The 72,089-nt window shown below is 43.6% G+C and overlaps 1 protein-coding gene and 1 long non-coding RNA gene across 3 annotated transcripts; one reads left to right on the forward strand and one right to left on the reverse strand.

Annotated features, from left to right (window-relative positions):
• Window positions 1-28,230: 28,230 nt before the first annotated feature.
• LOC114697921 (60S ribosomal protein L38-like) lies at window positions 28,231-28,499 on the reverse strand. The gene has a single exon (XM_037209325.1). The coding sequence runs from the start codon at window positions 28,497-28,499 to the stop codon at window positions 28,326-28,328; it is 174 nt and encodes a 57-aa protein (XP_037065220.1). The 3' UTR covers window positions 28,231-28,325.
• Window positions 28,500-47,137: 18,638 nt separating this feature from the next.
• LOC119088623 lies at window positions 47,138-58,341 on the forward strand. 2 transcript variants are annotated; one of them, XR_005092295.1, is made up of 4 exons: window positions 47,138-47,233; window positions 50,038-50,114; window positions 51,613-51,765; window positions 58,080-58,341. It is a non-coding gene; the product is annotated as an uncharacterized LOC119088623 (long non-coding RNA). The 2 variants fall into 2 exon arrangements; XR_005092294.1 differs by lacking the exon at window positions 47,138-47,233 and having other exon boundaries at window positions 49,471-50,114.
• Window positions 58,342-72,089: the final 13,748 nt, after the last annotated feature.

Raw genomic sequence — 72,089 nt, forward strand, 5'->3', positions numbered from 1 at the left:
TTGTCACTCAACAGACTGAAAATCTGGTTAGTTAGTATGAGGACCAGATGTCTAAGCACAACCAGAAATCCTGCCTGATTTCTGGCTAGGAATGATAAACTATCTCCAGGGTCTCTTTCTCTGGCATACAGTCTGAGTCTCCAGGTTTCCCCTGTTTTCCAAAAGCCAGAATCTTTCTTATGAAATTTCAAGAGTTAATTTTATGGCTATTGGATTATATTTTCTTATTGTGTATTTCTTGGGAGGAAGCTTTCTTTTTATATATTCATCTGTGTGTTTTCAGGAATCCTCTGTTTCACAATCTCAATTTTGTAACAGAAACTCTCTTACTCCTGGCAACTAGGGACCCAGCCACATGGCATGCATAGATTTGTAAACTCTGTATTCCTATTTCAAAAGATAAACTTCCACATCGTTCCTTTCTCCAATAAAACCAGACATTTAAAGTGGGTATCAGTGAGCAAGTGTCAAGATGGATAAGGGTTGCTGGTTTGTAGTCAACTAGCTGATACTTGTGGAATATTTCTCTACATTGTATGAAGATATGTCACTGTGATTAGTTTAATAAAAAGCTAAATGGCCAATAGCTAGGCAGGATTTTCAGGGCAGAGAAGTTAGACAGACATGGAACAAGTTGGACACACAAAATGAGATAGAGGTAAAAGCCATGTGGTAGAACATAGATTAATAAAAATATGGGTTAATTTAAGTTATAACAGCTGGTTAAGAACAAGCCTAAGCCATCAGCTGAGCTTTCATAATTAATAAGAAGTCTCTGTGTGGTTATTTGGGAGCTGGCAGGTGGGACAGAAAAATCCAGATACCTTCCCTATATCTGTCTTCCTCAGTCCCCATGTCATAGCCTGAGGGCTATGGGGGTTGGACCATGTATTCATACTAAACATAAGTCTCAGGAGGAGGAAATGAGGCATGCCAGGAGACTTGGAAGAAGCAGGAAGAGCATGAGACATGTCTGCTCCTGGCAGCACCAACTTACTTCAAAAAAAGATGATGGACATCAAAGAACCTCCATATGGAGTTTGCTTTTTTTTTTTTTTTTTTTGTTTTTCGAGACAGGGTTTCTCAGTGTAGCTTTGCACCTTTCCTGGGACTCACTTGGTAGCCCAGGCTGGCCTCGAACTCACAGAGATCCGCTGGCTCTGCTCCAAGTGCTGGGATTAAAGGCGTGCGCCACCACCGCCCGGCCTGGAGTTTGCTTTTATTGTGGCAAAGTCAGCCACTGGGAAAGAAACTGCCATTGCCTCAACTGCTGGCAATATACTGTCCAAACTGGACAAGCAGGACACAAACGAAGACAGCTGCCGAACTTTGCCAAGACAAGATAGGACAGTCCTTCAAAAATTCCTACTTTGCAGAAAAGTTTGTCAGATACTCTAGGCCTATAGGCTGAAGATGGGTGCCCCAACATTACAGAGGAATCTTGGGTGACTGTCCAGGCAGCCAGATGTCTCTGTCATTTCTACAGTTTGGGAAGTTGCTTGCTCTGTACTTCCTGTTTAATCAGGTAATATTATATACTTCCTGGGTCTCTGATGGGGATTGAGGACTAGATAGTATACAGTTTTCCTTGTTACCAAATCCAGGGGAAAAAACTGACACAGGAGATGTAAAGTTTATAAGATTGAGATACATAAAAGCTTAAGTTGTTTATCTACGATGTTTTAGATCTAAAAAGATATTTTTAGGATGGCAATACCAGTTATGATAGAAAATGGTTTAAGTTTGGACTCACTAAGATAGTATAGATAATATAGTACTTTCTCTGAATTTGCCAAATACAAATAGACTGGACATTGCAATGTAATTCTTACCTGATAAATGTTTTTATTATATATAGTTTTACTATGTTAGAGTTAAAACCCTTCCTTTTTATTTAGGCAAAAAAGGGGGAAATGTTGTGGGATACTGGTAGACTGTGTGAAGGTGTGTTGCTGTGATTGGTGTAATAAAAAGCTGAACAGCCAACAGCTAGGAAGGTGGTATAGGCGGGACTTCCTGACAGAGAGAGGAAGTAGGAGGAATCTAGGTGCTCAAGGAGACACCAGGAGATGTGGAGAGGAAACAGGAGGTACAAGATAGAAGAGCGGTAATGCCATGTGATAGAACGTAGATTAATATAAATGGGTTAATTTAAGTTATAAGAGCTAGTTAGGAACAAGCCTAAGCTTTCATAATTAATAAGAAGTCTCTGTGTCATTATTTGTGAGCTGGCTGGTAGGACAGACTCACTACACACACACACACACACACACACACACACAAATAAAATAAAAATAATATGTTTTCCAAGGACTTGAATGGGTATGGTTTCTCCATGTGCTGTTTCCTGAACAGCTGGAGGCCGTGAGCCCTTGGTTCCCTGCCTCCTCCTGATTGGACGTCAGTCCCACAGGACGGCAGCCTGTGCACATGTGCTGATGTGTTTACACGCAGCTCTCAGAGGAAGTCACGTGCCTCTGTTTACTTTTCTGAAGAGCCTAGCAGGTCGCCTCTAAAAATATCTTGCTCAGTGTCCGAGCTTCTGGGACACGGGGGTGCGTTCCCCACATGCTCTCTGCAGTTTGTGTCCTAAGCCGGCATATCCAGTTTCCGCAAAGGACTCGGATCAGAACACAGGGAAGCAGCTGCCAAATTGTCCAGCCCCGGAGTTCATTTGATAACGGATCCTGGGTAAGCTCTTTTAAAAGTGGTATGAGCCTTTTCCTGTGGCTACCATTGTAAGAGATGCTGAGATTTAAATATGTTTACAGCAGCTTGTTGTTCTGTGACTTTCCAGAGGAAGTACTGAGATGTTCAGGACCAGCGCCCATACTTGCAGCCATTTGGCCACAGACAAATGTAAGATGTCTAAGCAGCTTCTATTTGCTTGGCAAGGGCCAGGTGCTCCTACTGAGGGTGGGGGGTATCCTCCATTTGCCCCTGACTTTCACCCCACTTACTCATGATTGGCTTTCCTATTGTTCTGTGCAGGGCTCAGAATACTCTGTAGGAAGCCTTTGAAAGCTTGTCTAGAGAAACCAGGCAAGGGATATAACGGCACGCTCCTCTGACCCTAGCACCTGGGAGGCAGGGGCAAGAGGACAGAAGTTTGAAATCATCCTCTGTCACAGAGACTAGATCCGGCTAAGTCAGACTCTGTCTCAAAAGAGAAAAAAGAAGAAGAAGGAAAAGGATGATCAGTTCTCTGCTTTTAGAAGATCAGTCTTTGGCTGGGGTGGAGCTCTGGGGTAAAACACTTGCCCAGAATGTGCAAAGGCCCTGGGCTCAATCTCCCACACCAGGAGAGAAAAATATTAACCTGGTATCAGATAGACTGGTGGGAAAGGGAGACAGGGAGGTAGTTTTGTTTTTTTTTTTTCTCTTTTTCTTTTTGAGACAGGGTCTCACTATGTAGCCTTGGCTGGTCTGAAACTCACTTTGTAGACCAGGCTGACTTCAGACTCACAGAGATCCTCCTGCCTCTGCCTCCTGAGTGCTGGGATTAAAGACTGGTGCTGCCACATTCAGCCCAGGAGATTAGTTTCAAGTCAGAATAATGGAAAGGCAAGCTAAGTCATGAGCAGGAGGGAAGCGATAGGATCCTGGTGAAGACGAATAGAGTTGGCAAGGCGGCCCAGCCTGGAAAGGCACCTGCCAGCAAGCCTGATGATCTGAGTCCTGGAACACCCGCCCACAAGCTGACCTCTGACCTCCACGTGTGCACTGTGGCACCCACACACATGCACAAAGTAAATAAAAAAAATAAAAGCAGTGCATCTCTGGAACTTTGTGTTTCTTGGATCCTGGGCACAGAGGAGCTGCTGAGATGCCAGGAAATTCCAGATTGTGCTAGGAATCTAACGATGCCACAGAGGGACAGGTTACCCTCGGCTCTGAACTCATCGTCATCTGCCTCTCCAACTATCTTGCCATGTATCTTCCAGTTTTTGCCTTTTTTATTTTCTTTTTCGTTTCTTGAACCCGAGGCCTTGCGCATGCCAAGTAAGCACTCTGCTGCGGGGCTTTATACCAGCCTCGGGTGCGAGCCCCTAGTAAAGCTTTAAAACTGGATTTAAGGGTTCGTTCTACTTGAGTTTTGTTTTGTTTCTGGCTAGGATGAAGATTGCAGTTTATTCTTTACAAAATGATTGTGAAGCATTCACTGGGTGAAGTGAACAGGGTACCACCATGCCTGTGCACGCTACCACCACCTCAGCTTCCTCTGCAAACCCCCATACCCCCCCCCCACAAGGCCAAGCCTTATCCTGGGGCTTAATAGCTTAGTAGGGTGAACGCCATCCTGGAGCACTCTATTTACTGTGGGGAGGCACGTGGGTGTTGAGGTGTGAGTGGAGGTCAGAGGACGACTTTCGGGGGTCTCTTCTCTCCTTCCACCATGTGGGGCCCGCCGAGCCATCCGTTTTGATAAACCCAGTTTCCGTAACTTCTACAGTATGAAAACACTGAGATGCCAGGCAGGAGTCTCGGTCAGACACAACAGGGCCCTGTCTGTGGCCCTTTGGGCATTTGGCTTGTATGCCACAGGAGTCTCATCCCTGCCTGATCTGTTTGTTTTGAACAACAAATGTTCTCACCAATCAACTGAGCCCCAGAAGCAGACACACGCCTGATGGTTCTTTGTCTGGACTTTATGTATAAGTTCTTTTTCTAACTTTTTTTAAAAAAAAAATTCATTTTATTATTTTTGTATGCGTGTTTGCCTATGTGTGTCTGTGCATCACATTTGTGCCTGGTGCCCTTGGAGGCCAGAAAAAGGCATCAGATCCCCTGAACTGGAGTCATAGAGGGTTGTGAGCTGTCATGTGGGTGTCGTGTGGGAATCAAACCCAGGTCCTCTGCAAGAGCCTCAGTGCTCTTAACCACTGAGCCGTCGCTCCAGACGCTATATATATATATTATTTTAGTCAAGAACTCTTTCGGTGTGTGAACTTCCTTATAGTTGTGCTGTATTTCAATTTTTTGAGACAGGGTTTCTCTGTGTAGCCCTGGCTGTCCTGGAACTCACTCTGTAGACCTGGCTGGCTTCGAACTCAGAGATCTGCCTGCCTCTGTCTCCTGAGTGTTGGGATTAAATATATGCTTAGCATGTTTAAATGGCTTCCTGAATGGGAATAGTCTCATACTCAGAATATATACCAGAAAGTCTTAGAAACATTAAATCATCTCTAGGAATTTACTATATAGAAAGATTACACAAGATATAAAGTCTTGAGTTCACATACGCTTACAGTAGTTTTTGTGGTAGTGAATCTTTGCAAACAACCTAAATGTCTATCAGTGCAGAAACTGGAGAGTGGATTGTGACAGCCATACAGGGCTGTACAATGAGACATTGAATGGAACAGTGTAACTCCACATCTAATGTCGGAAGAGTGTGTTCCTGACACTGCCTTAGTAAATGAGAAGAAAGCGGCATAGGAACAGGCTTAATGTGCTCCCCTTTGCCCAAAATGTTACTAAAGCGGTTTTAGTCTTTAAAAAGTTGAGTATTTTGCACAAATATGAATAGTGATTATCTTTTGATAACATTGAAAATGGTTATTATGGGGCTGGAGAGATGGCTTAGAGGTTGAGATCACTGGCTGCTCTTGCCGAGCACCCACAATCAGTTCCCAGCACCCCCAAGGCAGCTCACAACTGTCTGTAACTCCAGGTACAGAGTTTCTGGTGTCTTCTGGTCTCTAGGGTACTGCAGAGACATACATACAGGCAAACATCCACCCATGCACATAACATTTAAATACATCTTCCAATGGCAGTTAAAATGGTAAAATCTTTTGGTCTTTTGAGACAAGGTCTCTCGGTATAGCCCTGGCTGTCTTGGAATTTGTTACCTAGACTAGGTTCACCTTGAACTCACAAAGAGCACCCTGCCTCTGCCTCCTGAGTGCTGGGATTAAAGGCATGCGCTACCACCGCCCGGCAGAAATGAGTTTTAACAGTCAGCCCTGATGATAGAGACAGACCACCTGTAACGGTCAGCCCTGATGATAGAGACAGACCGCCTGTTTTGGATGCTCAATCAATTGCGAGGCTATCGTGTTGAGCTTGTTGGTTAGAGAGCATCCTCCTGGCCCGCTAAGTGCTTTGCTCTGTAACAGATGTTCAACAAGCATTGCATTAACTAGTAAGCTGACTAACAGTTTTACACTGGATTCAGCCAAAGATTTCTTTAGGAAAATGTAATGTCCGACTAATTACAAAGTTATTAGACTTATTGGGGGGAAGAGATGAAAAGTTCACTGGGAAGTGACAACTATCCCAGCTAGATACCTGAGCAAGTGGCCTAGGCTTCAAGGCAACTTACTCAAGACAAATCTCCTGGCATAGAATTCAGACTGCTTGCAAAGGACACCTGTCTATGAGGTCAGCAGCTCCATCGTTAGATTTATTAACTCTATCCAAACCTGACCAAAGGCACCTGCCACGACAAGGATTCACGAGGTGTGGTTAACCGGATGCTAACTTTTGATATCCCCATTAAGGCTTTAGAACTTCTAAATGAACATTGTGTGCTGTAATAAAACTAGTAGGTGTTTCCACTTTTAGTGAATAAACTCTTTTTCTCACTGTTGGGATATATAATGAGCCCACTGGCATTTTATTCTTATACCAAGATTCAGAATTCAACATTTTACAAGGTCCTGGGAACCTGAAAAACAGACCCTGGTCCAATAGGTTCACTCACTTCAGAGAAGTTTCAAGGAACTTTACTTAGTTAAAGCAGCTGCATTTTCAGCCTGGGGAATAAAAAGGGGTCCCTGTTGCTGCCTGTGCCTACCCGAGGCTTCCTCCGCTGCCTGGGAGAAGCAGCCCTATTTCTCTGAGGGTTCAAGCCCCTGGGTTAGCTTACCCCAACCTTGCCCAATTGCTAGAATCTTTCAAGCTTTTGAGGAAACTTGGTAGCCCATGATATCAAGCCTCTCACTCAAAGCACAAAAGGGGGGGCTGGAGAGATGGCTCAGTAGTTAAGAGCACTGGCTGCTATTCCAGAGGTCCTGAGTTCAATTTCCAGCAATCACATGGTGGCTCATAACCATCTGTAATGAGATCTGACATGCAGGCAGAACACTGTATACATAATAAATAAAAAAAAAAATCTTAAAAAAAAAAGCACAAAAGGGTAAACCGGTTAAAATATTAGTGGTAAACACTTTATAAAGCATTTTTTTCTTCAACAAGGGTGTTAATCAACTGTTGTTTGAATCTTAGATGGTCTTTTAATAAAAAACCCAGAGCTGGATATTGGGGTGAAAGCTAAAAGATCAGAGAAGCAGAGCAAGACACAGCCAGCCTTACCTCGCCAACTCCTCAGCCAACCCTGTTTCCTCTGACTGAAAGCCTCCGAGTCCTCACCTGAAAGGGTCTCAGCTGAACTGCTTTAGTTCTGTTTCCCCCACCTTATACACCTTTCTCCGCCCAGCCACGTCACTTCCTGGGGTTAAAGGCGTGTGTGCTTCCCAGTACTGGGATTAAAGGTGAGTGCTACTACTGCCTGGCTCTGTTTCCAGTGTGGCCTTGAACTCGCAGAGATCTCTGCTTCCCAAGTGATAGCATTAAGGGTGTGTGCCACCACTGCCTGACCTCTATGTCTAATCTAGTGGCTGGCTCTGTCCTCTGATCCTCATGCAAGCTTTATTAGGATACACAATATATCACCACAATCAACTGTATTAGTTAAACAAAAGATGAAAACTTAAAAATCTTCCATCATTAAACCAGACAGCAACTAAACACTTCTCCCGTCACGCCAACAGAAACAGCCTTTCTTGCTTTTGGATGTGTGTGTGCAGGTGTGAATGCTCATGGGGTGACAAGGGACTGAGCTTAGGACCTCATGCGTGCTAAGCATGAGCTCTTCCCCTGTCCTACAATCCAGTCCCTTGTGCCCTTAGTTTAACTTGTTAGATACTTTAGCAAATAAAGCTTAAGTCCTAAAATGAGAAGGTTCTGATGTCCCCCCACCCCATCCCCACCATAGAAGATGGACAGATGGAGGAAGCGAACTCATTCATCCCAGTCACCAAGAAGCTTGGAGCTTCCAGAAAAGATCTCCCCAGAGATGATACAGTGTCATTTACAATTCTCTAAAAATTTATAAGGCAATTTGATTTTTAATGGTTCTGCAATCTTCGTGTAGTGGCTTTTTATAGCCCTGAGCTGTGTATTAAGAGCATGTTCCAGTGTTAAAGTGAGTCTCTTCAAATCATCCTTACCTGCTGTTTGCAAAATGATTTCTTTCTTAATTATTTGCAGACTTATAATTTTATTTGAGAATACTTTTAATTGCCCCTGACTAGTGAGAGCCAAGTTGGTCTCTTGGTGCCTCCAAAGCTCTTCAGGAAAAATGGAGTTTGGTATTTAGCAGCAACCATTGATGAAAGTGCAGGGTCATCTTGTGCTTAAGACCCTGGGTCTGAAATCTAGGAGGCTGCATTTGGAGTCCTGCATCCATTGCTCATTCACTGTGAGATTTGTACAAGTTACTTGGACTTTCCTAGTCTTACAGAGTGTTGCTCAGTGCCTAGCACATAATAACCGGTTGGTGAATTTCATAAGCTACAAAGGAAATTAACCCAGGAACAGCAGAACAATATTTCATACAAATATAATAGTTTACAGGCAGCCCTGAGGACACAGAACATATAAAGTCTTTGTTGTATGCCTCCATGCCTAATGGGGAGAATGAGCAGATACTCATGCCTATACTTCCAGGCCAAATAGGGAGAATGGGCAGATACTCATGCCTACCTCTCCATGCCTAATGAGGAGAATGGGCAGATACTCATGCCTACCCCTCCATGCCTAATAGGCAGAATGGGCAGATACTCATGCCTACCATTCCAGGCCAAATAGGGAGAATGGGCAGATACTCATGCCTACCCCTCCATGCCTAATGGGGAGAATGGGCAGATACTCACATCTATATAAATCTGAGTGAGGGTCCAAGAAGGATTGCCAAGAAGAGACCAAGTCAGACTTTGAAGAGTGACAGTGAGTGAGCAGTGGACCCAGGACTCCAGGCTTCCTAGACTTAAACCCAAGGTCTTAGGCACCAGATGACCCTGCCCCTTCATCAATAGTTATTACTAAATACCAAACTCCATTTTTCCTGAAGAGCTTTGGAGGCACCAAGAGACCAACTTGGCTCACACTAGTCAGGGGTAATTAAAAGTATTCTCAAATAAAATTGTAAGTCTGAAAATAATTAAGAAAGAAATCATTTTGCAAACATCTGACCTCAAGGCGGAGGGCATTCAGGCAGGAGGCTCAGGAGTTCAAGGTCATTCTTGGTTGCAAATGGAATTTGAGGGTGCATGCTATCCTAGCTCAAAAAACAAAACAAAGTAATTAAACTCTTCTTTCCCTTAACTGCTTTGTCAAATGCAAAACAGATGTGCCACAACAAAATGCAGGTCGCTTTTGCACTCCTGTGACCGGCTTTCTTGCTAAATAAACAAAAGCAGAGAGGGTTTTTGGCACCAAGATTCAATCAGAACTCTGAGCCATCCAAGTTTAATTCCAATTAATAAATAATGTTTACAGAAAGAAAGGTGTGCGGTCCAGTTTGACCAAGGGGACATCGACGGTGATTTAAACTAAGGTGGTGCCAATGAAGGCAAGTGTGTAGAACGAGATCTTCACAGGGAGGGAAGACATGACACACGCTGATAGATCAAACTGAAAGACAGCATATTCCCAAAGACGCTCCCCCGAAGGCAACGAAGGTTATACTTGACTGTATTATGGCCAGAAATGATATTAAAAGAGTAAAGCCAGGTGGGGATGTAGCTCTGTGGTAGAATACTCGCCTAAAATGTACAAAGCCCTGAGTTCAATTCCCATCACTGGAAAAGGAAACAAAATAAGAATAAACAAATGAACAAAACAGCAAAAATTTCCCAAACACTCTGGCTAGGAGCAGAACTATGAGGCCCTCTCCCACAGAGCCTTCTTGTTCTTCACTTACTCTTTCATTCATTTAAAAAGTCAGTTATCACACACATATCCTTCTGTGTGCTGTGCATCAAGTGTTAGGAATTACATGTATCAGGGAGAACAAAAGGAATATGGAATAGTGGTGCATGCCTGCATTCCTGGCACTTAGGAGACTAAAGAGGGGGGCTGTTGTGTTCAAAGGCTGAGACATCCTGCCTCAAGAAACAAAACAAACAACAACTATTTAAAAGAAAAAACACAGATATGTCTCCTACTCTCATGGAGCTCGAGGAAGATGAACAACGAACAGAAAAACAGGTGTGTCGCCACGCTACACATTTTTTTTTCATTTGCCCACTTAATAAAGAAATATTTTGTTGTTGTTGGTGGTTGGTTGGTTGGTTGGTTGGTGCTGGGGACTGAGTGCAGGGTCTCACACCCGCCAGGCAAAGGCTCCGCCATTCAGGAAGAGTTGGAGTACGCACTATGTAGTGGGAGTGGGAAACAGGACAACTTCAGGAAACACAGTCGAGAGCAAAAACAGAGTGTCACTCTTTATGAGGCTTCCTGTGTGAAGGAAGAGGTGGCTCATTCAGAGAGTCACACAACAGAAGGCAAAGTCGTAGCTGTGCTAAGAGCTATGACAGGACAGCTAATAAAGACATGTGCTCGCCACGGAGAGGTTTCTCCGAGGACAGGAGAATAGAATAGTTAGCCAGGCAAAGGAGTCAGGAGAGAACATTCCAGACAAGGAGGAAGAACACGCGGCAGAGACCATGTCCTAGAGGCTGCAAGATGGTTAGTGTAGCTATAGAGAAAGATGAGTACCCAGAGGGGACCCAGAGGGAGCCCAGGGTGGAAAGAGCAAGCCTGGAAAGTACTGGTCGTGAAAGGCTCAGAAAATGAGCATTTCAAAAGGAGTACATGAATAAGAGTCATGAGTAAGAGTCAAACGAGATGCTAGGGAACACAGAACTGAAAAATGCCCCCTGGATCTCACATGTAGGCTGCACGAGAGAGAGAGAGAGAGAGAGAGAGAGAGAGAGAGAGAGAGAGAGAACTGGAATGAGGGCTCAGAAGCCAGATGGAACGGTCTCGAGTAAGTGGGAGATAAAGAAATGAGGGAAGCAAGAGACTGATTAGAAATTGCATCTGGGATTAAGACTGGGAGACAAAGATCCACATGCCCATCCTGGGCTCTTCATCCCAGGCCGGAGGAGACAACACAGGCCCAGCCAGCACCAGTCAGGCTCTATTACAGTGAGCAAATATAGGGTAGGGTACGGAAAAGAGACAGAATGGTCGTGTCCTGTGGAGAGAGGAAGATCTGAAGAGATGGAGGGGTTGAGGAGTGGGCTGAAGTGGGTGGCCGGCTTGCCGCCGGGGGCCATGGTGATGTCCGGGCCTGGGCTGCTGCCAAGGGCATGTGTGTGCCTGTGGCCCTGCCACAGCTGTGGTCTGTGTTGATGTCTGTGGCTTCTGTTACCACCAAAGGCCAAGAGGATAGGGCTGCACAGAGCTGGTCCCACCCCTCACCAGCTGCAGCACTCAGGAAAGTAGACTCTGCACCTCACCTGGACAGCACAGTAGAGCTCTTGACAGCCGGGAGGGTGAGCTGGCCTGAGAATGTGAGCATGAGAAATGTGGCCCTGCCCCTCATCTGCCATATGGTGGCATGATCGAGGGAGAGATGCCCTTCCCCCCTCCGCCCCTCACCACCTATGGCAGGTGGGAAAGCTGGCCCTGAGGTCACAAGAGCAAAGGAGCTGGCCCTGGCTCTCACCAGCTGCAGCAGAGTGGCCCCTGCACCTTGCCTGGGCAACACAACAGAGCTGACCCTGGCGGCGTAGGTGCTGGCATGGGAGCGGGAGAACAGGCCTTGCCCCTCGCTCCTTGCTGCATGGAGTGAGCTAGCCAGGAGGGGGTGCTGGAGAGTTCACCCCTGATGATGCGGATGGGGGAGAGCTGGCGGGCTGACCAACCCGGCAACCACCCAGGCCCAGAACCAGGATATGGTGGTTTGAAAGAAAATAGCCCCCAAAGGGAATGACATTATGAAGAGGTGTGGCCTTGTTGGAGGGAGTGTGTTACTGTGAAGGCAGACTTTGAGGTCTCATATGCTCAAGCCATGCCCCAGTGAGACAGACCACTTCCTGTTGCCTGCAAGATGTAGGACTCTCAGCTCCTTCTTCAGCACCATGTCTGCCTGCATGCCCCGTGTCCCACCATGATGGTAATGGACTGAACCTCTGAACTGTAAGCCAGCCCCAATTAAATATTTTCCTTTATAAGAGTTGTCGTGATCATGGTGTCTCTTCACAGCAATAGAAACCCTAAGTGAGACACAGGGATACGAGTTGGCTCACCCCAACATCCACCCCATCTATGATCTGCTGGAGCACGTGAAGGGGCTGGTCCTGCAGACCCAAAGTTGGAGAATCTCCAGGACACAGAACAACAGGATGTCCACGAGAAGTCCCAGTGAGGGCCCAACATCGATCATGTAGCAGAAAGCAGAGGCCTTGAGCCAGACCGATGACTCATGGCAATGAACACTTGTGAGTAAGATGCAAAGACTAGAGGGTAAGCTGTGTGACTCACTGTGTCACACTGTCACACTGTGTCACACCACAGCTTCCATGATGAGAGTTTTATTTATTTTTATTTTCTTTAAATTTTATTTTATCTTGGGGAGGTAGGTTGTAAGGGCACATGGGGAGATGAGTGGGATCGAGACATATGATGTGAAATCCACAAAGAACCAATAAAAATTTAAATTAAATTTTAGAAAATGGCCAGACAGTGGTGGCACATGCCTTTAATCCCAGCACTCGGCATGCAGAGGCAGGCAGATCCCTGTGAGTTCAAGACCAGCCTGGTCTACAAAGTGAGTTCCAGGTCAGCCAGGGCTATTACACAGAGAAACCCTGTCTCAAAACCAAAAGAAGAAAAAGAAAAGAAAGAAACTGCATCTGGGGCCAGTGTAGCTCCTTGATGGAGCACTCACCGAGCCATGCAAGCCACTAGGTTAGATCTCTAGAGGGAGCACTCACCAAGGACATGAGACCCTGTCAAAATAAAGAGTAAAAAGAGGACTGGGGTTATAGGTCAGTGGCAGCATGCTTTCCTGGCATGACAGGACCCTGAGCTCTATTCCAGTATGCTAAGGAAAGAGAAGGGGAGGGGAAGGACCGGCAGGGTACACAGTCTGCCTAGGGCTGGGGGTGTAGGTCAGTTAGTGAAGTGCTTGCCCAGCACTCGGGGAGCCTTGGGTCAGATCCCCAACACTTCTTAAAACTGGGTGTATGGTAAACATGCAACCTCAGCAGCACTTGAGAGGTAGAGGCAGGGGGATCAGACATTCAAGGCTGCTTCATGCTAAAAGAGAGAGCAGTTCTGGGCCAGGCAGCTCTACACAGGACGACCCTGTCTCTAAACCAAACAAATACGCCAGGAGTTCAAGCCTCCTTGACCACGTCGTTGGAGGCCAGCCCAGGATATAAGAGACCCGACCGCAAAAGCCAGTCAATCAAACAAACAAAAGTGCTCATAAACGGAAGGGGAGAAGTGACTTGGCAGTTGGGAGAATGCATGGAATTGAGTGACTTAAAAATTAGCAATTGATAGCCGCTGTGGTGGCACACGCCTTTATTCCCAGCACTTGGAGGCAGAGGCAGGTGGATCTCTGTGAGTTCGAGGCCAGCCTGGTCTACAGAGTGAGTTCCAGGAGCCAGGGCTTCACAAAGAAACCCTGCCTCGAAAAACAAAGTAAAACAAAAATCAGAAAACAACAACAGCAATAAAAAATTAGCAATAGTGCAGCAGGATTGCTCAGTGAGTGAAGGCAGGTTCACACCAGGCCTGACGATTTGAGCCTGGCACCTCCTGGTGGAGGTGGAGGAGAGGATCAACTCCGTAATTAGTCTCCTGACGGCCACACATGGACTGTGGCACATTCATGCTGCACGCATACACACAATACATAAACAAGTGTGATGTTCTTTTTAGTTGGGAATGACTAGAATTTAGCACTTGATAAGAAGAATCTGACAGGAGAGCTGGGTGGGTAGGTGCAGGCCACACTCTTCACCTCCTCATGATCGCTCTAGCTTTTTCGGAGGGAAGCCAGCCTATCATATGACCTCACCAGTCTACTTAAGGTCCTTGACACAAACACATTACACGCTGGTACACAAAGGTTCAAGGCAGAAATTTTGGTAATATTTTCGAGTTGGAAGCAATCCAAATGCCTCTCCAAGACAGAAAGGATTTAATGGGACATGCTTTAGGAACAAAAGGAAATGCAGAAACTGCTCATGCCTACAACATAGGTAAACCTCAAAGTGTTGAACTCAAGCGGCCACCACAAGGCAAGACTAGTGACAGTGTCCTAAACACAAGGACTTGGGCATGTAAACAAAGGCCTAAAGGTGGTTGATGTTTACCAGGAACTTCCCTGAATCCCACCCCAAAGGTCAACCTACCCCTCCACCCCACCCCCACCCCGGCAAGCCCATCTAATTCCCAGCCAATCAGAACACCCAGTGTCAGCTCAAAGACCCCACTCTGCTGACTGTCTCATCAAATCTGCTTGCTTTTCTGCCCCCAACCCCATAGCCTTGGCAGTTTGATCCCCAGGAAACCTGTCTTCCCTCCCACGGAGTAGTCCAGTTCCGTGGTTTCACTGCACCCTCACTTGCACTGTGCAGAGTGAAAAGGCAAACGAAAAGCTGTGGACACCACTGGAGTCCAAAGTGCAAACAGTCCGACCTCTGAGAAAGCACGGGAGTGCTCCTGTGGGGCCGACGGTGGCGGGGACAGGGCGAAGGCAAGAAGGAGAAAGGACAAACAGACTAGGGTTTTCGAGGCTGTCCAAAGAGGCGTGAGGAAATTTTGGATGCATGTGCCATCTTGATTTGAGACTGGTTTCTCAGGCTGTGTGTGAATTAACATCCACGGTCTTATGATTTATTACTCGGCAGCACCAAGGGTATCCCGAGCGTGCAGGGAAACAGGCTGGCATGCTGGGCACATACAGCGGCCGGCTGGGCAAGCAGATGCGTGGCCAGTAATTCACAACCCAGACGCTACATCCACGTGGATAGTTTACTATAATAGAGAGATGAAGAGAGCGATAGGAGAGAGAGATATATACAGAGAGGAAGAGAGAAGAGAGAGAGTGTGCACCTTGTAGAGGAAAAGCAGGAGAGAGGGGAAGGGGAGGAGTTTTTCCTTAGAATGAGGATTTTACATCAGGAAGCAGGGGCGCCAAGGGGGTGGGGCTTCCAGGGGCGGGTCAGAATATTAACACATGGGACTGTGTTCCTTAATATGTCTTTATTGTCTGTAATAATACCCAGAATAGAGCTCTTAGAACGATGTATTGCGCCCTTAACTGTCTCTTATGCTTTTTTTTCTTTTACTTTTCAAAATTCTAATACTACCGGCATGGTGGTGCACACCTTTAATCCCAGCACTCAGGAGGCAGAAGCAGGAGGATCTCTGAGTTTGAGGCCAGCTGGGTCTACACAGAGAGTTCCAGGACAGTCAGGGTTATGTAGAGACCCTGTCTCAACAACAACAAAGATTCTACTACTTCTAAAGGAGGGTGTCCGCTTCACTTCAGCCCTTTATTGTCAAACCGGAGGCAGGTGGGGCAAGACTGGTTTGGCCTCTCTGCCTTCTTTGTGATGTCTGGAGTATAAAGGTTTCCTGCAGCCAAATGAACTTCACGTTATCCTCTTTTTTCTTGGTCTTGACACAGTTGGCATTCTTTGCTTGGATGTGAGCAGAAAATGCTTGATTTCCCTGGACTTTTGAGGCATGGTGATGGACACAGGGAGGGCCCAGACCCACATCCAAGCAGTCCAAGTGCTTATGGGAAGCAGGAGGAGCCAAATGACCTTTAAGAATGTTTTTTGAGAGCTAACACACAGTGTTCACTTTCCTTTTAACCAGATCCTGTAAACAGGCTCATGGGAACTCCAGCACCAGCCTAGATAGGTGTGTATGGATACAGTTCCCAGACTGTGGGCTAGAGGATGGACATGAAGCTTCGTGACCCTGTTCTGAGGTCATAAGCCAGAAAGGTCAGGGGATGGATTCATTCATTCCACAAGAAACACAGTAAGTTTTGCAAGGTCAGGGGCACCATCCTGTGGAGTCTGTGCATGATCACCCAACACAGAGCAACCCACTTGCTCAGGTGATGCATGTATGTGCTGGGCAGGGCAGGAGACAGGCCTCCCAGATTGTTCCTGTCCATGGCTGCCTCTGCTGATCTGTGTGATTTGAGCAGACACCACACACTCTGGGTGTTGGTTCCAACTCCAGGAAAACAAGAACAATATTTGCCTATCTGGGGCAAAGGGCTTCCCTTGGAAATAATTTTAATCCTTATCCTGAGACCTGGCTGATCTCTTCTAATAACAAAGGATCCCTTTGTGATTGAAGAAAGAAACGTCTGAGCATGGTGTGGGCACCGGCAGCCCCAGCTGCTCTGTGACTAAGACGGAAGGTTGCTTGAGCCTAGGGGTCCAAGGCCAATTGGACAATATAGTGAGATAAGAAAAGAAAGAGGAGGAAGAAGACTACACTAGACTCACCTGGGAGTTTTTCTTTCTTTTTGTTAGTATACATTATTTATACGAAAAAAGAGGTTTCTGCTGTGTTTTGGTTTTGTTTGTGTAGCCCGGGCTCTTTTGTGACTTGCTATATAGACCAGGCTAGCCTCAAACATGAAGAGATCCATCTGTCTCTGTCTCTGAGTGCTAGCATTAAAGGCGGGTGCTGCCCCCCTGGCTTTGCTGTTACAGTTCATGTCTGTATAAGCTACTTTGATGATTTTCTATTCATTCACCTCCTTTCTCCATCCCCTTCCCTGTGGTCTTCTTCCCAAACAGTCTGTCTCCTACCTTTATTTATTTTTATCTATCTTCCATATACAAGACAAAGCCTACTGATGCTTGTCTTCTTTCTGGCTTATTTGTTTAACATGATAATCTATTGTTTCATTCATTTTCTCTCAAACAACATGATTTCATTCTTTTTTATAGATGAATTGTGTGTGTGTGTGTGTGTGTGTGTGTGTGTGTGTGTACATGTGTATTTCTGTCTGCAATTTTCTTTATCCATTCATCTGTTAACAGGTGCCTAGGCTACTTCCATACCTTGGCTATTGTGCAGAATGCCAAAATAATCCTGGATTACTTATTATACCTCTATGCTGTACAGGCTTAATCCTTTCGGTATATTCCCAAGAGTGGTATAACTGGATCATATAGTTTTTCTATTTTTAGTTAAAGGACCTTCTGTATAGTTTGCACAATATACCTGGGAAACTTTTAAAGTCCCAACCTCAGACCACAGAACACAAATCTCTAGGGACACAGTATGAGTATCTAGACACAAACAGGCATTTACAAGCTCCTGGGTTATACTCATGTGCAATCTGAGTCGAAACTCTTAACATACTAGTCATGGGGTAAACTTTTCCTAGGGAGACACAAACAGACATCTATTTATCCTCTCCCTATAGGGCACCAACAACAGACCAAGTAATGATACACAAGTCAGTTGTTTGGGCTTACTCAGTAGCAAGGGTGACCCCCAAACAGCTGCACTACCAAATGTCCCAGAAAGTATATATATAATGTCAAAGCTGCATACATAGGAAGCCTCCCTCCTGTAGAGGCAGCCTTTTATGTCCTGGATACTCCAGTATACCTCTCAATACCAAGACCACATGCGTCTGGGGTAGAATTCATACAGCTATGGCAGGGGAAGGGAGACACAGAAGAAGGAGTGCCTTAGTCAGGGTTTCTATTGCTGTGAAAAGACACCATGACCACAGCAACTCTTATAAAGGAAAAACATTTAATTGGGGCTGGCTTACAGTTCAGAGGTTCAGTCCGTTATCACCATGGCAGGACATGGTGGCAGTGTGCAGGCAGACGTGGTGATGGAGAAGTGGCTGAGAGTCCTACATCTTGCAGGCCACAGGAAGTGGTCTATTGTTGTGGAATATGATTTTAAGATGGGTTAAATTTGTTTATGCTGTGGAACATTTGTTTAACTCCATGAAGCTGTATTAGTGTGTCTAAAATCTTATGGTCTAATAAAGAGCTGAGTGGTGCATAACAAGGCAGGAAAAAGGATAGGTGGGGCTACCAGGTACAGAGGATAAATAGAAAGAAAAATCTGGGGGGAGGAGATGAAAGAGTGAGAAAAGAAGGGGTCAACCACCCAGCTACACAGCCAGACATGGAATAGGAAGGAAAGAGAAGATACACAGAAATAGAGAAAGGTGAAAGCCCAAAGGCAAAAAGTAGAAGGAATAATTTAAGAAAAGCTGGCTAGAAACAAGCCAAGCTAAGACCAGGAATGTATAAGAAGAAATAAGACTCTGTGTGTATTTATTTGGGAGCTGAGTGATGGGCTCCCAAAGAGCCCAAAAGTAAAGAGTTAAAAAAAAAAAAAAACAACCCAACAACTACAGTTCGTCTCACTGGTCATGGGTTAAGTATTTATGAGACCTCAAAGCCCGCCTCCACCATAACACACTTCCTCCAACAAGACCACACCTACTCCACCAAGGCCACACCTCCTAATAGTGCCACTCCCTTTGGGGACCATTTTTTTTCAAACCACTCTACTCCCTGGCCCCCAAGAGCTTGTTGTCACATCATAATGCAAAAAATGCATTCAGTCCAACTTCAAAAGTCCCCATAGTCTATCACAGTCTCAGACTTACTTAAAAGTTTAAAGTCTCTTCTGAGATTCATGCAATCTCTTAAGTGTAATCCCATGTACAATCAAAATCAAAAAGCAGATCACATACTTCCAACATACAATGGCACTGGATATGCATTACTATCCCAAAAGGGGGAAAGGGGCACAGTGAGGAAATAGTGGGCCAAAGCAAGACCAAAAACCAGCGGGGCAAACTCCAAACTCTGCATCTCCATGTCTGATGTCAAAGAGCTCTTCAGATCTCCAACTCCTTTAGCTTTGTTGACTACAACACACTTCTTTTTTGCTGGTTCATTCTGAGCAGCTCTCCTCAGGTATCCCAAGGCTCTGGCATCTCCAACATCTTGGGGTCTCCAAGGCAATCCAGGTGTCAACTTCACAGCTTCACACAATGGCCTCTCTAAGCCTCCATTCAGGGGCATCCATGACATAGCAGCTTTTCTTAGTCACAGGGGGACAAATTTCATAGCCCCTTTCTTCTATCCTTAACTCCAGAACCATGTGACTGAAGTTGCCAAGTTCTGCTGGTTACTGGAGCTGGAACATGGCTCCCTTGTTCAGTTACATCTTCACCAATTTTCTGGTTTAATGGTTAGGCCAGGCTGTCATCAAACTCAGAGATCTGCCAGCCTTTGCCTTAAGTACTGGGGTCAAAGGTGTGCGCCACCACACTTGGCTCTAAGCTTTTCTTTAGTTACTTTTCATAAATTGGAAACTCAGCTGGATGAGATCTTGCCCTGAGGTCACCACTCCCTTTATTCCATTTCTTAATCTGTTTATCTCCTTGAACACAGAACTCAGCTCCATTCCACTTCCTGGTGCTCCTTTTCTCCTCAAATATTTTTCCTTGCTGAGCTTGCTCCTTTTCATTATAAATTTTCATTAGAGTGACCCCTATTAACCATGTGACAGAACCTATACCAGGCTGTTTTGAGATTTCTTCTACCCTCACAATTAATCCAAAATTCTTCACTGTAGCCTGAGGCAGACTCCTCAGACAAGGGCAAAAGGCAGCCACTTTCTTCACAAAATGTCACAACAATGATCTCTAAGCAACCTATTAAATTTTTTCTCCTCTGAAACCTCTTGATCCAGGCCCCCACAGTTAAAATCACGCTCAGCACCACTGTCTTCCATGCTCCTACTAGGATGGCCCATTAAACAGCCCTTAAAACATTCAACTGCTTTCCTAATCCAAAGTCCCAAGGTCCATATTCCTTCAAACAAAAGCATGGTCAGGCCTATCACAGCAATACCCCAGTCCCTGTATCAGCTTCTGCCTTAGTTAGGGTTTCTATTGCTGTGCAGAGACACCATAACCACAGCAACTCTTATAAGGGAAACATTTAATTGGGGTGGCTTACAGTTTCAGAGGTTCAGTCCATTATCATCATGCTAGGACATGGTGGCATGCAGGCAGACATGGTGTTGGAGGAGTCGCTGAGAGGCCTATACCTTACAGGCAGCAGGGAGTGGTCTGTCTCACTGGGCAGTATCCTGAGCACAGGACACCTCAAAAGCCTGCCCCCACAGTTGACACACCTACTCTAACAAGGTCACACCTCCTAATAGTGCCACTTCCTTTAGGGGCCATTTTCTTTCAAACCACCACAGGGTGAGTGGTCAGAATCTCAGATGGGTCTAATGACCCTCTTTACTTCTCTTTCTGTCAGGAAACATCAGCTAGCCCGACTGCGTTGATACCTCTTGTGGATAATAGCAACTGCTCTCATTAGTGTGATACGGTCAGCTCAGCTCGATGGGGTTGAGCATGTCTCCCCTGAGGCAGTGCTCTGAGCACACTAGATTAGGTGTGCCTCTGGGTATGCTTGTGAAGGATTTTCTTGACTGGATTCATTGAAGTGGAGATTCATCCTAAATTCCAGTCAGCGTCTTCCAGCCTCGGTCCAGATGTAAGGAAGTCTGAGAGAACCTCCTGGTTTTTGTCTTCTTGTTTCCGCCTCTCACTAATGAGTGCATCCACCCTGCTGCTGCAGCTGCCACTTTTGCTGACATCACAAACCAGCTTCTTTAGCCTTCCAGGATGGCTCTCCAGTATGGTGATATTTTATTTGTACTGAAATGTGATTTGTATGCTAATAAATAAAGTTGCCTGGGGGTCAGAGCTAATAGCAAACCATAGCAGAAGCTGGGCAGTGGTGGTGCACGCCTTTAATCCCAGCTCTTGGGAGGCAGAGCTAAGCGGATCTCTGTGTGTTCAAGAATACAGCCAGCATGGAGACACACGCTTTAATCTCAATACCAACCGTAGAAGACCTGGAGGTCTGTACAGACAGTGATGAGGAGGTCATGTGGTTGGGTTTACAACCAATGAGAAGGCAGAACAGAAACACTATAAAAAGACAGGCACACAGGAAGTAGTTCTCTTTCGGAGAGGTAGGACCACCGCGACAGTGAAGGGTAAGGTTTTTAGCTCTTAGCTATTGCTCTGACCTCTTGGCTTTCATCTCTGTATTGGCTCTGTGATTCTTAATGAATAAGACGGTTGGTTACATCTACACTCCAGCAGTCCTCCAGGCCTTCAGCGCCAGACTGGGAATGCTGAGGCATTTGTCCACATGAACTGGCAGCTACCAGGTTCTCAGCCACTGCTGCACTACCCAGATTATATTGTGTGAGCCAGTCTATAAACCTCTCTCTAATATTCATATTAGTTATATAGAGAACCCTGGACAATCCATGGTTATGGCTACACTGCGTTTGGGGGAGAGTGTTCCAGAATACTAGGCTACTTGACATATGCTAACTTCCTAAATCCTTGTAATAACCAGAGAAGATGGTCTTATTAGCCACATTTATAAGTAAGCTAACATTCAGAGAGGTTGAATATTTAGCTTGTGATAAATTAGAGTCATAATTCAAGCCCATATTGGTCTGACTTTACAGATCATCCTTGCCTTATCAGTTCCAATCTGAATGTTCCTGTATGAGAAACAAACACCTTTCTTCTTCCCTTCCTCCCTCCCTCCTTCCTTCCCTCTCTTCCTTCCTCTCTTCCTTCCTTCCTTTGTATGTATGAGGTTCATTTGTGTGTGTGTATGAGTGTGTGTCAGTGTGTGTGAGTATATGTGTGTGAATGTGTGTGTATGTATGAGTGTGTATATGTGTGAGCATGTGTGTGTGAGTGTGTGTGGTATGTGTGTGTGAGTGTGTGTGTAGATGTGCTTATTCCACAGCACACATGTGGAGGTTAGAGGACCACTCTGAGTGTCATTCCTCAACTTCCATCTTGTTTGAGAAAGGGTCTCTTTTGTTGTTCACTACTGACTACACCAGGATAGCTGTCTCCTGAGCTTCCAAGAATGACCTGGTTTCTGCCTCCCATCTTGCTGTGCTGGGATTGCAGAACAGCCACTATTGCCTGTCTTTTGTGGACTCTGGGGATTAAAATCTATGCCCTCATACTCTTTGGGCAAGTGCTTACCAACTGAGCCATCTCCCCAGCCACACCACTAACCTTTCAATTCAAACTTCCGCAGCTAATGAGCACAGTGAAGGGAACTGAGTAGTCACCAAGAAGACATGTGAGCTACAAGCTGATGACTGGTCACCAAGAAGACATGTGAGCTACAAGCTGATGGCTGGTCACCAAGAAGACATGAACTACAAGTTGATGGCTGGTCACCAAGAAGAAATGTGAGCTACAAGCTGATGGCTGGTCACCAAGAAGACATGTGAGCTACAAGCTGATGACTGGTCACCAAGACATGTAAAAGAAGGTATTTTTGGGGAGTCCAGGGCATATTAGCATAGTCTCTAGTGCATCTTAGATGGAAATCAACCAAAGACCTTACTTTCTAAAGTTCTTGAAAGGTTTTTGTTAAATTCCAGCCTCTACTAGGAAAGTAGCTGCTTTTCTGCAAACATCTAAACAACTTGGTATCACAAATCAGAAGCCCTCCCCTGTGGCATGAAGCAGTAAGGAGGTCCTCACCACCTGCCCTTGACTCCCCAGATGCTAGACCACAGGCTAAATAAACCAAAGGCTAAATAGTTCTTTTAAATTAAAAAGGGGGAGTGGGGGCTTAGCATTTGGACTGTGGACATGAAGTAAGTAGCCAATCTTTGTCTTCAGGGTTTCTTTGTAGAGTCATGTACTTAAATCACCCTCGGTGGGTATCCTGAAATTACATTCCCTGCTTCAGCTTAGGGATTTGTAGTCAGCCACTAAAGTCGGGGGAAGCAGCACAGGGTGATGAGAACATACTCTTTTTTCTTCGGTGATTTTGGCATTTATATTTCTTCTCCTATCAAAGGGAACACAGAGAACAAATAAAGCCCTCCCAGGACAAGAAGAACTGTTGTCCAGAAGGACTTAGGGCTGTCAGCTGGGATAAGGCGGACTGGATTCTGTAAGACTGCAGGTGATGCTGACCGTACCTGACCCTTTTGTCCTCAGACCAGCCTGAAGGCTGACCGACATGCTGGGTGTGATCCCAGCCCTCGGGAGTCCAAGGAGGATCTCTGTGAGTGTGAAGCCCGCCTGGTCTACAGAGTGAGTTCCAGGACAGCCAGGGCTATGTAGAGAGACCCTGTCTCAAAACAAACAAAACAAAACACCAAAAACAAGGACTAACTGTGCTGAAACAGAAATGTAGTTTGAATTATCGGGACAATTGTTATATGGATAAACATTTTTATTGAAAATTCTCTATGTGTGAAAATAGTTTATAGGAAAAAAGAAGAAACAGCATGTTGCCTAGCTAATTAAAAAAGAATTGATAGATTCTGTCTTAAAAAAAAAACCAAAAATGCAAAAAAAAAAAAAACCCTTTAATTCAGATACAGCTCTTACCATTTTATAATAAATACTTAAAATACATTATTTCACTTTATCCCATTGGTAACTCTTAAGATCAATTTAAAGAGTCCATTTTGTAGAGAAGTTAGTTCCTGCAAATTCACACAAGTGATAATGAGAGCAAAGTCACATCCCAACCTCTCTGGGGGGTTTTCATCACTCTGTGTACAGATAAAACATCTGAGTAGCTCTTTAAATAGGGCATGGAGGGCCACAGAGATGGCTCATGGGTAAAGGCGCTTGTGGTATAAACATGGAGACCTGAGTCCCTGGGTCTACAAAATGTCAGGAGAAAACCAACTCCACAGGTTGTCCCCTAGCTCCACATGCACACCTCAGCACACGTACATGCGTGCATGCACATACACACACAAACACGCACGCACATATGCACATACACTAAATGAAATTTAAAAATAAATACTATTGCTGTGGAATATTTACCTGTGTAAAGCTGTGTTACATTTGTTTCTGCTGCCTTTGTTAACAGTGTAAAGATGTGTTGTATTTGTGCTGCATTTGTTTAATTATATAAAGATGTGCCTAAGGCACCTGATTGGTACAGTAAAAAGCTGAATGGCCATTAGCTAGGCAGAGGAAGAATAGGTGGGACTGGCAGGCAGAGAGAATAAATAGGAGGGAAAATCTAGACTCAAGAGAAAAAAGAATAAGGGAGAAAGTGAGGGGCACATCTGGGCCAGAAGCCAGGAGCTGCCAGCCAGCCATGGAGACAACAGGAAAGTGAGATATACTGGAAGAAAGAAAGGTAAAAAGCCCCAAGGCAAAATGCAGATGAAGAGAGACAGGTTAAGTTATAAGAGCTAGTGGGACAAGCCTAAGCCAAGGCAAGCATTTATAACTAATAGTAAGTCTCTGTGTCATGATTTGGGAGCTGGTTGGTGGCCCAGAAGAAAGCCTGGTATGTAGTACATTACCACCAACCATTTTGTCTTGAAAACAACCAGTTTACATTTGCAAGTCATTTATCACAAAGAAAACAGTGTTTTCACTGGCTCTTAACCACCTCTGCCAAGGTAGGCAAGAGCTATCGTGGGAAAGGAACCATGGAGGCTCGAGAAATGTTTTAGCATTAAAAAAGTACAAGTTGAAAAATAACTCCAGAAAGTTGTTCTCTGACCTACACACAGACACACATATACCACAGATACATACACACTTGGACACACACACACATACACACACAGAGACACAACATACATACACAGACACATACACACACATATACAAGAGCATACATACATACACACAGACACATACACATACACGCCCACAAAGAGACATATTAAAACAAAAAAGAAAACAAGAATGTGATGGCTATTCTTGATTGTCAACTTGGCTACATCTGGAATTAACTAAAACCCAAGCAGCTGGACACACCCCTGAAGGATTTTTCTTGGATCGTTTGAGGTGGAAGATTGACCCTAAGTCTGGGCCACACCTTCTGATAGGAGAAGCTTTGCTTTCAGCTGGCAAGTTCATCCAGCCAGTTCCTGAGACACCTCTTTGCTTGTATTAGAACCTACCCACCTCTTCCATAAAACCAACGCCTGCTGAACTTATGTGGGAGTCAAACGCCTTCCTGATACCTTTTAATCTAGCTGGCTGCTCACCAGTTACCTTCCTTATATCCTTTACTTATATAATAATCCAGTAAATCCAAGCGTTTTCCTGAGTTCTCTGGGATATCTGGCAAATTAACCAGGCTTTCCGAGATGCTATGGAAATTCAATTTTCTAGGTTAGGAGTACAGATAACCAGTATCTGATTGGCAGATGAAGAGATCACTTTCTGGAGCCGAGCCTTCACGCTGTATAGGGTCTGAACTTTACTGGGGACAGAGCATAAGGTGTGGTATTGTGTTCCCCCAAATATTGTGCATGCTAATAAACTTATCTGGGGTCAGAGACAGAGCAGCCACAATATTAAACATAAAAGATAGGCAGTGGTAGCACACACCTTTAATCCTAGCATTCCAGAGGCAGAAATCCAGGTGTTCAAGGATACAGCCACGCATGGTGACTCATCATGCCTTTAATCCCAGAAAACCAGCCTTTAATCCCAGGGAGTGGTGGTAGAAAGCAGAAAGGTATATAAGGCATGAGGACCAGAAACTAGCATCATTTAGCTGGTTAAGCATTTAGCTGATTAAGCATTCAGGCTTTTGAGCAGCATTTCAGCTGAGACCCATTCTGGACTAGGACTCAGAGGCCTCCAGTCTGAGGAGACAAGACCAGCTGAGGATCTGGCGAGGTGAGGTGGCTGTGGCTTGTTCTGTCTCTCTGATCTATCAGCATTGACCCCAATACCTGGCTCTGGGTTTGATTTTATTAATAAGAACTGTTAAGATTCCTGCTACAATAAGGTGGAATTCAAGTATTGAATACCAGCGATCTGATTCGAGCATCTGTTGGAGAACAGCTACAGAGAAACTGTCTCGAAAGAAAAAAAAAAAAAAAAATTCTGCTCTAGGTGGATTCGTATGTAGTTGTCTGTTGTGTTGTGTGTGTGTGTGTGTGTGTGTGTGTGTGTAAACCAGACACCTGATATCAGAGATTAAGTACTGAGGCCTGAAATGGTGGTAACCCCCCACCCTTGTAACCCCAGAATTTAGGAGTAGGAAACCAGAAGATTGTGAGTTGGAGGCCAGTCTGGGCTTACACAGTGAGTTCTAGGCCAAGCTGGATTATTATAGAAGACCATCTCAGAAAACAGGATATGAAAATAGGGAAAACAGTAGTTTAGTTTTTCTTATGTCTTGTGACATAATTGCCCATATCTCAAGTGTATAATTTCTTTCCCTTTATTTCTCCTCTGTTTTTTTGAGACAGGATCTTTCTGTGTATTCCTGGCTGTCTGGAACTCCCTCTGTGGACCAGGCTGGCCTTGAACTCACAGAGATCCACCGCCTCTGCCTCCTGAGTGCTAGGATTAAAGGTCTGCACCACCACCACCCAGCTAGTGTATAATTAAGGTTTGGCATTACTATACATCCACAAAACTGACACCACTGAGGACATTAAACTTGCAAAGCATGGCCACATTCCTGAAGGCTTCCGTGAATACTGGAATGAACCAAAGTCAAATCCTCAGATTCCCAAGCTGGTGTCCCTTTGCTTCCACTGGAAGAGAGCTTACGCTTTTTGTATACTGTTTGTGCCTGTCGTGCATCTATGAAAAACACAAATGAAGTGTTATGTTATACACTGCATGACTTACATATGGCGTCTTCCCATTGGCTGGACATGATGACACATGACTTTAATCCCAGAGGCAAGCAGGTCAATCTTTGTGTGCTTAAGGCTAGCTGCTCTACACAGACTGTGTCTAAAATGGTGACAATGATGGGACCTCCCAGCCTGCTTCCTGGTGGCAGCTCATAAAGCCCATGTGCCCTCAGGGACAGGCCCTGCTATTAGTCTCTAAAACACACACGAAAGGACAGATTTTTACAAACAACAACAACAGAGCATCACAGACTAATTTTCCCGGTGAAGTTAGATTAAAAAATTCTCAACAAAATACTTACAACCTTGCCCACAAAGAAGCTAACATTTACCACAAAGAAAGCAAACTCCATGTGGAGTTTCTTTGATGCCCATCATCTTCTCTGAAGTAGATTGGTGCTGTCAGGAGCAGACATGTCTCATTGTCATAAAAAAAAAAAAAAGAACCTATGTTATTAAAACATCTTAAATGTCATACTCTGTAGATCTTGAAGTGTTTGAAGACCACTTATCTACCTAAAATATATCTCTGTTTGACCTTGAAAACATACCTAACATGACTGTGTTTGATTGTAATAGATGACTAACTACTAACCTGAATTTCTTTATTATCCTAAATAGTTTGTAATAATAACTTTTAAGGACTAGAAATTTGCATTACATTGTTACATTAGTTGTATAGGTACAATCCCTTGAACAAGAGTAGAAATGTATGTACAGTATGTTCTAACAAAAATAATCTCAAATTCGTATCAATATACAAAGATCCATATCAATGAATTATTTAAAACAAGTAGTTGCTTTTTAAAAGTAGATTCAATAATCTATCCTTTTATCCTAATATATATATATGTATATAATATTATTATATATATCTATATTTTTTTTTTTTTTTTTTTTTTTTTTTTTTTTTTTTTTTTTGGTTTTTTTATTTCTTTCTAACTCACTTGTAGACTGCCTGAACTACAAATCGCCTCTCTATTATAACGTGCGCCATGCCAATATCCTTTTTTCTTTCTTCCTTTTTTTTTTTTCTTTTCAAAAGAAGAACCCTGAATCTAATCTCCTTTGTTCAGGTGTTTTGTTTGTTTGTTTGTTTGTTTTACCAATACCAATAATGACTTGTAACCAACCATCCTAAACAATGACAAATATCCATAACCCACTGAAAGATCAAAAACCATCCACCCCACCCTTGGGAATATGGGCGTTGTGTTCTAAAAATTACTTTCTGCTGTCTTGGGGTGATGGCATCTTTAGGGGATCCTGAAAAGAAAAATTTGGGTTAATTGTCAAGTCCTGGGAGAGGCAGCTGTATCATTTGTTGTCCAGTCTCTGTAATGGGAAAGTACAGGGCTTGTCTCAAGTCCTAGCTAGAGTAGTCTGTGAGGCTGGATCATCTCAGCTAGCCACCTCAAATTTTTCTGAGCAGTTTGTAGTCCAAAGTCAATCTTTTTTTTTTTTTTTACTTTTCAGGGGTTTTAATGGTCAAAACAGAGAGGTCTGGTTCATTTCAGCTCCTTCACTGCCAAACCAGGGGGCAGGGACTATTTCAGCTTCTCAACCATCTCCTTGTCTGTGATGACCAGGGTGTAAAGGTACCTGCTGTAGTAAACCTTGAACTTCACATTATCCTTGTTCTTCTTGATCTTGACAGATTTGGCATCCTTCTGCCAGACTGTGAGCAGAAAGTCCTTGATTTCCTCAGTTTTCCGAGGCATGGCGGCGGATGCTTAGGCAGACGCTCAGCGCTGGAGACCACACCTTGGATTTAGCTCTCTTCCCCACCTACCCAAAATACTCCCCAAAGTCAGTCTTTAGGTGGTGTTTTTCAGCTCGGTGGCATTATCAAAGTCCATGTGAATCATTGTTGTAGGCCCCAACATTCTTTTGGAGACTTCAAAGGTCGCTTTTAGGTGTGGTCAGGGTTCATTGCAGAAAACTTAAACATTTTAAATGTAATATGCAGCAGATCTCAAAGAGGTTAAAGAATCTATATTTGTTATGTACATCCAGAGTACAAAAACTTAATTCCTACTTACCTAATAGAGACTCAAACCTGAAATCATGTACAGGAAGCTAGATGAAGCCTTTTTCTAGAATTAGTTAGTACTCTATATGACCTTTAATATCATGACAAAAAGTTTGAAATATATATATCAATCTTATAAATTTTGAGATAATATTTATACCTTAAGAAAAGTTTTAAAGAGTCAAAATAAAACCAAAAAGTTATGAGATTAGTAGCAATAGAATAGTCCCTAACTTGGTTTTTCTTCTGTCCCATATCAGGTGGCTCTTCTGATGTGAGGCAGAGATTTTGGATTTTGCTGTGGAATATCCCTTTTCTACACTATGAATATGTATTACTCTCATTGGTTAATAAAAAGCTGACAGGCCTATAGCTGGACAGGAAGTTAGGCGAGAAAGCCAGACTAAGAATGCTGGGAAAAGGAGGGCAGAGTCAGGAGTCACCAGCCAGATGCAGAGGAACCAAGATGAGAATGTCTACTGAGAAAAGATATCAAGCCAGGTGGCTAAACACAGAGAAGATTTATGAATTAATTTAAGTGTAAGAACTAGTTAGTAATAAGCCTGAGTTACCAGCTGAGCATTTATAAGTAATATTAAGCCTCCAAGTTAATTATTTGGGAAGTAGCTGCCGAGTATTTTGGAGTTGCTGGTAGGACAGAAACTTCTGCTTATAGCATTTTACTTTAACAAGAATACTTGAGTTTAGAGAAGGAGAGAGCCACACTCCAACTCTGAAGCCAGGTTTAATTTTTAATTGAACTGGAGTACAAAAATGGCATTTGCATTATGTGTCTGTAGAGAACAGCAGAAACAAACATTTGGGAAGATTTATGAAATTTTATCCTGTTGGAAATATGATATATTAATAGACCAATTGACTCCTTTTCATGGAACATTTTTTTTTCTGGATGATTTGTCCTTTTTTTCATATGTCTCATTTGTCCGGCAGTCTTCAGATTCCTTAGCTGGATGCCTTCATGCTCCTGAAAAGACAAAAACAGAACCCTGCCCCAACTTTAATTTTGGGGAAGTTCCCTTCTGGCAAGTTATATCTGATCAAATGAAAAGCATTTGTTTGTCTTAAAGTTAGTTTAAATTGAATGGTCACACTGGTTGATGAACTATCACCTCTTCTAATTAAGAGGTCTCTCTTGTTCAAATCAAGCCTTTGTCAATTTTAATGGTATCCATAGCTTTTCTTCTGCTGTAGAAACAAAAGCAAAGGCTGGGCGGTGCACGACTTTAATCCCAGCACTCGGGAGGCAGAGGCAGGCAGATCTTTGTGAGTTCGAGGCCAGCCTGGGCTACCAAGTGAGTTCCAGGAAAGGCACAAAGCTACACAGAGAAACCCTGTCTCAAAAAACCAAAAAAAAAAAAAAAAAAAAAAAAAAAAAGAAAAGAAAGCAAAACCTCTTCCCCAATGTAACACATATCCTGGTTTCCATTCTGAGGTCAGCACATCTTTAAAGTATACAGGCTGATTTAATTCTGTAATTTTTTTTTCTATTATCCAATGTTTCTCCACAGCTGTTGTTCCTTTCTCATTGGCATTGAGAAAATTCAAAGCTAATAGAGCATTATGCAGTCTATTTCTGGGGCTTTTGTTAACCCTTTCTGTTTATTTAGCATATCCTTTGGTGTTCAATTTGATCTTTCTATGATGGCTTGGCCTGTAGGATTGTGTAGTATACCTGTAATATCCTTTATATTATAATAAGCAAAAAATGATTTCATTTTACTAGAGACATATGCTGAAGCATTGTCATTCTTAATCTGTATAGGTATTCCCATGATGGCCATGACTTCTAATAGATGGTCAGCCTTTTCAGAACTCAAATCAGTTGCCCATTGAAATCCTGAATATGTATTTATAGTATGGTGCACATATTTTAATTTTCCAAATTCTACAAAATGAAACACATCCATCTTCCAGATTTCATTCCTTTGAGTGCCTTTTGGGTTACTTCCTGCAGGTAGTGGAGTTTAGTTGTATAAAGCACAAGTAGGACATTTCCCTATAATTTCCTTGGCTTGTTGCCAAGTGATGGAAACATCTCTTTTCAAACCTTTGCTATTGGCATGGTGGGTTTTTTTTGTTTTTTGTTTTTTTTAATGAAATTCTGAGGCCTCCAGCACATTTTCTATCAATAATTGATCGATTTCCTCATTACCTTGTGCTAGAGGGCCTGGCAGACCCACATGGGATCAGATGTGTGTTATATGGGGTTATTCCTATTCCTGCTTATTTCATGTAATCATATAAATAATGAAGTTAATTTTGACTCATCAGGAAAAAATTCAACAGTTTCAGTGTGTAAAACAAATCTTTCTGCATACTGAAAGTCAGTAACTATGTTAAGAGGTTCTGTAAAATCCATTAATACCATCAGAATGACATATAATTCTGACTTTTGGAATCATAAAGGCTTAGAGCCACTTTACTTAAATTTTCTGATTTGTAGCCTTCCTCTCCTGATTTATTTGCATCAGTACAGAATATAGGGGCTCCAGATATTGGTGTTCTCCATACAATGTGAAAAAAGATCCAGTTAGTTCTCTTTATGAATTGAATTATCTTGCTTTGGGGATATTTATTGTTAATTGCTTCAAAAAAATTACTGCAAGCTCTTTGCCAGTTTTCATTTTCTGCCCACAATAAAACAATCTCAGCATTAGTTAAAGGTACTACAATTTCTGCTGGGTCCTGTGGGCGCCATGGGCCCTGGCCCCCGACTGGGAGTGGCTGCAGCCTTGCTTGCTTGACCTTGATCAGATGTCCTCCCTATTCAGATTCCCTGCCGGTATCCACCCTTCTGAATGCTTAAGGGAAGTTCCTTGTGTCCTCCCTATTCAGATTCCCTGCCAGTATCCACCCTTCTGAATGCTTAAGGGAAGTTCCTTGTTGTGTATCCTGCATTTTGGGCATTAACTACTTAGATGCAAGAATATAGAACATTGGGTCTGGAATGTGGACCATTGACAGCGAACTTCTGCCCTCTGGGGGTTCCTCCATTTGTGGTGTAAGCCTGTATGTATGTATTTAAGGTTTCTTCCCTCTTTCAATAAACGGCATTCGACATCCAATCGTATGGATGACCCGCTGTCTCTTGTCTCTATTTTTTAATCCACAGTCCTTTGCTCGGACATGGTAAACAGTTATCGGTAATGCGGGCGTTACCGCTACAGGGTCCATTCCTGTCAATTGACAAAGTCTCAATTTTCCTTTTAAAATCAACACAGAAATCTTTTCCGCATAAATTTTTAATTTTTTACTCTGTTTATGTGGTAAAAATATCCATTGTAAGATAATATCTTCCCTCTGCATTAATATTCCTGTAGGGGAATGCATAGAGGGCAAAATAACCAAATCAAGCTCTGGATCCAAATGATCCACATGTGCATCCTATAATTTCTTTTCCACCAAAGCCAATTGGTATGGCTCTCTCAGCTTCAGTTGATAATTCTCTTGGACTATTTAAGTCCTTGTCACCTTTTAAGTTTTGGAACAAATTACTCAGTTCTTGAGTTGTTACTCTAATAGTGGGCCATAGATGGGCAATGTCTCCCAGCAGTCTTTGAAAGTTATTTAACAGACCTATTGACCTCTCCTAATTTGCACCTTTTGGGATTGAATTTTTTGTAGACCTATTATATATCCTAAGTAGTTAATAGAATCTCCTCTTTGTATTTTTTCAGGAGAAATTTGTAATCCCAACAAGGCAAAAATTTCTTTACTTCTTCAAACATTCTTTCTAAAGTATCTACATTTGAATCAGCTAGTAAGATATCATCCATAAAAGGTAAACTATAGATTAAGGAAATTGCTTACTTATCATTTCCAACACCTAACTTACAAAATATGGGCACAGGGTGGGGCTGTTTAACATTCCCTGAGGGACAGCCTTCCAGTGATATCTTTAACAGGCTGAGAATTATTATAAGCAGGCACTGTGAAGGCAAATTTTCTGTCTTTTTGTTGTAAAGGCACAGTGCAGAAATAATCTTTTAAGTAAATAACCATAAGAAGCCATCTTTTAGGTAACAGAGAAGGCAAAGGAATTCCAGATTGTAGAGAGCCCTGGCTGAATCACCTTATTAACAGCTCTTAGATCTGTTACCATTCCCCATTTTCCAGATTTCTTTTTACTAATAAATACAGGAGAATTCCAAGGGCTGGTTAATTCTTCAATATGCTGAGCATTTAACTGATCCTGTACCAGATGTTCTAAGTTCTGTAATTTCTGTGTTGTTAAAGGCCATTGCTGAACCCATACAGGCTTGTCTGTTAACCACTTTAAGGTAGGGCTGTTGGTGTCTTTGAAAGATCAGCAGCTGTGTGCCCTGTTCTTGTACAACCTGAATGGTCAGTGACTGTTCTTTATAATACCTTCTAATATTTTTCCCAGATACATACATTAATTTATGATTTGTTTCTGAGATTGAAGGAATGTTAATCTGAGTATTACATTATTGTAACAAATCACGTCCTGTGGGGGACCTTCCCCTACTTTTTCTAGGGTACTCTTGAGGAGAGAGGGATAAGAAAATATTAGATAGAAAAGAGAGACCTGGTTGACAACAAGAAAGACAGAAACACAGGATAGCTTTGGGAGGAACTGGGTCAATACCTAATGATCCAGAACTTGATATTTTGACTTTTCTTCAAACTTCTGGAAATCATCTCTTCTATCCAAGCATCATCATGGTTATGAAATTCAATATTGACTGTATCTCAGATCCATTCCTCCAAGAATGTTGACCTTGCCCTTTTGTATTGTGAGTTATCATTTTCAAAAGCCAGAGATTCAATTATTATTTGTCTAGCTTCTGAATTTGGTATCATTCTATTTACTGCTGAAGTCAATCTTTGTAAGAAATCAGTGAGGTTTCTTTTGGGCCCTGTTTAACTTTAGTAAATGATTCAGTTTTCTTTCCTATTTGTTCAGTTCTGTCCCAAGCATTCAAGGCTGCTACATGGCATAAAGCCAGGGTGTGGTCATCATCTAGAGATTGCCTTTCTACATTAGCATAAGCTCCCTCTCCAAGAAGTTGGTCTTGGGAGGAGATTTCCATACCTATAGACCTACTTGTTGTTCTTACCATTGTCTTAGCCTCATCTTTCCATCAGGTCCTCCACTGTAATTGAGGACCAGGTTCCAAGACTGCTGTAACCAAGTCTCTCCAGTCTTGAGGGATAATTCTATTACAAGTTGACCACGAGTTTAACATCCACTTCACAAAAGGTAAATGCATGTCATATGAGATTATCACTTCCTTGAATCTCCTCAAATCTAACATTTCCACAGGAGTTCATTCAGCTCTTACACAGCCTTGGGGATATCTGTCATTTGGCAATTCCTGTAAGGTTACTAGATAAATTAAGGTTGGTTGTTTGAAAACCTTAGGCTGGGGACTGGAGAAATGTCTCAGTGGTTAAGACACTGACTGCTCTTCCAGAGGACCCCGGTTCAATTCCCAGAACCCACATGGCAGCTCACAACTGTCTGTAACTCCAAAAATCTGACACCCTCACATGGACATGCAGGCAAAACACCAATGCACATAAAATAAAAATAAATTAAAAAAAAAAAAGAAAACCTTAGGCTGTTCCTCTCTAACCTTATAATGCAATGCTGAGATTGGTTCTCCTTTAAATTCCTCTGTCTGGGTCTGAATATCACTATGATCTGTTTTAATAAATTTTTCTAAAACTCGTATCTTAGCACTCATATTAACTTTTAGTGATAAAACACAAATGATAAAACTATTAATGTTTATAATTGACATTACACAAATCCCATCTAATTTAATTATCCTCTCATTCAATTATTCCATTTTCAAACTGTCCAGCATATTATCAAACAGAGACCTAACTCCCTCCATTGTAATAGTGTTACCCATTTTTTTTTCCAGAGCTGAGGACTGAACCCAGGGCCTTGTACTTGCTAGGCAAACACTCTACCACTGAGCTAAATCCCCAACCTGTGTTTCCCGTTTTTTAATGTGGGGGAAAAAACTCTCTTTTAACTAATTCCTCCCTTTAAGGATTCCCAATTGTCTCACCAAATCTGCCAATGATGACAATTCAGATGTGAGGCTGACTGCTTCTGCAGAGAAGAGCAGAAGCCCGAGTAGGTTTTCCAGGCAGCTACCTAGTGTGGCAGCAGCCTGATGTGGGGGTCCAGGGAAAGCCAGAAGAAAAAAAGCCAAAGAGCCAGCCATCTGCATGGGGCGATATGCAAAAGCAGCTAACTCTTGGGAGATTTGGAGCCCAAATGCCTGTGGAGTTTGCTGCAGAGAGGCTGCAACAGAAATATCCCAAAGTCACTCAGGCTTGGGGAAAAAAGAGAGAACCTAGCTGGCGAGGTGGTGACTCTGGTGGGGCCCGCCATGCAGCGCTGGAGTGTGCAGGTGGCTGCAAAGCCACAGGCAAGCAGCTTTTTCATGAATTCCTGCCCCAAAGTTGGACGTCAGCTGTAGTGTAAATTTTAATTGGTCGTAATAATCAAAACCTGGAGTCAGATATCAGGGTAAATGCTGAAAGATCAAAGAAGTGAAGGAGCCAGCCACTAGGAAGGCTTCTTACCTCTGCTGAATCCTCAGACTGAAAGGGACTGAGCTCCTGTTTCTTCCTGCCTTATATTTCTGTCTACACCTCCCTAGTGCTGGGATTAAAGGCGGGAGCCTCCACTGCCTGGCCTCTGTGGCTAACTAGTAGCTAGCTCCACACTCTGATCTCCAGGCAAGCTTTATTGGTTAGAGCACAAACAAAATATCACCACACAAAACCCAAACAAATGTAGACTGATTAGATATCTATTAACTGATGGTTAATGAAAAGATGGTACATATATACAACTAAATTTTTTAAATTGAGATTTATTTCTTTTATTATTTTGTGTGTATGAGTGTTTTGCCTATATGTATGTATGTATGTATGTATGTATGTATGTGTACAATGTGCATACCTGGTACCCAACAAGGTCAAAGGAGGGTGTTGGATCCCCTGGGACTGGAGTTACAGGTAGTTGGAGCCACCATATGGGTACTGGAAATTAAATTTGGATCCTCTTCAAGAGCAACAAGTGCTCTTAACCACTGAGCCATCTCTCAAGCCCCACAAAGTGAAATTTTACTCAGCTATAAAGAAAAATTACATTTAAAAAATTTCAGTAAAATGATTGAGCTAGAAAATACAACACTTAGAAAACCCAGGTTCAGAAAGACAGTGGCTTCATGTTCTCTCACATGTACGGATCCTAACTTGGAATTTTTTGATATTTGTATTTAATTAGGGGTGTCTGTAGAGCCCAGGAAGCTAAAAAGGGCCTGTGGGAGGAGCTTAGGGGAGAGTAGAATACATGTGACGTAAAAGTAGGGGGAAATACTGGAAGAGGCTAAAAGTTTAAGCAGGTGTCATCAGGGATGGGGGTGGGAGAAGGTGGTGGGGTGTGTTAACTACGACTAAGGATGTATGAAAAACCCGTTACTGTGTAAGATCATTTTTAAAATGTTTAAAGCCTTTGAGCACAAGTACACTTCATGGGTGGGTTATACCCTGCCCAGCCCCCAGCCCCTCCCCAGAAGACATGAGTTATTAAGTAAAAATCTCAATGCCGGGTCAGGGATACCACCTTATAAGGTATGTCAGGGAGTCCCTAGAGGTCCCCCAAACAACAAAGGCCATGCTGCTGCCCTTGTTTTCTACCATAACTAAGACGCTTTTGCTGAAGACACGGCACACTTTGATTTTTAGGACATAGAGAAATCAAGTTAGAACTGACCTGAAAACTTCCTTCCTGCTAGCTAGCTTTCATAGTGCTGGCAGCCGCTGTGCAGGTCACTGAGAGAGGTAATCAAAGGTATTTCTCAGTGGTGAACCCCACATGCTGCAATAATTACCTGCCATGCAAGAGGTGCCTACTGGTGGGATAGTGGCATGGTGATTATTGCGATAGCCAACAACTTTCTGATTGGATCTGAGGCCTGCTCCACAGGAGGGAATTCACGATGATACTATAAATCTGATCGACAGCCCATGGCATGGGAGGTGACTGCTGAGTGCACAGCTCTAAATGGGACATTTATATCCACCACAACATCAACGCTCAGGGACATTGGAAAAGAAGGGGCAGGAAGAATACAGGAGCCAGAGGATGGGGAAGAGTGCTGTTCATTCCTTCTGGACATGGTATGACCATGTGCTCAAAAAGTCACGTACAACCTCTGCACAAAGTCAAACCAGTAAGATCAGGCAGCATCCCAGCAACAGCATCAGCTGGACTCAACCGGTTACAAAAAGAGCAAGAAAGAGTGAGAAAGCAAGGACATGGAGGTTGAAGGGGAATGTGCTGGGAACCGCTAGCGGGGAGAGTCGGAGAGGCCATGGGGCGTGGCCAATGTACACAGGTGTGAAACTGAGAGTAAACAAAAGGGCGTTGTTGTTGGTTTGTTTGTTGGTTTGTTTGTATTTTGAGACGGGGTCTCTTTACATAGCTGTGGTTGTCCTGGAACTCACTCTATCAAACTCAGCGATCCACCTGTCTCTGCTTCCAAAGTGCTGGCATTAAAGGCATGCACCACCACACCTAGCATAAAAGATATTTTAAAAGATTTTACAACAAATGAAAACAAAACTGAACTTTTGACCTTCTGCCCCATTTATTCTTCCTCCTCTGTTCTATTTTCCCACATGATTAGGTTCAGATCTTGGAATTATTCTCTCACATTCTACATGGAATCCGTCAGAACACATAGACATACCTGTATAACTTACAAGCTGGCTGTTTCTCATTATCTCCTCCTCTGTCATCTAGTCCAAACTGTCACCTCTTCATTTAATTATTTAAAACACTATTTGTATCCATGCCCTCCTCAACTGTCTTTTTAACTGAATGAAGTCATACTTCTAAAGTGTAAGTTACAGCCTGTTAGTTTTCTGCCGAAAACCCTCCTCGGCTTCCCATTTTACTCAGAATGAAGTCAGACATGCTTAACTGTAGCCTGTAAGCTACACCACCATCTCCACCAACCATCATTTTATTTCCCGTAGCCCTCCCCTTGCTCCCCATGGTGCTACCAGTAGTCAACAGTCACTGTGTGGCTGGTGCCTCCAGCGTCTTGGCATTTTGTTCAAGGATGAGATAAAAGCCCACGAAGATTGCAAAGCACTGAGGAAATATTATTTAAAGCAAAACAATGGTGAAGATGAAATTACATTTGCAAGGAAACAGTGACTTTGGGCCTTTCCTTTACAGTGTTCAAGAGAAGGAGTTTGGTTACTGGATGTGGAATTTGAATAGTTCTCCATTTTGATTGATACATTAATATAATCACTTTTTCTACTCCAATGTTCCCTTACATGAAGCATCTGAGTTTTAACATGTATACCCAATTTTAATTATATCTAGGTATAAGATGGTAAATAGGGGGTTCTCCCTAAAGTTCACTTAATGACACAGCTTTGCCTTACTGAGCACACACCCAAAATCAAATCAGACTGCATGTCTCTCCTACCCTCAGGCAAGACTGTATTAGGAACATGTTTGAGTAGAACTGTCCAAGTTCATAGTCATCGGTAGGAGGAGGGGCTTATCATACCGTTCCAAGAGGAATGTGTGGTAGTCTGATGAAGACAGGGGTCCGATGTTGGTGATTTGTTGCTCAGAGAAGGTTGTGTGTTTGCACAAAAGAAGCTGTGCCTTATTTGAAGAGGAGGATGTGCATAATCCAAATAAAGCAGAGACCCAGGCTACTAGACTATTCTCCATGTTTGCCTGCCTCGATAGTGCTGTTTCTCAAACATACCGTGATGTTGCGAGCACAAGCTCACAGCAGCTCTGGGTATCTGCACAACACCAGGCCATCCTAGGAGTCTCCAGATATTCATAGGTAGTACGGTAATATGTTTCAGTTGAGGACCTTTCCAAACTGTCCTATATGAAATAATTACTTTCATCTCTCTCCCCTTACTTACTCTGGCTAGTCTTCAGAACATTATTCTAAAATTCATTTTTTGAAATTATGATATTTATTTGAAATTGTAAGAAATAATAGAGAGTCCCTGGGCACCATTCGCACAACTATAGTAAATGTCACAACTAAGACGTTGACATCAATGCAGCCAAGGCCCAGGACAATTCTACCATCACATCTCCACAGGCCTTCACGACACTGGGTCGATTGGCTCTCCACAACTGCAACAAATACCTGAGAGTTAACTTGTAAGAAGGTTTATTATCTCACAGTTTTGAGCTATGTTCCTATGATCTCCTTCCACAGCCTACTCTAATGACAAGAGACCTTCAACCAGGCTGTACTTCTCAACGTTTCTTCACTTCTCAATCCAGTGACGCTGGGACCAAGCCTTTAACACTGGTACTTGGAAAACATGCTGGGCCCAGACTAAAGCATTGTCCTTTCTTACTTTCTTTTTGAGACACATTCTCTCTCTCTCTCTCTCTGTAGCCTGGGCTGGTTTGGAGTTGGTGGTCTTCCTGTCTCAGCCTCACAAGTGCGGGAATTACAGGTGTGCACCCCAACACTAGGCATTATAACCATGCTCTTCTGACCACACTCACCTCCCTCCAACACCTCCTCCTCAACCTCTGAAGACCTGTCACCTGGCCTCCATTCCTTAGTCATCAGGGAAAGGCACAACTTGAGAAGGATTAGGAGGTGTGACCTTGTTAGAAGTGTGTCACTGGGGGTGGGCTTTGAGGTTTCAAAAGTCCAACCCTAGCCCAGTGTCTCTTTTCCTGCTGAGTGCAGATCCAGATGTAGAACTCTCAGCTACTTCTCCAGCACCATGTCTGCCTGCATGCCGCCATACTTCCCACCATGATGACAATGGACTGAACCTCTGAAACTGTAAGCCAGCCCATTAAATGTTTTCCTTAAAAGAGTTGCCATGGTCATGGTGTCTCTTCACAACAACAAAATGCTGACTAAGACACCATCTTAGAGTATTTAACTTTCAATCCCCTTCTCATCCCAGAGCATAGTGTTTCATGGCACACAGAGCTCACATCACCTATAACAAGGTATTGTGATGTTCTTTTGATTATTAGAGAGGGAGAGGAAGGGGAGGGAGGGAGGGAGATAGTGTGGGCAAGAGACAGTGCCCTGCGGCCCTGTGTACAGGCAGATGTCAGAGGACAGCTCTGTGGAGCCAGCTGTCTCCCGAGCTCCGGTGGGCTGGGGCACTGCCTTCGGCTCACCAGGCTGGGCACTGCCTTCGGCTCACCAGGCCTGGGCAGCGTCTCAACGTCTGAGTCACCTCCCTGCTGTCACGGTCTTCGTAAGACGCGTTCCTCATCCACCATGGAGTATAGCATCCGACAAACAGGCCCTCAGTCCACCTTACTGAATAAGTGTATGACTCCTCCTCACACTTTTAAAGATTCAGTGAAACAACCTAAGTACAAGCAGTCATGGGCTGAGCATGGGAAATAATTCTACATAGAGATAAATGAGAGAAACACGGAGAAGGATTTCTTCATTGATAGGTTTAAAAGCAAATGTATTAGAGGAAGAGAGATGGCGCACATTACTCCTGCAGAGGACCCAGGTTCGGTTTCCGGTGCCCTATCAGGCAGCTCACAAGAGCACGTAACTCGAGCTTCCGAGGACGTGACTCTCTGGGCTCCACAGGAACCTGCACTGGTGTAGTGCACATAAACTCACACAGGCACACACAACTCAAACTGTTTAAAAGAAATCATAGAGCAAAAACATTTAAAGACACACTGGGAAGTTTTATTGTTTAAAATCGCAACTCCTTTAAATCAAAATGCTGAAATAATGACGGCTCCCAAAGGTCAGGGGTGCAAACCGGTAAGAAACTTCGCCCGTTACTTTTGATAATTACCTCACAGTCTATATTTTTTTCTTCTGTAAATGTGTTCTTTGCCTTCAGACTAAACAGTCGAAACCACAGGCTATCTACACAAGCAGGACTTCAAAGACACTCTTAGCTGACTCCAGAGCTGGCCAGGCAAACCGAGTGCCTGCTGAAACTTAAATACACTGCTCGATTAGGTCCACCAGCCATTACCCAAATTCTGAAAAGCTCCCCACCTCTAGAAACCTAAAAATTTCCTAAGTTCCTGACAATCTCACTTGGCAGCCAAATCTGCCCCAAGCAGGAGTGTGACTGTTTATAGTTCTTACTGACTCTAGTTTAGGTTTACACTAATCTCTGCTTGACTTTACTATTTTATGGAACACGATGGCCGTCTCCACTGAGATGCTGGAGTGTGTAAGCATTGTACGATGTCTAAGCCTCCAGCAACAGTGCTCTTAAATGCATCTGGTAAGAGGGGATTTGGGAAGACTCATGTCTATTCTAGTTCAGACATCAGTGTCTGTGCTCCTGTCTGTCATCTCAAAACCGTGGAGCAGTCCTCTTAGAAGTGGCTTTCTTCATTCTGCTGTTAGGTTTTTGGTTGCCTATTTGCTTGCTGTTTTTGAGACAGAGCCTCTCTTTGTAGTTCAGGCTGGCCTTGAACTCTCAACCCTTCTGCCTCTCCATCGGGGTGCTGGGGTTACAGGCATGAATCACCATGCTTGGCTCTGTTTGATGTATTGAATCTAAGTGCTCTTACTCCTATGTGAGACTTTCTTTTTAAATCGGGTTATAGGACATGCTATACTTCTCTGGGACCCTGTGGCTCACTGAAATCAGATGAGTCACTGTCATCCTCACATGAATCATCACCAGAACTAAGTCAGAGAACAGAAAGATCGAATGGGAAACATTGTTCCGGAATGCGTTTCAGGAACTGATGTCACATTTACAAGCCACTGACGTCTGGCTGCCTCACTCATGAAAGAAAATTTTTCCAGATGAAGATGTAAGTGGGGCTATGGCTGTAAAGAGGAAAAACCCAAAACATTTCTGAGTGAACTGACTAAGAAATGTATTGGCTGCATGTGAAGAAACTGCAACTGGAGAACTTGTAAAACCAAACAGCACATTTGGTTTTAAACCAGAGGGCATTCAGGTGGGCTTAAGTTGAAAGACTGTCTATTTGGAGACACAGGGAAGTTTGTACAGCTCCCTCAAGGATTTCTGTGTCCCACCTGTATGCTACAGACGGTTAAGTCTCAACCCTGGAACAAATTCCTGAAGTGCCTATCTAACATCAAAATGGACCTAGCTAGCTCCCAGGTTCTTTCTCCCAGCATCCTTCAGTCCCTATCTGCTATAGGGTATGGCTGGCACACCCTGCCCTCTGCCCGCGAATTCTCCAGCCCAGGGGTTGGGCTGCCCTTCCCTATATAATCCAGCCATTTTGGTTACCTGCCCCCTTTTTACCTTTTTCCCTCTTGTCTGCTCTCCCCGGTTCCCCTCTCTCCCTCTCCTTAACCCTCCTCCCTCTCCTCACATGGCTCAGGGTCGGCTCCACTCTGGACTCTCCCGATGTCTCTGCCTCTCATCATGCTCTCCCTTTCATCTACAACAAACTTTCTCCTCCACATACCTAGGAGCAGTCATGTCCTTCCTTTTTCTTTTTTTCATTGGGCCAGCACATGCAAGGCTCTGGGTTCAACCATCAGTACTGCAAAAATAAAATGAATTTACATGGTATTTATTCTCCATAATCTGGAATTTTAATACAATTCTGTGATGTTTAATATTGTCAACTTGACAGACTCTGAAACACCCAGGAGGCCAGGCTCTGGGCATGTCTGTTAGGAAGTTTCTATACTGAGTGATTGAGGTGGAACAAGCCTATCTAAACGTGGGCAGCACCATTTCAAGCTGGGTTTCTGAAATAAAAAGAAGAAAACAAGCTAAGCTCCAGCATCCACTCATATCTCTCTGCTGTGAACACAGATGCAACGAAGCCTCCTGCTGCTGCAGCCAAGACTTCACCTCCACAGCGGACTGTGCACTAAAACTACACGTAAATCCTTTACCCCGTGACTTCACCTCCACAGCGGACTGTGCACCAAAACTACACGTAAATCCTTTACCCCGAGACTTCACCTCCACAGCGGACTGTGCACTAAAACTACCAGAAAATCCTTTACCCCGTGACTTCACCTCCACAGCGGACTGTGCACTAAAACTACACGTAAATCCTTTACCCCGTGACTTCACCTCCACAGCGGACTGTGCACTAAAACTACCAGAAAATCCTTTACCCTGTGACTTCACCTCCACAGCGAACTGTGCACTAAAACTACACGTAAATCCTTTACCCCGTGACTTCACCTCCACAGCGGACTGTGCACTAAAACTACACGTAAATCCTTTACCCCATGACTTCACCTCCACAGTGGACTGTGCCCTAAAACTACACGTAAACCCTTTACCCCATGACTTCACCTCCACAGCGGACTGTGCACCAAAACTACACGTAAATCCTTTACCCCATGACTTCACCTCCACAGCGGACTGTGCACCAAAACTACACGTAAATCCTTTACCCCGTGACTCGTCTTTGCCAGGTGTTTCATCACGGCAAGGAAGAGAACACTAGACAGAAAGCTGGTGTCACCGCTGGGGGGTGGAGGGGGCGGGCTGGGAGAGTAGAGCCAATAAATGAGGCAGACTAACATCTCATGCAATAGCCAACTTCATTCAGAGCATCAGACAATTTATACTCTGAGGGTTGGAAGAATCACATGAGTAAAGTGTACAAACACAAGCTGCACGTAGCAAAAACCTGTTTTTCCATAGAGGCATATATACAAATAACAATAGCCACTTGTGGTGAATAATCTGAAGTAAACGCACTCCCATCTGCTACACCCGGGAGGAGAATGAAAACACATTGCAACAACAGTTCCATGGTTTGAAGAACTAAGGTGACGAGATTCTTGTTTTCTTGACGTTTTCTCACAAACACTCCGAATTCTCCCACAGCTCCATTCCTGGACCCTGTTCTGACACGCAGGTACTTACAACTGGAGCTGTTGCTGGAGTAATCATGATTATGCGGTTCTTAGGCCAATGCAAATGGTTTGTAGGAGGAGTGTAGAAGTGTTTAGAACTTTGGCCTAGAAGATCTGTAGAATCCTGTAAGCAGAACATATTGGGGCACTTTCGCGGACTCTGGAAGACCAGACTGCCAAGGGAAATGTGACGGTGGAGATCAGCTCCCGAGGTTTCTGAGGATAAGGACTACATTCTGCCCACATCCTGAGAACTTGATTGACACAAATTCAAAAGCAACTGATGAATGTTTTGGTGGGAGAAATCTCAAAACAAGCTTGTATTTATGCTGTATCATGGGCGCTTGTTTGCTGCTCGTCTGGATCTTCATGTAGAGCAAAATCCGGAGCAAGTGTGAGCAAGTTTAAAATTACACACACGCTCTGTCTGAAAGCCCCATAATTGTTAAAGAGATTAGTGCAATTAAAGAGAAACCTGGAGCTCTTCACTGGGACAGCAGGAAAAGTGTCTTGGGGGCAGTCATGGAGGATTCCACTTTGTGGAAGGCAAAGCTGGACTGAATGCCTTTACCATTATGAGACGGCAAAGAGCCAGAGCCGCAGGGGTTGAAAAGTCATGACATGAAAGTTATCTATTGGGGGGCTGGAGAGACGACTCAGCGGTTAAGAGCACTGGCTCTTCTTCTGGAGGAACCGGGTTCAATTCCCAGAACCCACACACAGCTCACAACTGTCTGTAACCCCAACACCCTCATACAGATATACATGCAGGCAAAACACCAATGCACACAAATAAAAGTTTTTTAAAAGTTATATGGCTGTCAGGTTGATAAGGGATCAACTTGTGATAGTTAATACTGTCAACTTGAAAGAGACAAGCTCTGGGCATGTCAGCAGTAAGGGTCTTCTAGATTGAGTTGCTAAAGTAGGAGGACCCACCTGAAATATGGTGGCTGAGGGCCTAGACTGAACAAAAAGAAGAAAGGAAGCTGAGACCAGCATTCACATCTCGGCTTCCTGGTTGCAAATGTCATGTGAGCAGTTGCCTCCCATTCCTACTACATGCCTTCCCCACCTTTATGGACTGTATCCCTTCAAAATAGTAATTCTAATAACAATTAAGTAATTGTCATTATTTATATAATTATAAAAATTAAATTAATGTTTATATTATATATAATAAAATAAATATAAAATTAAATAAATTATACAAATAAATAAATACAAACAGCAATAAAAATAAAAACAAAATAATAGTTTCAAAATAATCCAAACAATACACCTGAAATAAGCCTTTCTTCCTGTAAATTGCCTCCCCTAAGGATCACAGCACCGAGAAAAGTATCTAATACAAATGCCAATCAGAATTGTAACTCTTGGGTCCCACTCATAGCCCTGGCTGTCCTGGAACTTCCTAGACCAGGCTGGCCTTGTCCACCTACCTCTGCTTCCCAAGTGCTGGGAAGTGCGGCCACTACACCTGTTACCCAGGGATGCACACCACTAAAATTTTTTTTTTTTTTTCAAATTTTTTTACTTTTTTTGAACACTACCACTCTCAACTCACAAATCACCGCCTCCCCCACTGATTAAACGGCCACACGCCCCACTAAAATCTTAAAAATAGAGCTACATTAAACAGGGCCAGTGAGAGAGTTTGTTTTTCTTTTCTTTTTTTAAATTTTGGTTTTTTGAAACGGGTTTCTCTGTGTAGCCTTGTCTGTCTGTCTTAGAATTCGCTCTGTAGACCAGGCTGGCCTCAAACTCAGAGATCCGCCTGCCTCTGCCTCCCCAGTGCTGGGATTAAAGGCGTGTGCCACCACCGCCCGGTTAATCTTGCTCCTTTTAAGCACATTTCAGATGGAGTAAATAGTGTGCACATGTATATTAAAACCCCTGCAACTGTACAAGGAAACGCAACAAGTTAAACAGGAAGTTAAGGTGGAAACACAAAGTTGACAGACACATAAAAGTCAAAGTCGCCTTCACAAACCAGACCTTACTGGCTATCTTAGAAGATTAACTTCATAACCAAGCAATTTTTGCAACATTTAAATAAAAGTTAATATTGCTAATACACAAAAGCACTGTAGATTTTTAAAATGTGAATACTTCAAATTTAAAAAACAGAAATTATAAGCCAGCAATTCACAAAGAACCAGTAAGCATATGGAAAACATTCAGTTTATACGTAGGTGACAGGATACGAATTTACACCAGAGCCTTTTAAAAAACTGACTAGTAATGGAATGAGGTGCTCACAGCATTCTCATATTCTTCTTGGAAAATGTACTTTAATAAAAACACTTCCAGGGAGACTGTTAACATTCAGAATCTCACAAATGTGTGCTCCCTTTGACCTAGCAACCTATCAAGCTTGTAGAAATGAAAAACTGTAAATATCTTAAATGTCCACTAACTAGGGATTCTTCAAACAATTAAAAGAGACAAACACCCATTTTAAATGTTTATAAGACCTAGAGAAACATGCACCAAACACCTCTTTGTGCATATCTGAAAGCTCTGCATTTACACAGACAGCAGGGAGGCAATACTCTCCTGCCCGTGGGTTGAGTTTCTTGCCCCTCCCAAGTGGATGGGACCACCCTAGGTAGCCCAGGCCCGCCTCCAGCTAACACTGATCCTACCTCCGCCTCCCTAATGCAGGGGTTACTCCATTTCATTGTTTTCCCCCTCCGTGGTTTTTGAGACAGTCTCGCTACCTAGCCCAGGCTGGATTCCTCACTGCAATCCTCCTGCCTCAACCACTCCCGACTTTTTTTTTTTTTTTTTTTTTTGCTTAAATATTTTGGATATAATTGTGTGCTTTTGGAAGGCTGCTAGCATAACAAACTGGAATTTTTTTAGTGCATTATTCTTCCGACGAGGCGATGGGAAGAACTATTAATCTGCAGAGGGAGGAGCGTCGCCGGGACCGTTCCCGGCGCAGGAAAGGTGAAGGGCTCCGAGCCCCGTCACCGGAAACACGCCCCCGCGCCGCGCCGGGGGATTGTGGGCCACGGGCGGAGGCCGTGGCCGCCGAGGGTGGGCGGGTAGCCTTCTGGGGAAGAGCGGTCCCGCGTCCCGCTCGAGGGAGCGCATCCTGCGCCGTGTTTGCGCGGAGGAGGTGTGAGGAGAGCGTGGGGACACACCGGGGACAGCCTTCCCGCTCCAGCGGCCCGGGCGGGCAGCGTGAACGCCCCTGCCAACGAGGCGGGAGGACACAGCGTGCCTAGAGCGGCCGCTTCAGCGACTGTGCGCGTGCGCAGAGCGGCCCGGCCAGGGCGCGCTTGGCGCCTGTCGGGGCCGGGTGTGTGTGCCGTGACCGAGTCAGGGCGGCGACCGGCGTGACCGCCCCGGGGCGTCCGCGTCCTCGCGCTGCGGGGCCGGGGCGAGGCGGGGTCAGGGCCTGCAGGCGGGCGGCCCCTGATGGGCCCGGAGCACCGCGGGGAGCGCTCCGGCCAGACCCCGGACTGCTGGGAAGCCAACTGGGCCAACCGAGCTCTGTGGGATGAAGGTGGATCACCAGCTCTGCGGGGGTTACCGTTCCAAACGGATGGGGTGGGCTTTGAGGCGTTAGTCCGACGTTTGAGTAGACATGCTGGTGGATCTGTTTTTGAGACGGGGCTTATTGCTGTGTAACCCAGGACACACACATGGACCTTGGCCTGCTGTCGACCTCGGTTTCTTGAGTGCACAATTACAGCTTTGTGCGGCCACGCCCGGCTGAAGTGAGATAGGGAGGCTTGGTTTGCGAATGCAGAATGCGGGGTGTTAACAGTCTGTGGCTTGTGGTGTTAGCTCAGTGACAGAGCTGTCTGTATCCAGGCTAAAGGCTCTGTGTTCAGTCCCCAACAGGGGAAAAAAAATTGAAGTAAAGCAACGAGATTATACTGTTTTCTTTGACTAAAAAATTTCATAGGGATTAATTAGTAAGTTTGACATAAAACTATATTGTTTATAGTTTCAGACAGCAGATAAGAATCACAAAGTTTGGGGAGAATAAAACTTCGGATGCCTGGAAGCCACATAAGACTTCAGGTCAGACATTTCCAGACTAACTAGTTAAATAATGAGCAAAGGAAAAAACAAAACAAACAAACAAAAAAACTAGGAGGATGCTCATTTATGAAATGCTTGAAGCTTATGTCCTCGTCTGGTTTAACATTAATTATATAACTGATGAAAACTTTATACTTAAATTATATTTACCCATTTAGCCATAATGAGAATTTTAAGATCTCTTATTTGTAGACATCAGAACCTTTAACTCCACCATTCTTGAATTTTTAATGAGAAAATGCAAAAGACAAGTTCTACCAGCTAGTGTGTATTTTAAGCCCAAGCCTTTTAATTTCAGATTGCGAGGTTTTGCGGAGTAGAGAGATGGCTCAGTGGTTAGGAGTGCTTCTTGCTCTTAGAACCAGTTTGGTTCCTGGCACCCACGTAGGGCAGCTCAAAACCACTGTAACACGAGTCCCAGGAAAGTCGCTCTCGGCTCAGACACACACACACACACAATTATTTTTAGATTATGAGGGCTACTTTTCTAAAATTGTTTAAAAAAATAATAATAGTAGTGTGTTTAGTTAGAAATGTTTGAAAGGATGAGTGAAATCACGCAGTGGGAGAAGGCCGTGCTGCTGAGCCTGACCCCCTGAGTTCAAGGCCCAGGTTCCGGGTGGTGGAGTAAGAGAAGCAGCTCCTGAAGTTTGTCCCCTCTGTCCACACCCTCATACACAATGACTAAGAAGTAGTGGGGAACAGAAATATGAGAAAGTGCTTGTAAGGAGAAATCATGAATCCCCCTGTCAGAGTTAACATCTATTAATATCTTAGTGTTATCCTGGTGTTTTTCTATCATATTTTTATTGATATGGAATCAGTAAATGACACATTTGATAGAGGAGCAGAAGGCAGCCTGTTTGGAGGCTAAGGTTTATGAGGGCCTCACTTGATTATCATTTGGATTATCATCAAATGAACATGCTTTACTTTTGGGGAAAAAAAAAATAAGCCCTAAAATATATTTTTTCCTTTTCAACCAGGAAAACCAAAGATACTGAAAAGAAAGGAATATACTATGAACATTGTTCATGTTAAATACTCCGTAGTTATGTCATAGATTTTAAAATAGTCCTTTGACACTTGTTTCTAGGCACATGTGTGTGTTCATCAGAGGACAGCTTTCAGGATTTGATTCCGTCCTTCCACCATGCACATTCTGGATATTGGATTTGGGTCACTTGTCAACTTGGTGGCAGACACCTGACCTGCTGAGCCACCTCACTAGCCAAAATTCTCAATTTAAAAAATGAATCAGCCTGAGACACTTAAACATGGGTTTGTTTCCTGTGAAAGCTGTCTAAACTGAGAAAATGCAAAGCCCTCAAGCCCCAAGAGTGGGGAAGAGACGGCAGTGGATGAGAGATGTTAAAATAGTCTTACTGGAAAAAAGAAAGGGGATCTAAGCAGAGTGCAAAGGTGTAGACAGATTTTTCTTTGGGCTACCAGCTCACAAATAATGACATGGAGACTTATTATTAATTATGAAAGCTCAGCCTAGCTTAGGCTTGTCCCACTGGCTCTTATAACTTAAAGTAACCCATTCATTTTAATCTACGTTCTGTTGTGTGGCTTGTTACCTCATCTCTCTGCGCTTCCCACACTGCATCCTCTGTGTCTGGCTGGTGACTCCACTCTTCTTCCCAGAGTTCTCTCTCTGCCCGGAAGTTCTGCCTATACCTCCTACCTAGCTATTGGCCACTCAGCTTTTTATTAACCCGTCCCAGCAGTATACCTTCACACAGTGTACAAATGTCCCACAACACACAGGGCTGTCAGAAGTAAAGAATTTAGGCTGGGTATGGTGGTATAGGCCTGTGTTCCCAAACTGCTCTGGAGGCTGAGCAGAAGAATGACAAATTCAAGACCAGTTGGGCAACTTAGATCCTGTGTAAAAATAAAATCTTAAAGGGCCATCAGCAGAGCACTTAACTATTATGTACAGGGCCATGTGTTAATTTCCCAGTACTTGAGAGTCGGGTGAGGGTAACAGCTTACACTTTACAACTGCAGAAAGGCTCATAAACTGGAGGTACCACATCAGTGGAAGGGTATAGAAGGGAAGACCAGGGTTTGATTGAAAGTCTGTACTTAGGTTTCTGGTTTCAAGACAGCCCCAGTTCTGTGAGAAAGAAGGTACATTTGGTGGGGATTTAAATTAGAAGACCCGGGTTTTACAACGGAAACAAAAGCTGATCAGATGGAAGTCGGATACTGACTGGTGAAACCAACCCTTCTCCTGCTTATTACTCTTAGGAACACTCAATAACCACCCAGAGCACAGCCAGAGAAGAATTTCCTCTACACAGAGGCCTCAGATTCCACACCTCAAGGTGACATTTTCGAGTACTTCAACATCATGACCTGGTCCCTGCATCCATCCATTTTGCACTGTCTTTGAGTAGTAAACTTAAGCCAGCTCATGCAGGCCCCTGCAAAGGCCTCGCGGCCCTCTGCAGGCCCTGCCTTCTGAAAACTAGACGAAGCCTCCTTGTCTCAGGGCTCAGAAATGACAGCCTCGAGATTACTAAATTCTTTCAGAGTCTCTCTTCCTTTTTCTGGGAAGACTAAATGTTCACTCTGCTGCATATAGTTGGACATCTACATTTCACTGTATGTGGTTTCATTTCCCACGCTCAACTCAGTCTGGAATGTTAAATTGAAAGTTCCAGAAATAAATGATTTGTAAGTTGTAAATTATGCACCATTCTGCACAGCATGGCAGAATCTCCTGCCTCCTGCCCCATCCTTCACAGGTCGTGAATCATCCCTTCATCCTGCACGTCCACGATCCAGATGCTGTTTTCCCTTAGCAACTAGCCATTTGCCTACCTCCCAGTCTCCCAATTATGGAAGCTACAATGTTTGCCATCTTAAAATTAGTGATCTTTTTGAGACAAGGATAGCCGAGGCTATCCTGGAACTTGCAATTCACTTGCCTCTGCCTCCTGAGTGCTGGAAGGTGCCATGCGCCTCCATTCCTGACCTTAAAGTCAACCTAGAACAAGTCACTGAAAGAATGAAGGGAGGCCTTCTTCAGGTTTGCCTCCATCTCTTTGTCTGTCTGGGTTATCATCAGCTGTTAAGGTGCTGTGAGTGCCTGTGTTTAAGATCTGCTTAGCAGTGGCCCCAGTGTTCATCAGTAGTGATTCTGACAATTAGAATATGGCAAAGAGAAGCCATGGCGTGCTTCCTTGAAGTGATAAGACAAAAACTCTTGACTTTGTAAGGAAAGAAAAACACTGTGTGCCCAAGTTACTAAAGTACAAGTCTTTTGTCTGAAATTGTAAAGGCTAGGCATGATGGTTCATGCAGGACAGCACAGTACTTGGTAAGTGGAGGCAGGAGGATCAGGAGTTGAAGGTCATCTTCCCTGCCCAGTTAGTTCCAGCCTGGGCTGTGCTAGGCCCTGTCTCAGAAAAACAAACAAACTGTAAAGAAGGAAATAGAGTTTTGTGCTACAAAATTGAGCTTGAATTCACTCTGAGTTGAACTTGTAGTCACCTTGAACTACCAAGGGATTGCCACAGCTCGTGACAAGTGCTAAGTCATCCCCCATTCGATCTTGTCATATCAGTGTTGTATCACCTCATACCACAAGACGGGTGAGTACAGTACAGTCCGTTATGTTATGAGAGACCAGTCTGTGGCCATACCGCCCTGAATGTACCTCATCTTGTCCGATCCCAGAAGCTAAGCAGGGCCAGGCCTGGTTAGCACTTGGACAGAGAGATCACAATTGCCTCACTTTTGTGGGGTTGCATGGAGTTGAACTTGCTTTATTTTATTATTGTTAATCTTACTGTGCCTAATGTGTGCTCTTTATCTTAGGTGTGTCTGATAGGAAGAACATAGTACCTGTGGTCTGGTCCTCAGGCATCAGTGAGGGAGGCAAACAGATCCCTGCCCCCAGATAGGTGGCGACCAGGAGTGCCAGCAGTGGAGACTTGTCCAGACTGTCCCCGGCAGTGATGCTTATTACAGGTAACATGAGTCAGTAAGAGAGGAAGGCCACCACCTAGATCCTGGGGACTAAGGCACTGCCATGTCTCAGAGAAAAAAGTCACAGGAGCCGTCTCTAAAGCCAGATCATTTGGGTAATCCTGCGGGGTCGTTCCGACGTTAGCACAGTTGGGGCTGTTCTGGTCGTGACTTGCCCGGGCCTCTTCCCTCAGTTCTGTCACTAGCAACTAAGTTTTCTTCACAGTTTTCAAGTTTCCAGAATCGGGAAGAGTGCTATTGTTTCACCACGCATGGTGGCCCGTTCCTGTACCCTGTGCTCAGGAGGCAGGAGATCTCTGAGTGTTGAAGCACTCAGCCTCACGGACCAAATCCTGAGTTCTCAGTGTCTCGGGTATGATCTGCCATTGTTCCTATTTTAAAGCTCACCTGATCAACCCTGATCTCTGCCCCTTGGTTCTGTCCTCTAGAGAACATGCCTAAACAATCATCATGCTGAAATCTAGTGAAGTTAAAGAACGCCTTCCAGTTCTGAGTGGCTTTGCTATGGGTTTCTCTGTCGTGGCCGCCAGGTGTCCCAGCGTAGTATGACTGAGGCTGGGCGCTTCAACAGTCAGAGTAGTGCCAACTGTCTCTCACTGGGGGGGGGGGGGCACTTAGTCCACAAGGTCAGCCTCAGTAATCTCAGTCTGGTACCAGGAGTATGATGGTTCTGGAATAGCCACCGGTCCCTATTCCACGATGAAAGCTTGGAAATGCTGGTTCTCCTGTTAGCAAAGAGTAGGCAGCCACGGCAGCCACGGCAGCGGCAGCGGCAGCAGGGCTTATCAACTTGGTGGCAAGAGGGAGGCCAAGCCAGCAAAAGGTGAGAGTGAACTCCCTTCTGAAATACCCTTTGGTCGGCAGTAGTGGCACATGCCTTTAATCCCAGCACTCGGGAGGCAGAGGCAGGCGGATCTCTGTGAGTTCGAGGCCAGCCTGGGCTACAGAGAAAGAGATCCAGGACAGGCACCAACAACACCAACATCAACAACACAGAAGAACCCTGTCTCGAAACAACAACAGGGAGAGCACTGAAATACCCTTTGTTTATCCAGGCTGCCACCTGAGGGTGCCACCCACAGTCTGGGCGGGTGGGCCTCACCTTATCGATTAGGATAGTTCGTCAGGTGAGGCTCCCTACTCAAGGGAGTAATGTGTAATTTGTGGCAAGTTGACTTAAAAACCAACCATAATAATGGGATATATAGCCCTATGTCGGAGACACAAAGACACCAATGAGTCAGTGCAATGCATAAAGACCATAGTCTCAGAGGGCAATATTTTAAATTACTTTGACTAAATTATTTACTGCCCACCTTCAGCAGAGTGAGCACATAAAAAGAAATAATAGTAGATAGTACTGTGAACACCATTGTGTGAACACAGAGTATGGCTTTGTGCCAGCCTAGTCTAGTATCTCAAAGGCTATATTAGGATATTAAAGGGAAGTACAGGCATTAGGCATTGATTAGATTATGAGCATCAATAAACATCTGTTATCTCAGCAGAAATGTCTATGAACACACTTTAGTGAGCAGTTTACTCTTAGTAGAGTTTTTCTGTATTTCACTTATCTGTGAGGAAGAGTGGTCCTGGGGCTGAATGCGTAAGTGCTCTGCCACCGAGCCGCGTGCCAGCCTAGAATTTTGTTTCTTATTTTCGGGTACAGAGTTACCTCATTTCATCTGGGAACTTCAGCCTTTTAAGTCTGAATATTTCTGCTGCTGTGTTAGTTGAATCTTGTGGACTGTGTGTGTGTGTGTGTGTGTGTGTGTGTGTGTGTGTGGTTATGTGTGTGTGTGTGTGTCTGTCGTGTGTGTGTGTGTGTGTGTGTGTGTGTGTGTGTGTGTATGTGTGTGTGTGTCTTCCAGCTACGTAGCAGCCATCTAGTTAGAGTTCTAGAGACTGCGTTGTATGTACTCAGAGATCATTTCTAATCTGATCACCTGATGGGACATTCCATTCCTCTTGTCACATGAGGTGCTATTCTAAACACATCACTGCCTGGGGCTTCCCTGGCCCAAGGCCACTAGGCCAAGTTTGAGCCAGTAAGATATAAGGGGGTGGGAGAGGTGACCCACTAAACCGCCTCCCCAGGCCCAGTGGTGGGTTTTTTTTTTTTCTTAAGAAACTATGAAGGTAGGAAAATATCTTTTAAAGTGCTGAAAGAAATAAAAACTCCAGCTCACTGTGGATTTCTACATGCAGCACAAAAATCCTGTAGGATTGAGGTGAAGTGAACATCCGGTGAGAATGGAAAGAGACTGTTGCCTAAGACATGCTCTGTAAATCGCTGAAGAAAGATTTAAACAAAGGAGAAACACCACTGTGAGGGGATGAACTAAGGTGGGGTCGGGGGAAAGCCACAGCAATGGCGAATGTTCGGTAATTCAGACAGTTCCCTCAAAAGCAAAACTCAGCAGTGTCTGATGGGGCTTTGATGCTTAGAGGCGTTCTATGCTCAGAAGGGTATATAGGGGATGAGGTCTTCACGCTCAGCTTACAGTGGTAATACATGCTTCTCAGTAGATAGTGAAAAGTTACCCTAGGGGATCCTCCAGCAACCACTAGAACTGGACAGAGGTATAGTAAAATCTCAAGAGATACAGTGAACACTAAGGCAAGATAAGAGAAACAGGATTGAGTGGCCTCAAACCAAAAACAAATGGTAAAATTGCTGGCCTTAGCCCAAATATGTAACAAGAATATTAAATTACCATGTAACTGACCCCAGTAACATATAACTGACTTCAGTGTACCAACTAAATAACCCATGACCATATGTGCTGTCTAATGAAAAGCATACTTCAAATATGACATAGAAATTAAATAGGAAAAGATGTCGTATGCAAACTCACATGAAAAGAATGTCAAACAGAGTAGACTTCAGAGAAAGTGACGGGGGAGAGTCCAGGCCTGCAGGTGTAGCTCGTGGCAAGGCTTACATTGTGTGTGTGTGTGTGAGGGCAAGTTCAGAAGGATAAAGGAATTTGTTCGTTAAGAATTATAATTGTTAGCTGAGTATGGTGTCTCATGCCATTAATCCCAACACTCGGGAGGTAGGGGCAGGCAGATCTCTGTGAATTTGAGGCCAGCCTGGTCTACATAGCAACTCCCAGGGCAGCCAGAGCTACATAATTGAAAGACCCTATCTCAAAAAACCAAAACAAGGAAAGGGGAAAAAAAGAATTCTGTTTTTGTGTGAGCAAAATGGCTCAAGGGGCTAAAGGGCCCTGCTGCCAAGCCTGACATCCTGAGTTCAATCCCCAGGACCTGCACAGTGGAAAGGAACCAATTCCTGAAAGTTGTTCTCGGATCTCCATTTGTGTACTGCGGCACACACCCACACCCATATACAAACAAACAAACAATAAATAAATGTGATTTAAAATTTAAAATTATGATTGTTTATACATTTAACAACAGAACTTCAGCTTTCACTTTAAGGAACCTGAAGGGTTGCATGTGGTGGAGCACATATGTACTCCAGCACTTGGGAGGTAGAGGCCAGCCTGGTTCTGCAGGCTCATGGCCAGCCCGGGTTACATGAGATCTGGGATGCACCAGCAACATACTCTCAAAGAAACAGAAGGGGGGAAGTAAAGAATACAAAAATGAGTAAAATAGAACAATGGAGAAAATATCCAAAAATACCTCCTGTGACAATAAAACTGGCAAACTTTTAGCAAGTCTGACAAAACCAAAGATTGATGACACAAGTTATCAGCATCCAGACTGGAAAGCAGGACATCTCTGTCCTCTGTCACATTCTCCACAGACAGTAGAAGAATACAAGAACATAATGACAGATTGTATAAATTTATAATTTTATGAGATAATATAATATGACCAGAACTGAATGAAGTCAACAAATTCCAAACTAAAGTAAAGAGGGCTGAATAGCGATGAAGAAGTTCAGGTGTCATCTCATTTTAGGAGGTCATTGTTACCATGAGACCCAAAGCAAAGGCATTACAAGAACACTGCAGGCCGTTGTCCCTTATAAGACAAGCAAAACCTCCAACGCACCATTAAGAAGTTGAATATTCATTCAGGCGTGCATATGTGTATGTACATGTGTATATATAACATATACACACATGTGCGCACATATGATACATCATGGCCAAGCAATGTTTGCTTCAGAAAGTATAAGACTGGCTTAATATTTGAAAGTCAATATAATCTGTTATTTTAACAGCCTAAAGAAGGAAGACCACATGAATATGTTGGCTGTCTTAGGGTTTCTATTGCTGTGAAGAGACATCATGACCACAACTCTTATAAAAGGAAACATTTAATTGGGGTGGCTTACTTACATTTCAGAGGTTCAGTCCATTATCACCATGGTGAGACATGGCAACATGCAGGCCAACCTGGTGCTGGAGAAATAGCTGAGATTCCTACATCTGGCAGGCAACAGGAAGTAGTCTGAGCATCACACTGAACAAAGCTTAACAAAAGAGACCTCAAAGCCCACCCCCACAGTGACACACTTCCTCCACAAAGCCAGACTACGTCAATAAAACTACACCTCCTAATAGTGTCACTCCGATTTTCTTTCAAACCAACACAGTTGGCTGATGTAGAACATTTCTAAAAATCAAATGTTCATGAAAAATAAATTTCACCAAACTAGGAGTTAAAGGATCTTTCATCAGCAAGATAAAGGACCTAGTCAAAACCTACAGCTTTTGCAAAGGCTGAATGCTTCCCCAAGACTGTACCTCCATTAAGACTATGACTAAGGGCAGACTGTGCACTCTCACTATACCTGTTCAGTGAAGTACAGGAAGTCTTAGCCAGTGGAGGCAGGAAAAGTCGGGAGGGAGGGAGTAATATAGATTGGAACAAAACCCAAGCATAAAAACTCTCGCATATGTGGAAACGATACTTTCTGCCCATACAGAAAACCCAAGGAATCTGTTAGAACAAATCTAGAACTGGTGGGTTAAAGAACATAACTCTCAACACAAAACATCAGCTGTTCTGGGGAGGTGACTCTGATAAAGTCACTGCCATGCAGGCGTGAGCACCTAGATTTGACTGCCAGCACACACATAAAATGCCAAACATGGTGGCATGCATCCCAGAGCTGGAGAGATGGAGACAGCGGGACCCCTAGAGCTCAGTAGCCAGGCGGTCTGACTGCATCAGTGAGCCCCAGATTCACTGATAGACCCTGTCCAAAAAAAAAAAAAAACCAAGGTGGATGAGAGTTGGTTCAACAGTTAAGAACATTGATGCTCTTACAGAGGACCTGGGTTCAGTTCCCACATGGCAGCTCACAACTATCTGATTCTAGTTACTGAGGATCTGATGCTCTCCTCTGACCTCTACAGGAACCAGGCACACATGTGGTGCACAATACACAAAATAAAGCCAAAGATTTCTTGTTAATAAAAGTGAAACCCAGTGTGGTGGGACATACTTTTAATCTCAGCACACAGGAGACAGAAGCAAGCAGATCTCTGTGAGCTCAAGACCAACCTGGCCTACATAGAGTGTTCCAGGCCAGCGAAGGCTACATAACAAGACCCTACCTCCAAATATGTATATAGTGGAAATGATAGAGGAAGACCTCTGGCTTCCACATACAGGCACATGCACCTTGAAGACACATGAACATGTATACACCACATAAACACACAAATACTTTATATACTAATAGTGGATTGAAAACTAAAATGTAAAATATTTGCACCAGCTCCCCCAAAAGCTAACTATTTAGGTAAAAAAAAATTATCTACAAAAGCTCATTGCTCTGAAGTGTCATGCTATGGAATGTCTTTCCGTATGCTGTGAATATGTGTTGCTCTGACTGGTTGATAAATAGAGTTGCATTTGTCTATGGCAGGGCAGGATGGAGCCAGGTGGAAAATCCAAGTGAGACAGTGAGAGGAAAAAGGAGAGTCGGGGGAGACGCCAAACCGCCATTCAAGGAGCAACATGTGATGGGACGCAGGTAAAGCCACAGAACACGTGGTGATACATAGATTAATTTAAGATGAAAGCGCTAGCTAGCAAGAAGCCTGCCATAGGCCATGCGGTTTGTAATTAGTATTAAGCCTCTGAGTGATTATTTTATAAGTGGCTGTGGGACGGTGGGTGAGAGAGATTTGTCCCTACCACAGGCCGAGTGGGACACAGGAAATCTTTCACTACATTTGGTGTACCAACTTGGGGCTTTTGAATTTCCATAAGGCCTAAAAGAGTTTAAAAGGGGCTTCTAAACACGCAACAATGAAGCAAAAACCAGCTTCCTTCTTGTGTCTCTCATGCGGACCATGGAACAGAGATGCCGCAGCATTCAGGCTTGAGCACAGCATGGCAGATTCCCACCTCAGTACACAGAGCTGTCTCCAAGCTGCACAGCATGCTGCATGGTGAATTTAGCTTTTACTCATACAGACAAAAAAGGTTTGTGGGCCAGCTGCACACTGCCTGGTGGCAGCATGGACCGCAGAGTTGGTGGAGTAAGCCTGACTCTCTTGGTTACCTCTGCCATGTTGGGAAGCCAAAAGGGGCAGAGTCAGCAGCCAAGGCTGCCATGTTGGTCCTAGCCACACAGCTTAGCAGTTTAAAATCTCTCCTGGTCAGAAAAGGATTATAGAGTCACAATAAGGCAGATTCAGATGGAATAAAACTTTAAATGCTTTACAGTGTGTGTAAAAAATATACATAGGCTTGGAAGAGAGAAAAATGAATATAGTTATATAAAGAAATAAATAGTTTTAAAAAATAAAGTCTTTAAAGAGACAATAAGAATTATATAAAAGTTAAGCCACAGAAGGATGGAAATTACACAAAGAATCTGGATACTGCAGATTATCATATTGTCTTTGGGATTGTTAACTGCAGAGAGACATTTGATTGTAAAGGCTGCTAAGTTAAATTTACACACACACACACACACACACACACACACACACACACACACATATATATTTTAAAGGTATCTTGACTACAAAATTTTGGTCTGAGAATATGTTGCTTTGAAAAGGAGGTTCTGCTTTTGTTTCCACAGGAAGCAAGAGGCTATGGATTTGTTCCAGGTTAAGATGGATCAAATATGATAAAGCAAGACCTCCTGAACCTTGACAGATGGTATCTATCAACAAAGGTTATAGACAGTCTTCCCAGGACTTGACCTTTATCTTGAATTCTCTCAGGATCCCCTTAAGATTAACAGCTCCCCTAATCAGCAGGAAGTAGCCCAGAATACTACGCCACATTCCCAAAAAATGGACTATGGATGTTTGTCTTTGTTTAGGGGTTGGTTTGATTACAAGTTGTTATTGGTCATAGTCAATTTCTTTCTAAAAGAAGAAAGGAAGAGAGGATACAGAAATGATGAGAAAAAAAGGTAAATTACTGAATCTACTTTAACCCAAAAAAACCCTGTTAATTTCAAAATACATCACATTGGTATGGTTTATTAATACAAATTTAAGATCAATTTTGTTATACTGTATGTGTATTTCTCTTCTTGTTTCAGGTATTTTTTTGTTTTGTTTTGTTTTTTTGGTTTTGGTTTTGGTTTTTGAGACAGGGTTTCTCTGTGTAGCTTTGCGCCTTTCCTGGAACTTACTTGGTAGTCCAGGCTGGCCTTGAACTCACAGAGATCCGCCTGGCTCTGCCTCCCGAGTGCTGGGATTAAAGGCGTGTGCCACCAACGCCCGGCAGGTATTATGTTTATGCAACTCATTTAAAATTATCATTAAGAAATACGGACTAATAGTCATCTATGATAATCAAACTTATAGTCATGTTAGTTTTTTAGGTATACCAAGATATATTTCAACTAGATAGATAATCTTCAAACACTTCAAAGATCTACAGAATATGGCATTTAAAATGTTTTAAAAACTTAGACTTTTTTGGATAATGAAACACATCTGCTCCTGGCAACACCGATTACTTCAAAGAAACTCATTATGGCGTTTGCTTTCTTTGTGGCAAAAAGTTAGCTCTGGGCAAAAAAATTGCCCATGCCTCGACTGCTTGACAGGATGCTGTATAAACTGGACATGCAGGACCCATAGGAAGGTGACCACTGGACTTTTCCTGCTTCTCAAAAGAAACTGCCAGACATTCTACAGGACACAAGGAGAAGCAACTGACGAACTTTGCCAGAATGGGCGGAACAGTCCTTAAAATTTCCTGCTTCACTGAAAGCTGTGTGAGAGACTCAACGCCTGTAGGCTGAAGATGGATACCCCAACACTGCAGAGGAACTTTGCGTGACTGTCCAGGCAGCCAGATGTTTCTGTCATTTCTAGAGTTATGGAAGTTGCTTGCCATGTACTTCCTGTTTACTTAGGTAATATTATATCCTTCTGGGGTCTTTGATGTAGTAGAAGACTAGATAGTTATAATTTTCCTTGGTTATGATAAAAGATAAATTAGATATGAAACTTTAGACTCACAAATATAGGATAGATGATAAAATATTTTCCTTAATTTTGCCAAATACAAATAGACTAGATACTGTAACTGTAATTCTTGCTTGATAACTGTTTTGTTATATATAATTTCACTATGCTAAAGTTAAAACCTTCCTTTTTGAGTAGACAGAAAAGGGGAAGTGCTGTGGGATGTCTTTCTGTATGCTGTGAATATGTGTTGCTATGATTGGTTAATAAAGAAGCTCTGCTTTATTAATAAATAAAGCTGCTCTGGCCTATGGCAAATCAGGTTATAGCCAGGCAGGAAATCTAAGAAAGAGACAGGAAGAAGAAAAGCAGAGGCAGAGGAGGCCAGAGGCTGCCAGCCTGCCACCCAAGGAGCAACATGCCAGCAGACTGGTAATGCCATGACCATGTGGCAATACATACATTAATAGAACTGGGTTAATTTAAGATGAGAGAGCTAGCTAGCAAGAATCCTTAGCCATAGGCCATACAGTTTGTAATTAATATTAAGCCTCTGAGTGATTATTTTATAAGAGGCTTCGGGTGAGAGAGATTTGTCCTGACCATGGGCTGGGCAGGACACAGGAAATCTTTTGACTACATTGTCAGGTAGTTTTTCTCTGTTTTCTTATCCAAATAGTATGTTTAATATTATACTGCATTTACATTTTAATGAACATTTTACTCTATATTGATACTCATCAAATTTGTGTCCAAAAGGCTTCCCAGTATTCCATCATACAGATATATCAGTATAATGTGAGCTTTTAAAACAAGCCTGCGTTCAAATTCAGTTCCCCGGGTGTGTCCTGAGGCAGTTAGCCTTGCTCAGTCTCGGCCATCAATAAAATACAAAATATTCAGAGTTTTTAGAATTAAATATTTTAAATGACTGGTAGACAGTGCATGCTCACAACGTGTATTTATTAACTCCATGATTTTAATTCTTAATTTTGAACAATTAAAATAATCTCTTGATAGAGTCTTTGCTAGAGTCTGAAGATTATCAAATGATATTCTTTTTTGTTTTCAGGATTAATCCTGAGGCTTTTAGTTCTGAAAACACTGTGTTCAAGTTTATGTGGGGTGATTAAAAGCCTCGGCAAATGACTTGTGCTGGTTAGTTAGATGCACCATCCATGTTAACTCTGCGCTCTCCACCCCTTTCTGTGTACCGACCATGAGTGTAACCTTGGCTGTAAAAGTCCGGAATCCCACTGCAAGAGCCCATGGAAGAGGCGTGGAGAGCAGGGAGGTGGGGCTGAAAACCCAGCCACCGGAACTTCTGGTAGTCAGACACACTGGTCCTGAGTGTGCCTGCGGTCTCCGGTCCTCTCCAGGATGAGAGGAATGGCAGGGAGGAGGCAGTTTGCCTCCACGATGAGTCTGAGGTGTACGGGGTGCTGGGAGACTGAGAAGGTTGGTTGTAAAGAAAACCCTGCCTCTGTGGTATGACTTCTACTGTATAGCTGAGTTGTGACACACAAGAAACATGTTTCTAGGATTTCTTATAGAAAGTCAACACCATCCGTACCTGCCAGCATCCATAAACCCTCCCCCCAAAGTAGGTACATGAGGGAAGTCCAGTGGTGGGGCTGTTTATTTAAAGAAGTAGTTCATACAACCTGAAGAGGGGCGGAGTTTTTCTCAACCTTCAACTTCAAAGGGCTAAACACTAGAAAGAACTGCGTTCTGGAAGCCACCAAGTGGACAATAGCTTTTGGCAGGGAAAGAACCAGCTTACGGCTATGTGGCAAGGAGAGAGCCAGAGAAATAAATACTCCTTCCTCATTTCCTTTCCAATTTCTTTCCAGGACTGCACTTGCAAGAAAAAAAAAAAAAAAGATAGTGTGCAGGTGGGGTGGGCACTTACACAGTCCCTGTGGACCCACCTTAGGACAGAGGAGGACGGAGAAGGCTGGGGGATGAATCCAAAAGTAACGGATTCTTTAGGGATGTAAGAGGCTCCTTGGCTTAATTAAAGAGCATGCACAGGCCTGAGTATTTTTTACTCATTTTTACCTCTGTCACGTTTTGGATTTTAGGCTCACTCTTCTTTTGGACCTTGGGTCTGTTGTCTGTTGAATCACACACAGTCTTACATACTGCTCAGTGTCAGAGTGTGTGCTCAGCACGCACAAACTCTATCGGTCCCTGGGCAGACCCTTCCGCGAGCGGCTGGTTCTCCTTATAGAAATTCTAGGAGAATCAATGTACATGAATGATCGGCTGAGTGACACGGAGGAGGAGCAGAGAAGTGCACCTCTCTATCCAGTCCCCAGCTCCTGGAACACCCCCCACCCCCTCCAAATCCCACAGCCCGTGAGAAGGTCAGTGCTTAAACATCTCAAGCTTCTGAGCTGCTTGCTGCTCCAGCCAGAGGCAGACAAGGGCGGCTGAGACTGGAGTAAGCGGGACAAAGTCCGCACGCCGAGCTCTCATTCCTGTAGGATACAGCTGTTAGGTAAACAGCTGAGTGTACAGGGAGCCCAAAACATCCCAAGAGCAAACAGAATCACAGTCCTGGAGGCAACTCTTCCCTGACTAGAGAAAGAGGCGGAGCATGGAGGCACCCCTCCGGCTGGTGTCTGAATGTGCTCCCCACAATTCATCTATTAGAAATCAGTGCCAAAATACTGAGAGAGGAGAATTTTATAGGTGATTTGAGGGCTAAGGAGATAGCTCAATGGTAGTGCATGAAGGAGCCAGGCACAGCCTGCAGCACAAGAACAAACATTTTTAAGTGATTAGATTGAAGACTGGTTATTTGGGGGAGGGTGTGTGGACTCATTATCAAGACAGTGAGTTTGTTACAAAAGTTCAGTCCCCTGTGGCTGTCTCATGGATGTCTTTTGTCATGTATGGTAGAGCAAGAAAACCCTTCCCAGTCTCTAGAACTGTTGTTCTCAACCTGTGGGGGTCGCATATCAGATATTTACATTATGATTCATAACAGTAGCAAAATTAGTTATGAAGTAGCAATGAAATAGTTTTATGGTTGGGGTCACCACAACAAGAGGAGCTGTATTAAAGGGTCGCAGCACTAGGAAGGTTGAGAACCACTGCTCTAGAATGTGAGCCAAATGATTTTCTGGATATTATAAATCAACCTGTGGCGATTTATGATGAATTAGTCTCTGATATTCTGGCAGACTGACACTAGATGAAGGAGTTATCAGCCGACTGCATTCTGCCCAGCCTAATTCAAGTTCCCATTGGTGTGTGACTTCCAGAAAACGACTGAAATTCGTCCACATGAAAGAGATACTCCATAGGCAGCTGTCTGCCACCTTTTGCTTTTTAACAGTTTTTGCCACGGGCAGAATAAGGGTGTGATTCTTTTGTGCAAGTGAGTTTTGGCATAGAGAATTGACTTATAGAGGAGGTGGCATACTCCTGATTCATTTATTTCCTGCTAATAAATGTTTCTTAGTCCATTTTTTGTTGCTAAAAACGAATACCACCAAGTGGGTAATTTATGAAGTGCAGAATGTGTTTCTTACAGTGAGGGTTCTGAGAAGTCCACCATGAAGATGCTGATGTCTAGTGAGGGTCTCCTGCTGCATGTGGCGTGCAAAGAGGTGTACATGGGGAGAGGGCGCCTGAGGGCAGCTTTCTGAAGCCACTGATCTCAGCATAAAGGTCTCAGCTTTTACCAAACAAGGGAGAGGCAGTGGGAGAGGGAGAAAGAAGAAGAAGCCCCGCGGCTGCCTCCACTGGGTGGTGGTTTCCTACATCTTTAATTCCAGCTCTTGGGAGGGAGAGGCAGGCAGATCTCTGTCAGTTCTAGGTAAGCCTGGTCTACAAATTGAGTTTCTGGACAGTCAGAGCTCTTACACAGAGAAACCCTGTCTTGAAAAAACAAAACCAAGGGCTGGAGAGATGGCTCAGCGGTTAAGAGCACTGACTGTTCTTCTGGAGGTCCTGAGTTCAATTCCCAGCACCCACATGGCAGCTCACAACTGTTTGTAACTCCAAAATCTGACACCTTCACACAGACATAAATGCAGGCAAAACATCAATACACATTAAAAATTTAAAAAAAATAAAGAAAATTAAGATATATATAAAACAAAACAAAAAGACTACAATCAAGCACTGGTTATGACTGTGAGGCCAGCAGTGTGAGATGAGCCTGCTTGTACTCAGGAGTCTTTGTGCGCCTTTAGTGAAAGGTGTGTGTGGATTTTATGATTACTTTCCTTTTGTCTGATATATTGGCTTGTTTTTTTTTTTTTGTTGTTGTTGTTGATTTTTGTTGTTTTGAGACAGGTTTTGGGCATTCCTCACTATGTAGCCCTGGCTGGCATGGGATTTTCTATGTAGACCAGGCAGGTCTGGAACTCACAGTGATTTACCTGCCTCTTCCTTCTGAACGCTAAGATTAAAGTCATGTGCCATCATGTCCAGCCTTGATATGTAAAAATGAAAGTCCATAATTGATATGTAATACATCAAAATCTTAAGAAAATCCAGTGGTTCTTATGATGGCTCTTGAACATTTCTCTACAAAGGTAGATTAATATTCCAAAGACAAATAGAGAGGAGAATTCTCAGCATACAGGTTTTCTTTCTTTCTTTCTTTCTTTCTTCTTCTTCTTTTTTTTTTTTTTTTTTTTTTTTTTTTTTTTTTTTTTTTTTTTTTTTTTTTTTTTGGTTTTTTCGAGACAGGGTTTCTCTGTGTAGCTTTGGAGCCTGTCCTGGAACTCGCTCTGTAGCCCAGGCTGGCCTTGAACTCACCGAGATCTGCCTGCCTCTGCCTCCTGAGTGCTGGGATTAAAGGCATGCACCACCACCGCCCAGCTGCCTACAGGTTTTCTAATGATTTTCAGAACCAGAGTATATTTTACAGTGCTCACAAAAAGATTCACTGTAGTGTTAGTCAGTGAAAAAGATTTTTTAGACATGCTTTTTAAATGGTCTTTGTTTGGTTAATGATATCAGGAATCAAAATTACTTGGCATCTCATTGCAAGACTGGAGATATTTTTTTAAAATAAATATTGACTAGGCATGGTGGCACATTCCTTTAATCCCAGCACTCTGGAGCCAGAGGCTGGTGGATTGCTTTGAGTTCATGGCCAGCCTTGAACATAGCCTACACAGTGAGTCCCAGGCTAGCCAGGGCTGCATAGTAAGACTTCATCTAAAAAAATAAGTAAAAATTAAAAAAAAAAAAAGTTGATTGACATCCAGAACAAATGACTTTACCTGTAGCTAAATATAGCAATACCATCCTTTCTGCACTGAACTTTTCATTTCTTTTCTTTTTCTGCACTGGCAAAGAGACAAAAGGCATTGTACTTGCTGAAATTAGAACGTGAGCCAAGAAATATTAAAAGTTCCTTTTATATTGCCACCACATTAATAAAAATTTTAAATTAATAGCAGATTCTGCCATTTTAAAAAGCATTAGATACTATGTCCTTATTTAGGTGGTATTAAATTACAGTTTCCCTGAACTCACTAGTAGCTCCATGGAGATGACAAAATGCAGTTCAAACACAATCTAATTCCTTTCTTCTCCAGTGTGTGAGACCTGTTTCCATGGAAATTTCATGTTGACCAGGAATTGCAAGAATACTTATTATATGCACACATAACTCAGAAGCAAACCCTTTTGGTGAATAACCATGATTTAATTTTAATCATTCCATTAAAATTGTTCAAATAATAGAAAAGAAATCTGTATTCTTCTAAAGCAAAGACCATTCTGCAATTCCCCTTAGCTCAATGTATTAATTTAATAGAATTGGAGATTACAGGGACTTTAATTTGCCTTTTGATGAAAGCAAAATTAAATTTTAATCATTTAGGTAAATTTATTCAGTCAAAAAAGATTAAGGACTTAGTCTGTTGGGATGTGGAAAGGAATATAGAGATGTACGCCAGGCCCACGATGAAAAGCAGGCTGCAACAGTAAAGCGACGGCCGCTGTGCTCTGGAGGGATCGAGAGAGGAGGGAAACCGAGGGGTTCCGGGCTTGAACAGGGTTGGCAAATGAGAAGGTGAGAAGACCCTGGCCTGGTGAGGCCAGGCGTCTAAGCAACGGCTCAGAGGCAGGCAAGAAAGCTGGAGTCATACTTGCAGAATGGTAAATTCTGTTGGCTGAGGCGTGGAGAGAACTATGGGAGATGACAGGCTGGGCTGTGGCTAGGGGTGTGCAGCAGAGAACACTGTACCCACTTGGGGTTCTTGTTGTTGTTGTTTTGTTTCTCTGTGTAGCTTTGGAGCCTGTCCTGGAACTCTCTCTGTAGACCAGGCTGGCCTTCAATTTACAGAGACAGGTTGAGCCGAGGGATTGAACTTCTGAAGCAATTGTAATCTGGGTAATGCATGTCACATTTTAGTCAAGAAACTTCTTGACAATGTAAACATGACTAAAATGTGACATGCGTTACCCAGATTACAATTGCTTCAGAAGTTCAATCCCTCGGCTCAACCTGTCTTGTGCCCTACTGTCTGGTCTAGGTGTTTCACGCAGTCAGTCACGTGCCCCGCTGTCCCGGGGTCTCACGCAGTCAGTCACATGCCCCGCTGTCCCGGGGTCTCACGCAGCCACTCTCACCTGGCATCAGAATCCTGTTCTCCTTTCCTATCTGACCCGAGAGCTCTTCTTCCCAGTGCTGGGCAAATCATGTTTACATTGTCAAGAAGTTTCTTGGTGGGTAGGCCTTGCTTCCCCAGTGAGCTGATAACTTGGGGTACTCATGGTGGCTGGTGCATTTTTATCCCTGTAGCAGCTAGCATTCAGCTTCATGGGACATTGTGCATTTGTTGGATCAGTGCATAAAACATTCTAGTCTCTTTTGTGTGTTTTTCTATTCCAGTTTTCCTCCTTCACAATGAGCTTCTGATTGAGGCCAAAGGTCTGCTCCTCTAGGTCGTTGTCTGTGTTCTGCTCTTGTCTGTAAGAACCAGGGTCTCTGGGTGCTTCTAAGAAGCAGTACACTATAACAAGAAGAGGGACTATGCCTGATTGGCTCAAAATAATAAGTCTAATTATGCCTACGTGATGCAACCTTGAAATCAGCCTTGATTGATTTCAGTGCGAAAACAAAACAGAACAAAAAAAAAACCCAAGAACAGGATAATGGTGGAGAGAGACTCACTGTCTCCTGGAGCATTGATAATCAGAGGCCTCCATCCAGAGAAATCTTAATGCAGCTTACGTATATGAGACCCTGTGAAGGGTATCTGGATTCTGAGATTTGTTAGTACAAATTATTATTTATGTTTGGGGGTTGTTTGTTTGTTTGTTTTTCGAGACAGAGTTTCTCTGTGTAACCCTGGCTGTCCTGGAATTGGATCTGTAGACCAGGCTGGCATCAAACTTGGAGATCCGCCTGCCTCTGCCTCTCAAGTGCTGGGATGAAGGGCGTGTGCTACTACCGCCCGGCTTATGTATTTTTTAACTCATGCATTCTGATTTGATTGTTTACCTTGGAGGGTGGAGAAAGACCTGTTAACGTCTGATACAATGACTGAGCACCAGTAAACCACTGGACGGAGTCGTCAGCTGCAATGCTGTATGTAGGTAGGCTTCTAATTTTGAATACTTTCACACACCTCTTTTTTAGACTGGTCGTGCTGTGCAGCCCAGGCCAGTCTTGAACTCCTGCACCCGCAGGCCAAGTTCTTGAGACTAAAGGAATGTGTCACCATGGAATATGTGCCCTTGTATCTATATACATAGTCACATAACAGCCTCCTCTCATCCATTAATGGTTTAAAGTGTGGTGGTTAGAGTCATGGCCCAGTGACTAAGAGCACTGGCTGCTCTTGCAGAAAACCCGGGTTCAGTTCCCAGCTCCCACATGGTGGCCTACAGCCACCTTTAACTCCAGTTTTAGGGGATCTGATGCCCTCTTCTGACCTCCACTGGCATTTCACACACTTGATGCCATGCTCTCACACTCAGACACACATATACATACACACTAAGGAAATGTTTTTAAACATAGTAAGGTGAGAGAGCGAAGCTCTGAGGTTCTGTTTTTGGCGGCATTTGGTGTCATTCACTATTTTTGTTGATGGTTTAAATGTTTTGTTGTACTTTGCCCCTTTCTCATAACAGTGAGGGGACGAAGTGAAGGTACTGGCACTATTGTCACAGATTTCCTCTTTCTGCAGTCAGCTGCCCGAGAGGGACAGAATTCAGCCACAGTCAGCTTATTAGAAGTGAAAAGAAACCGATGAAACAACATCTAAAGTGCTTGACAAGGCTGGAGAGACGGCTCAGCAGTTAAGAGCGCTGGCTGCCCTTCCAGGGGACCTGGTTCTGTTCCCAGCACCCATGTGGCAGCTCACAACCCTCTGTATTTCCAATTCAATTCCAGGGAATCCTGTTGTGGGATGATTTTTTTGTACACTATGAAGATGTGTCTCTGCCGAAGGCTCCTTCTGGTTGGTTTAATCCAGATCTGAACGGCCAACAGGAGGCAGGATTTCCAGGGAGAGGAACTCTGGAAGAATCTGAGGCAGGTGGGATTTAAGCAAGGGAGACGTGGAGCAAGTTGGACAGACAGTGTGGAGGAGAGGAAACAAGCTATGCGGCAGAATCTAGATCAATATAAACAGGGTAGTTTAAGTTATAATAGTTGGGGGAGGGCTGGAGAGCTGGATCAGTGGTTAGGACCACCGGCTGCTCTTCCGGAGGACCTAGGTTCAATTCCTAGCCTCCACATGGCAGCTCATAACTGTCTGTAACTCCAGTTCCAGATGATCTGACATCCTCCACAGATGCATATGCAAAATACCAATGTGCATAAAATAAAAATAGATAAATTTTTAAAAAAGACTTAGTTGGGAATGAATGTAAGCTAAGGCCAAGCTTTCATACTTAATAAGAAGTCTCGGGCTGGAGAGATGGCTCAGAGGTTAAGAGCACCGACTGCTCTTCCAGAGATCCTGAGTTCAATTCCCAGCAACCACATGGTGGCTCACAACCATCTGTAATGAGATCTGGTGCCCTCTTCTGGCCTGCAGTCATACATGCTGTATACATAATAAATAAATAAATCTTTAAAAAAAAAAAAAAAAAGAAGTCTCCATGTTATTATTTGGAAACTGGCGGTCCAAAGAAAGGCCAATTACAGGATCCAAGGCCCTCTTCTCACACCAGGAACACATATGGTACACAAACAGACATGCAAGCAAAATACACATATGCATAAACATAAATCAATTAATTAAATTTTAAAAATAAAGTGCTAGGACTAAATGCCTGAAAACTGTGACTGAAATAGAGATGTACTTGGAAATTTCACAATAATTTTTGGTTTGATTTGGTTTGTTTGTTTGTTTTTGTTTTTCTTGAGATAGTGTTTCTTTGTGTAGCTCTGGCTGTCCTGGAACTCACTCTGTAGACCAGGCTGGCCTCGAACTCACAGAACTGCCTGTCTCTGCCTCCAAAGTGCTGGGATCAAAGGTGTGTACCACCACTCCCCTACCAGTCAAATATACTTAAGAGTACATTATGTTAGGAAAAAAAGGGAACTGCCTGTATTGAATTGTGCTCCAGGAAGCTACACTGAAGATGCCACAGGGGTTAAGTGAAGTGCCACATGGGCCAAGCTAATGGTGTCCCACCCTGTACCAGATCCCACTACAACAAAGCTCCCTTTCTGCTTTACGTTTATATTCTCAAGAGGATTTCATTTAGAGAAGGGTGCCAACTTGACAGAAGTCTAAAAACGTTCTTACCCTCAAGAGTGTTTATATAAGAGCAGAGAGTGGTCTGACCTCCTCAGGGGACTACTTGGCAATGCTTGTCAAAATGTAAGCACTTAGGGGCTGGAGAGATGGCTCAGAGGTTAAGAACATTGGCTGCTCTTCCAGAGAACCAAGGTTCAATTCCCAACACCCACATGGCAATTCACAACTGTTTGTAACTCCAGGATCTGACACCCTCACACAGTCATACGTATAGACAAAACACCAATGCACATAAAATAAAAATAAATAATTATTTTTAAAAATCTAGGCATACTATTTGATCCACCAATTTTTACCTCTACTTTTACTGTTCAAATAATCAATATGAAATAACCACTCGAGGGTACAGAGACATATGTATAGTATGTTAGTTCGGCATGTAGTGGTATTTGCTCCGCCCATGACCTTGGCTATAGGGCCCCGAAGGAGGCGGTGACTTCTTATAAGAGAAGGGGGAAGGGTCACATGCCCCTGCTCCCTGCTCCTGCCTTAGAGGTGGATTCGCTTCCGGTCAGATCAGAGGGCAACTTTCAGCTGTCTACTCCGTTTGTATTCATGAGTGTATTTTCTCAGTTTATATCTTAATAAATTCTGTTATCCATTTAATAGACCCTCCTAGACTGATCGTAATAAGGGCATTGTTGATAATGGCACAATATTGAAAACAATGCAAATACCCATAAATACAGCATTTGTTAAAAGAATAGGTGGGTGACAGGCATGGAGGAACATGCCAGTAATCCCAGCACTTGGGAAGCTGTGGCAGAAGGATCATGAGTTCCAAACAAGCCTGGGGTGCATAGTGAAACCCCATTTCAAAATCAGAGCTGGTGGATCAGGCCCTCTGAATAGGTGAGACAGTTGATTGCTTAATCTGTTTGGGAGGCAACTAGGCCGTGGGACCAAGTCCTGTGCTCATTTCATGAGTTGGCTGTTTGAAACCTGGGGCTTATGCAGGGTCGCTTGGCTCAATCTGGGAGGAAGGGACTGGACCTGCCTGGACTGAGTCTATCAGGTCGATTCCAGTCCTCGGGGGAGGATTTGCCCTGGAGGAGGTGGAATGGGGGTGGCCTGGAGGTAAAGGGGGGGTGGGAGGAGGGAGAATAGGAGAACCCATGGCTGATATGTAGAACTGAATGGTATTGTAAAATAAAGTAAATAAAATTAAAAAAAAAATTTAAATGTGCACAAAAAAAAAATCAGAGCTGGAAAGATGGCTCAGTGGTTAGGAGCACTGGCTGCTCTTCTAGAGGACCTGAGTTTGAGCATGGTGTCACATTATATATTACATTTATGTTGGTTTTTTTTTATTTGTTTGTTGGGAGACAGGGCTTCTTTAGTAGCCCTGGCTGTCCTGGAACTTACTATGTAGACCAGGCTTGCCTTGAACTCAAAGATCTACCTGCCTCTGCCTCCCAAGTGCTGGAATTAAAAGTGTGCATTGCCACCACCACCCAGCTATATTTAGATTTTTTTAATACAAAAATATTAATGATTTAATCTGTGAGTTCAAGGCCAGCCTAGTCTCCATAGTTTATTCAGGCCTACCAACAAACAAACAAAAAATAAAGATTTTGTATTATTTTTAGATGCTAGGATTATCAGTGAAAATTTATGAAATTTAGCCCCTTGGGTGACTAAAAGATAAGTTGAGTCCTCGTAGTTCCTAACAACCTTAACCACACTCGAGGGAGGATCTGCTGACAGGCTGCCCAGCTCCTTCACCGTGGAGGTGGACGGTTTAGGAAGCACTGGTGTGTGTCTGAAGACACTGGTGTGTGTAACTCTCTCTGTTCTGTAGCACTTGCTGGGGTATCTGAGATACAGGCGATAACAAATGCTAACAAGTAATCCCTTCCTCAGCTTCTGCGTCTTTTCTAGTTTAGTTACCCAAACACTGTACGCCCATCTCATACCAGGTGCGTGCACACTGTAATGGGTAAAATTGCCTTACTAGTCATTTTGTTAACTTAACATCATCATCATCATCATCATCATCATCATCATCGTAATTCTCTTATCATTTCTGGCTTAAAGCCAAAGCTCATACAGGGCAGAAAGGCTGCCTGCCACTGAACTGTATCTGCACCCTCTTGATTATTGGTAAGAAACACAAAGATACTGGGGGAGGAAAGGGAGGGAGGAGAGAGAGACTGATTTCCTCAAATTTTCAGTT

This window comes from Peromyscus leucopus, chromosome 10 (assembly GCF_004664715.2).
Source record: "Peromyscus leucopus breed LL Stock chromosome 10, UCI_PerLeu_2.1, whole genome shotgun sequence".
Lineage (NCBI taxonomy): Eukaryota > Metazoa > Chordata > Mammalia > Rodentia > Cricetidae > Peromyscus > Peromyscus leucopus.

Excerpts from the sequence above, each read along its gene's own strand:
- LOC114697921 (XM_037209325.1), bottom strand. The coding sequence starts at position 28,499 with ATGCCTCGGAAAACTGAGGAAATCAAGGACTTTCTGCTCACAGTCTGG.